This window comes from Mauremys mutica, unplaced genomic scaffold (assembly GCF_020497125.1).
Source record: "Mauremys mutica isolate MM-2020 ecotype Southern unplaced genomic scaffold, ASM2049712v1 Super-Scaffold_100101, whole genome shotgun sequence".
NCBI lineage: Eukaryota > Metazoa > Chordata > Testudines > Geoemydidae > Mauremys > Mauremys mutica.
Genome location: NW_025423268.1, coordinates 1,583,642 through 1,641,462, shown reverse-complemented (window position 1 = coordinate 1,641,462; position 57,821 = coordinate 1,583,642). Strand labels below are relative to the sequence as shown.

The window sequence follows — 57,821 nt, the reverse complement described above, 5'->3', positions numbered from 1 at the left end:
CTCAGGACCAAAAGAGACCTTGAAAGAGATCCAACGGCATAAGCTTAGGGGAAGCAACTGCAGCACTAACAACAATTCTAAGAGATTCGAGAATGCCTCTGTCTTTACACACCAGGGACAGCAGAAAGGCCATCAGCAGCACTAGGCAGTCAGTCAGGCAACCGACTGACCAACCAACACCAATTTCTACTTGCCCCGAAGTTTTGGCCTTTGGAACCCATACCCCTTAATGGTGAGGACTTTCCAGGCCAGGGTGAAGCTTTCAGGCCTCAAATGCCAGGTACAGTTACTCTGTCCTTGATCCAAAATAAATGGGAAAATACACTGGATTACTCCTGCCCCAATAACAAAGAGAATGGGGATCCTACAGAAGCTGAAATGACCATTTGGACAAGCTCTCCCATCATGCAATCCGGGGTGGGTGTGACCATGCAAATGACATCACCCCAAAAGGCCTTGACAACACATCACCAACAGATGGCAGGGGAGAGTTCATACTGACCCTGCTTCAACTAGATTGTGGCAAAGATTCAAAAACACTGACCGTTAAAACTCACCAAACGCCCGTCAATTCATCCTCATCGTCGTATCCGCTCCTTATACTCCGCTCCTGAATGTAGCCCTCACATGGACAACATACCCTCCTAACTCAGTGTCTGTATGTTAACCTTTTGCCCCCCAGTCGGGGCCATTGCAGATTATGTATTCCTTATGTCACCCGATCTTAAACCGAACTTCGCACCCCCTGAGTAAGCTGTACGTTGTTCCCGGATCACCAGAAACTTCTACGCCTAAACGCTGTACCGTACACTTTTCTTTTCTTTGAACGTCATCTTAATAAAATGTTGACATTTGTTTGAGATCCCGGCTCCTGTTCCTTTGCAAGGCGTGTGCGTTTGCTCCGGATTTCAGTCTGCTAATACTGCGGGGTGGGGGGGCCGATTGAGCCAGAGGCGCTTGCCTGCTGCAGACACGGCTCCAAGGCTGAACCTCGTCCCCCACAAGCTGAAGGCTTAACTGAAAACAGTTTAAGAAGTGCGCCCATCTCCGGCACTCAGCTACCCAGCTCCCAATGGGGTCCAAACCCCAAATAGATCCCCTTTTACCCTGTAGAAGCTGTACAATCCTGTGACCAGGGCAGCTGCCTAGCAGCCTGCGCATCTGCCTGCCAGGCTCTAATCCAGATAGTGGCGTGGGGGTGGGGGCAGAGGGGGGGTGAAGAGCCAGCAGAGTGGCGCAGTGGGAGCGTGCTGGGCCCATAACCCAGAGGTCGATGGATCAAAACCATCCTCTGCTACACTTGATCCTTTTCCCTCTGGGCCTTCCAGCGAGGCGGTGACTAGCACAGCACCGAGAGCCTAGGCCATGAGGCAAGAGGTGGCTGAGGCGGTGGCCTGCCAGGGAGCTGCCTGGGCTGAAGGCAAGAGGCAGGCCTGGGCATGGCGAGGGCCTCCTGTCCCGGAATGAGGCTGCAGTGCTTCCTGATCCCCTTTTCCCACCCACACCGGCAGGCGGCTGCTGCGGGAGAACACGAGGGAGGCTCTGGGGGCGCTAGGCAGTGCTGTGTGTGTGGCTGTCAGGGGAAAGAGCCGAGGCTCCCAACTCGACCTGCCATTGACTCGCGTGGCTCTGCGCGCCGTCAGCCAGGGCGGGGCGGGGCGGGCCAGGCTGCGGACATGACTCAGGCTTGGGCAGCATGGCCATGCTTTCCTGACGAGGCATGAGGCGGGCCAAGAGCTTTGCACAGCGTGCAGGGAAGTGGGAGGGAGGCGTCTTTGAGCCGGCGTGTCTCGTCCGCTTCTCCCATGCTGCTTGGGCGGAGGCGGGAAGGGAGCGAAATGTTCCCGGCTGAAAGTTTTTGTGCTCGGCCTTGAGGATTAAGTCTGAGCCTCCGGCACGGCTGCTGGGAGATGGGCTTTTGCAGCACAGCCCCCACACTCTTGTAGGCAGCAGGTGAACCCACTGTGTCCAGGAGGGAGCCTTCAAGGCGGCAAAAGGGGAACATCACGGCTCCCAGCAGACCTTGAGGAGCCCACGAGGAGCCTTCAGTGGCATCCCTGGGGGAGCATAACCCCCCCTCCTTTCCATTAACAGATGAACTCACTGACTCATGATACCACAGAGACACCTACCAGCGCTTCCTGCCAGTGCCAGAGCTCACCAGGCACTAGCCTGGAGCCAGGGCCGCTAGGCGCTGCTGAAGAAAAGCCAGCAGAGGGACACAGTGGAAGCGTCCTGTGCCCATAACACAGAGGTCGATTAATCAAAACCCTTTTCTGCCAGCACCAGGCCTCCTGCTTCCTTCACTGGGCCTGCAAGCGAGGGGGCGGCTGGCACAGCACCAAGAGTCTGACCTGTGTGGCAGGAGGCGGCTGACGCCCGCACCCTGCTGGGGAGCTCCCAGAAGTTATTAATGGACAGAGACTCCTCAGTGCCCTTAGTAACAAGGGTTTGGGGCTCACCGAGGCCAGTAAGGGGGGTCACTATGTCGGCCCTATAACCCTGGGTGTCAGGTCACTGTGCAGCTTTGATCTAGAGCTCGGATCCCAACAACCAACCAGCAGCCCACAGCCTCCCTCTGGGTCTGCCCCACCTGGTTACTCCTTACAGGCCGACCTTACCCCCCTTCCAGCCCCGGATTCACCCCCTAATCATCCTACTGCCACTCAGAGCCACAGCTGTGGAGTTGCTGAAGGAGGGAGCGGTGACTCTAGGGTGGGGTTCTTCTCTAAAGATGGCTGGCAGAAAGGTGGTGCTCAGCTCTGTCAGGGACCTGCCCAGGTGCCTCGCTGCCAGGGGATGCAGACGTTTCTGTAAGGCGATTAAATGGGGTATTTGGCTTCTGAATGAATGAGGAATGTGAAATCATGAGAGGGAATTTCCATCCCTCCCTGTCCTGCTCTTCAGGGCCCCAGTGGCCTAATGGATAAGGCATTGGCTTCCTAAGCCAGAGATTGTGGGTTCAAGTCCCATCTGGGATGAAAAACTCCTTCCTTCTTGTATGTTGCAACAAAGCCTTGGTGTTATTTTCCCCAAGGAAGCTGGGAGACGTTTGAACCCAAAGTACTGGATCTTGGGAGCAATCCCCCAGAAATGGCATCTTCCACTTGACAAATGCTTTCTAGACCCATCAGTAGCAAACACTTAATACTAGTGTTTGTCTGAGAATAGAGGGAAGGGGAGTGTTTACTCCGACACCTCAGTGAGTGAAACAGACAGAAAGAGCAAGGCCGTCCTGAAAGAGAATGAATCTGTCTGGAGGCAAAGCAGAACCTGAGAATGAGCCAACAGTGTGAAAAGAAGAACTTCAAATGTGTGTTAGGTGTTAGTTAGGTTGGTCTGACAAATTTCAAGAAAATACCAATGCTCGTAGACTGATGCGGACACTGGCTGCTTCTGATCTTTTACTGAGAATTCATTGAGAAATATTTTCTTTAACTATGTTATGGAATATTAGGTAGGCTATGAAGGCACCATTCCTCCTGCTTTCGCCCTTCGAGACAACACGGCTACATGGCATGCGGCCAGTGCTCACCTTCCAGTCAACTGCTAGAGAAGACAACACAGACAGGGATGGCACCAGGGCAGACTGGAGCTCCGCGGAGATGGTGGGACCAGGTCTCATCAATGGGGAGGTGGCCACCCCACCATGCACAAGGCTGTGCCAGTAAGTGCGGCGTGTGCTCCACGGTGCCCCTACTCACTGCACGTGGTGGTGGGGGGCAGTTACTGAGTTCGGTTGGTTTGGGAAATTTAGGGCTTGGCTACACTTGCAGAGGTAGAGCGCTGGGAGTTAAACCACAGCAGGGAAACCGCTGCCGTGTGTTCACACTGACAGCTGCAAGCGCACTGGAGTGGCCACATTAGCAGCTCTGGCAATGCCACAGAGAGCAGTGCAATGTGGTAGCTATCCCATTGTGCAAGTGGCTGCAACATGCTTTTCAAATGGGGGGCGGGGTGGAGTGTGACAGGGAGTGTGTTGTGTGTACGTGGGGGGAGCGACAGTGTGTTTGGGGGCTGAGAGTGTGTCAGCATGCTGTCTTGTGTTTTCGGACAGCAGCAGACCCCCACCGCCCCTCACACACACTCACAACAGCAGCATTCCACACTAATGGTTGCTTTGTCCCAGAGCAGATAAGCAGCCGGCTGTCAGAAACAGAGCTTTGAAAGGGGATATCCGCATGCCTGCAGCCAATTTCAAAACAATGACCAGAGTGGGCACTTGACTTCAGGTGATTATGGGACATTTCCTGAGGCCAAACACAGTGCAGTGATGCAACACGTCATCCACAGTGATGCCCGGGTATTTCAGCAGGGCTCAGCAAGCTTTATGCTTCTCATGGAGGTGGATTACCAGGAGCGCTCCACCTACAGAGCCCAGGCGCTCCATGTGCCTTGCGAGTGTGGACACCTCAGGAGTTAGGGCACCCGGGGCTGCTTTAATGGGCTCTAACTTGCAAGTGTAGCCAAGCCCCTAGACTATGTCACTTGTGTGACTTACTTGTGCTATTGTAATAAATACAATAGTTGTGCAATGGTCAGAAATTGCACCAGCATAGAAGTATATTAAAGGGAAACCCTAAGGAAATTAAGAGTTTAAATTATCCTCCACATGTCCCGTGTCCCACTAAAATGAATCCAACCCACAGGGCACGTGGGCAGAAGTATCGGTGTCAGGGTGCTACATTGTTAGCACAGTAAATAAGCTGCAAAATAAATGATGTTTAAATGACCTCACTCTATTTTTTACAATTCGGTATTAAGAGGTAATAGATACAGATGTACACCAGGCAGGGTTGTTTGAAGGATGAAGCCTTTATGCTTCCATCTCCCACCACTGTCAAGTTTTAGCCAATTAGGACAAGTCATAGAATCATAGAATTCAAGATCAGAAGGGACCATTATGATCATCTAGTCTGACCTCCTGCAAGATGCAGGCCACATAAGCCGATCCACCCACTCCTTAAGCAATCGACCCCTGCCCCATGCTTCAGAGGAAGGCGAAAAACCTCCAGGGCCACTGCCAATCTACCCTGGAGGAAAATTCCTTCCCGACCCCAAATATGGCGGTCAGCTGAACCCCGAGCATGCGGGCAAGACTCTCCAGCTATACCCTCTAGAAAAAGGCTAACAATATCCTATCATTGACCCATTGTACTAATTACCAGTGTGGCACTTAATTGACCTATTGACTAAGCCCGTTATCCTATCATACCACCCCCTCCATAAACTTATCCAGCTTAATCTTAAAGTCATGGAGGTCCTTCGCCCCCACTGTATCCCTCGGTAGGCTGTTCCAGAATTGCACTCCTCTGATGGTTAGAAACCTTCGTCTAATTTCAAGCCTAAATTTCCTGACTGACAATTTGTATCCGTTTGTCCTCGTGTCCACATTCGCACTGAGCTGAAATAATTCCTCTCCTTCCCTGGTATTTATCCCTCTGATATATTTAAAGAGAACAATCATATCTCCTCTTATCCTTCTTTTGGTTAAGGAAAACAAACCGAGCTCCTCAAGTCTCCTTTCATACGACAGGCTTTCCATTCCTCGGATCATTCTAGTGGCCCTTCTTTGTACCCGTTCCAGTTCGAGTTCATCCTTCTTAAACATGGGAGACCAAAACTGCACACAATACTCCAAATGAGGTCTCACCAATGCCTTATATAACGGGACTAGCACCTCCTTATCTCTACTAGAAATACCTTGCCTAATGCATCCCAAGACCGCATTAGCTTTTTTAACGGCCACATCACATTGCCTACTCATAGTCATCCTACGATCAATCAGGACTCCTAGGTCCTTCTCCTCCTCCGTTACTTCCAACTGGTGCGTCCCCAACTTATAACTAAAGTTCTTGTTAGTCATCCCTAAATGCATAACCTTACACTTCTCACTATTGAATTTCATTCATTTACTAATACTCCAGTTTACAAGGTCATCCAAATCTCCCTGGAGGATATCCCGATCCTTTTCCGAATTGGCAATACCTCCCAACTTTGTGTCATCTGCAAACTTTATCAGCCCACTCCTACTTTTGGTTCCGAGGTCAGCGATAAATAGATTAAATAAAATCGGACCCAAAACCGAACCTTGAGGAACTCCACTGGTAACCCCCCTCCAACCCGACAGTTCACCCTTCAATACGACCCTCTGCAATCTCCCCTTTAACCAGCTCCTTATCCACCTCTGGATTTTCATTTTGATCCCCATCTTTCCCAATTTAACCAGTAATTCCTCATGCGGTACTGTATCAAACGCCTTACTGAAATCAAGATATATTAGATCCACCGCATTTCCCTTGTCTAAAAAAATCTGTTACTTTCTCAAAGAAGGAGATCAGGTTGGTTTGGCACGATCTACCTTTCGTAAAACCATGCTGTAATTTGTCCCAGTTGCCATCGGCCTCAAGGTCCGTAACCACTCTCTCCTTTAAAATTTTTTCCATGACTTTGCATACTACAGATGTTAAACTAACAGGCCTGTAGTTACCCGGGTCACTTTTTTTCCCCTTCTTGAATATAGGAACTATATTAGCTATTCTCCAGTCAAATGGTACAACCCCCATTGACAGCAAATAAGAACAACCTCAGGTCTCAGTAACTGCTGCAGGTAGCAAAGTCCTACAGGGAGCAGTTTCTGGCACTACACCTGCCCAGCTCTGCTCCCTGGCTCTTCTCGGACTCCTGCTCTCTCCTTAGCTCTGCCCCACTCTGACCCAGGCAGTTCCAGCTCCCACGGAGGATGGGACCCCCTGGCCTGGTGACTCCCTCATTACACTGCCTGGCCTGTCAGTGCGGCTAACTTGGAGCTTTGGCCTCTCCCCATTGCCCAGGGGACTGTCAGTCTCAGGGTCCTGATTTCCCATTGGCCCTTCCCCCTTCTATTGGTGCTGGGAACTAGCTAACCAAACCCCCCACTAAGTTTTAGTAAGGGGTTAACAGTCCCTCACTCGAGCCAGCCCCGTGAGAGTCACCGATGTGCAGAGAAAGCAGCACAAGCTGGTCCCATGGTGTAACGGGCAGCACTCAGGACTCTGAATCCTGCAGTCTGAGTTCAAATCTCAGTGGGACCTTGTGTTGGTTTGTGGTAAAGCCCTGGAGCTCACAGTGCTCAACTCCCCTGTCTCCAGCTGTGCAAGAGCCAGTCTTTCCCCTCCTGTTGGGTGACTCACCCCTCCTAGAACCAGGCTCTGGGTGGGATGGCTGCAGTGGGTCAGGGCTCTAGAACTGGCTACTGATGCCTGAGGGTTGGGATTCTCACAGCTTCACCTGATGCTCACAAGTTTGGCACTTGTCACTGTGCTGTTCCTCTTGCCTGCCTGGCACTTGAAGAAAGCAGTGCCAGGGCCAGGCTTCATAGTTAGGAGGGGGAAGAGTCCCAGGCTGGAGCCCAGCACCTCTCCTCCTCTGGGCACCTTTAGAGCAAAAGCAGCTGGTGCTGACAGCTCCAAGGGAAGGCTTATAAGCCACAGGGCAAGAGGAGGGGAGAACCATGCCTATGCATGGCCAGCAGACAGCCAGAAAGACACGGGGCTAGTCTGCTCCCTGGCATGCTGAATCCCCAGTGAAGGCCAACAGCCACTCAGCATGTGGGGCGGCTGCTGATGCTCTGTGGCCAGCATCAGAGGACGGTAGGAAAGCAGGGCCAGCCCACCTGATGGGGCCTCTATCTGTTCCCACTCAAGGTGCTCACTTTTGCAGTGGGGCAGGAGATTTTATCCCAAGAGGCTTTTCCCCAACTGGCGAGAAGCAGAGAAACACCCAGGCTCCCAAGGCACTATGTATCAAGTACCCTCCAGCACAGGGACAGGCGCACACTTGGAAGAGGGAAACTGCTCCACACTCTAGCCCGGGCAGCCGCCCATTTTCTTTGGCAAGTCAGGAAGGGCAAAGGCGAGACTGGAAGCACCTGGGGCTCATGCCCCAGCCTTTGTGACACCCACCCCCCAACTCCTTCCCAGGGCTCTAGCTGAAGCCGGAGCATTGGCCTGAGTGGCCAAGAAGAGGTTCCAGCTGTGAAGAAAGCAGGACTTGCAGCACAAAGTGAGCACAACCACGAGGGGACTCAAATCCTGAATCATCCGATCCACAGGGAGATGCCTTATCCTTTAGGCCACATGATGAGGGGGTCTAAGCTCTTCTTTGGAAAAGGCGACACTGTGTTTCTCAGGTCATCTGCTGAGGGGGGCAGAGACTCTCTGGGCACAAGAAGTTGAGTTCCCAGCGAGACGTGAGACTTAATTCTCTGGAGCCAGGTGCAGGACTTTGGCAGGGAGGCTCAGGCATGGGGGATTGGGGTGCAGCGGATGGACCAGCTGTCTAGGTACAGAGATTTAGTCGCACTGAGGCACAGGAGGGAGGAGGAATCCTGCTGATGGTCAGTGGCTGTGCAGAAAAAAGGGTGTCGATTCCCCCATCCTAAATGAGCTGGTTGGCCTGACTCTTCTCCCCTCTGCAGAGCATGGTGGGGACTGCAGCTCACCTCTTGTGGGGCAGGAGGGCACAGGTGCAGGGCACTGGGCTCCGATGCACCTTGAAGGCAGCTCCAGTGCGGTGGGGCAGGGCAGGGCCTGTGGTTTACGTTCTGCGTTGCCTGGTGCTGGGCCATTGCACAATCCCCAGCCACGCCGCACAGCGCACCCCGAGAGGCGGTGAGGGGCCAAGCAGATGATCCAGCACGAGGGGGTGAGGATGTGTGGTTGGGGGGAGGAAAGGCCTTGGGCTGCACTGGGGGAGCGCAGAGCAGGGGTGACACCCCAGAAACCTGCAGCAAAGGGATGGACAGGTGGGGTGGGTGGATAGAAGAGGCAGTGAGCCTAAAAGGGGAGTGGAGTCTAGTGGTCAGAGCAGGGAGGCGGCTGGGCGCCAGGAGCTCTGGGTTCTATCCCTGGCTCTGGGAGCAGAGGTGGGGGGGTCTAGAGGTGAGAGCAGGGGGACCGGGAGCCAGGACTCCTGGGTTCCATAGTGGTGGCTGTTTTTTCCTGTGTCTCCCTCCCTACAGATCCCAGCCCAGCCCCCTAGCAGAATCTGACTGGGGGAGGGGGTTGCCCTGCCACTCCAGACTCGTGATTCGAACCCCTCCCCCCACGGGCTCTGACATCACGGAATCTCCCCCCCAAGACAGAAAGTAGGAGCCCCTCCCCTCATGTGGAGGAAGCTAGTGAGTTTCTTGGGGGTCTCTGGCGGAGGTGACAGCACCTACCAGACACCCACTCATGGTTGCAAGGAGACCCCCTCCTGCACAGCCCCCTGCTATGAGGGGCCGGGGGCGCCCAGCCAGGGTCAGGAGGTGAGATGGGGATGCAGTGGCAGGAAGGGGGCAGAACTGGGGGTGGTGCCAGGTCTGGTGCTGGCTACACGGGGAAAAACCACACTGCTCCCCCGCAACACACACACACACACACCCCTCCTGGCGTTGGGAGGGGAACAGGTGAAAGGACAAAAGAAGCAAGAGACGAAGAGAAAGGAGGGGGAGAGGGATGGAGGAAGAGGTGAAACAAAAAGGACAAACCCTAATGTCCCCAGTGATTCTAAGGGACAAAATCCCAGGTGCGGAATAAAATTCTGCCTCCTTAAGCTCGTGTTTTCCATGCCTAGAATTCAACTGTCACCTGATGGATCAGACTGAACAGGTTTCAAACCTCGAGGAGGCTCTTACCTTCTAAACAGGGATGTCTGTTTTCTAGTAAAATCACTAAAAGGGAAGGAGAAAACTCAAAAGAGGTTCCTCCTGGCACTCATGTACGTGAACCCGAATACTCTCTCAGTCCTCAAAGAGAGACCTGGAGAAGGAGACTTGCTGAAGCAAAGCCACAGGGGTCTCTGAGGTTTCCCTGGCCCCTCGCCCCTCTCCTGCCTGGCTGATGTCAGCATCTCTCTGTGAGGTCACCACCTCCCCACCACCTTTGACCAATAGTCTGAGGTCCTGCAAAAGGCCTTTGTGATGTCACTGCCACACCCCTCCCTTGCTCTGCTAATGTCCTGCCCCTGGCCAGGCACTTTGGAGGTTTGAGCTACTCCCTGTGGATCACCCAATTAAGGACCATCAGCTATACAACTGACCCATTGAGAGAAGGCAGATACACCTTGTGACTCAGCAAGGTATGCAGGGACCTGCTATGGACAGAACTCAGGTTTTTCTATGCCACGTGCTGGATAGTGTCCTTGAGACAAAGAAAGCAAAGACCACATGGCAAGAGACTATAAAATGCTGATGCCTCATCTCCATCTTGTCTTCAATCCTGCTTCATACCTCTGGAGGGACTTGGCTACAATCTGAAGTTCTGTACAAAGGACTGAATGACCCATCCCAGCTGTTGATGTACTCCAGAGACTTGATTTGAACCTGCAGTTTATTCCATCACTGCAACAAGCCTGAACCAAGAACTTTGCCATTACTGGATGTGAAGGATTAAAATCCATATGCATTTGGTATAACAACCTGGTCTATGGATTGTGCCAGCTCTTTTCCAGACCCAAAGTCCAGAGTATGGTCAAGAGACCAGAGGCCTAGCAAATCGTGACCAGCTAAGAGAAAGCTGGGTAACCAGAAAGCCTTGCTTGCTAAGATAGGTGTTGGAGCTATGAACTAAATAATTGTGTCTTATTCAGAGTTGCAGATTGAACAAAGAATCCCTGTTCCTATTGTGTTAGTCTCTTCTGTAGGGAGACGTTCTTCCCACAGATCCAACCTTGAGTTTATGAGAAGTTGGCACATGTCAGTATAAGATATGGCATCCTTCCACCTCCCTTCCCAGGGACCAATGCCTGCCTTAAGACACACAGAAAACAATCTTTATTGCCATATACTTTCACTGGTTCTTTGCTTTAACCCCTAGGAATGTGCCTGTTGGACAATCAAAGGAGTTGCTCCATTCCTATGGACCCCAAATCAGAATTCAACATAGATATTTTATACTACTAACAGTTTATCAAAGTATTCATTAAATGTTCACTTGCTAATTTGAGACCATGGGCGGAGACATTCTATAACCTGTTAACCACTGGCTACTGTGCTTATCTTGTCTTGCTGCAAAACCTATCCCGGGGTGTGGCACTGCCTACCCCGTCACTTTCCCCCGCCCATGGAAAACCTATATATTCTGTTTTAATCAATTAATTGACAGTGTCTCTGAGGTGTGGAACTTTCATTTTGGGTTGTGACTATAAGCAGAAGAGTGACACCTAAGGGCTGTTGCTGCTGCCCAATATGGGGCTAAACTCATGATGGCAGGATTAAGAGTTTCACACTCTACCAACTGGGTTAGCCGGATTTGAAGTCAGTCAATTGCCCAGTTGCAGTGTAGAAGGAGCCCTAAGGCCATTTATTTCTGGAGCTGAGGTTCCCTGTCTGACATTTGCCTTCTTTCCTGGTTCGTTATGTCTCCAGTGAGCAAACCGGAGCTGTCACAAGGCTGGTTAAATGCTGCTCTCTAGCCCAGAGAGTTGGGGTTGATTTAGCATGCTGCCGCCATCAGCTGGTCAGAGTAACCAGGGTGGGAGGGTGGAATTTAGGATTCTCCCACCAAGGGGAGGTGCTGTTGGACTCATCTAGTGGGGGAGAGTCTGAAAAAGTTCCTCGGCTCCCAGAGGAGGGGGCAGACAAGCCAGTTCCCCACATGCCACACACACATTTTCACAGGGAATCAGGTCCCCTGGGGAAAAACTCAAAAGAAGCCCAGGCCCAGGAGTGTCAGAGAAGGGAATCACTGTTTGCCTTAAGAGGTGGGTGAGGGAAACCTGCAGGTGCTTAAATCCCTCCAGCGCCTGATAGAACCATTTATGGGGAAGGTCTGGGGACGCCAAGGAGGACAAGAAGACGGGAAAAGGGCTGGCAGCTGTTGTGCAATCCCCATGCTCCCAGCAGAAGGGTCTGGGGGGCTCAGCACTCAGAACTTACAAGATGGCAAACCTCAGAGCCCCGTTACACGGAGTCAGACTGTGATCAGCTCACACCCAGGGGGAGCAACACCCCTCCCTTGGTCTCTGTGCCAGAATTCCTATCAGCTCAGTGTCCTTCCTGCAAGAGTCGGCTGCTGAGAGGGTTGCAATGGGGTAAATGAAGGCAGAGGAGGATTGTTCCTCATGGGGTTTTTTTTGTGTGTCTCTGTGATCCTGCTGGAGGGAGCATCATTTGAGTTTGTTTCAGTGACTTGGGCTGGGCTCAGGTTGTGACCCTGAGTACAGGGATTCCTGCACTCTCTGCTCTTAGCCCCTCAGGGAGTGGACAATGGAGCAGTTTCAGAAAGTGGCTAGACAGTAGCCTAAGAAAGTGTAGCATATGTGAGAAGAAAAACAGCATTATCACCTCCCTGATGGTCCAGTGGTTAGGATTTGGCATTTTCACTACCAAGGCCTGGGTTCAATTCCCAGCCAGGTAAAAGTGACTTTAAACCAAAGATGCTTCAGTTGTTCTTCACTTGCAATGTAAACAAATCCATGGTGTTTTCCTGATTCTTCCCAGTGTCTCAATGGCAGGGCTGGCTTGAGGCACCAGAACAGCAAGCAGGTGGCCAATGGAAAGAGAAGGCTTCAGTGGCAATTCGGCCCTCTCAGTCCTTCTCAGATGGAAGGACTTGCTGCCAAAAGTGGCTTCCCCCCCCCCCCTGGTTGGGGTGGCAAAAACACTGGAACTGGCCCTGCTCCATGGAAGACAATTTGTTAAATCCCAGATGAGTGAAGTTAAATCAGTTCTCAGCCTGAGTCCTTAGGTCTTAATCCTGAGGATATTGTCCCATCATGGGGCCATTTCCTGTCTCTCTTTCATACAGAAACACAATTTTCCTTGCACAGACACAGGAACAGCAAGATCTTTCTCTGTCCCTTGTACAAAGCAGGGGGCCAAATTCCAGGGAAACAATGGACAAGCAGGGGGCCCTGGGCACATCCAGCCCTGGCCGTGAGATGTTCCCTCCCCTCTTTCTTTATGCCCCTGTTGTTATTTCATGGAATGTCTGGGATGGGGGAAAAGCTGAGTTCATTCCAGGTGGAGGGGAAAAAGGACCCTGAAAATCTCAGGCCCCAACCCCTGCTACCAGGATCACCGAGGTGCTGGGAATCTGCATGGGAAAGGGACTGTGTGAATTGTCAAGGTGGGGAATGAATAACAATCTACCACAAGATCCACATCATTAACCACTGACACAGGCTAATCCTGCTGCCGATAGAAGGGAAACTGGGAGTGATTCTTTGCTGCTCAGCCATGGAAACAGTGACCCAATTGCACCACAGTGAATGTGCTGGGGAAAGCTGGACTTTACAGGCAGGTGGAAATAGTGGATCCTAGAAATACCTGGAGTCCCCCACACCATTTCTGCCACCAGGGTGAGATGTTGAGCTACTCACAGCACCCGCCACCATGACTTTGCAGCACGGGGTAGCAGCACCCCCCCCATCCAATGCAGGGGAGAGGGCTGAGTGTATCTCTGCACCCTGAGTCCAGGGCACCCACTCTCTCTGCCCCACACATTGAATCTAGCCCTGCTGAAAAGTGACCCCTATGAACAAGTAACCTCCAGGAGAGTAGACCTGGCCTTCAGAGAGGGGAATGGGCTTCTCGTGAAGCTTATAGGTCACTGGATGTGCTGGGAATAGGAGGGCTCTGAGTGTAACCCATAGTACCCACAGCCCACACGGGGATGTAGCCCAGTGGTAGAGCACATGCTTTGCATATATATGAGGCCCTGGATTCACTCCCCAGCATCTCCAGGTTCATTTTTTTCACCCTGCTCTTTGCTCATGCCCAGAGGGGATGTGGCCCACCAGTCTCCCTGCAGGAGTTTCAATCCTGCTCACTGAGGGGCAAGTGCCAATTGCATGGAAGGTCTGGAGGGGTTTCTGCTCCTAAGTCACCTCAGTACATGTAAGATTCCCACCCGCTGTGCTGCTTGGGACAAGCGTAGATGAGAAGGGCGAATCCTCCAGCACTGGAGGGAAAGGTCCCATCTGCACAGACTGAGAGGCAAGGAAATCGAGGGGCAGTCAGTGCTCAGAGAGGAGAGAGGTCAGTGATTTACACCCACCAGGGGACACTGTCTTTTTGAGTATCACAGGGGTAGCGGTGTTAGTCTGGATCTGCAAAAAGCGACAAAGAGTCCTGTGCCACCTTAGAGACTAACAGACGTACAGGAGCATAAGCTTTCGTGGGTGAATCCCCACTTCGTCAGATGAATGGAGTGGGAATTCTGTGCCTGGCTAGCGAACTACAAAAGCAGTTTCTCCTCCCTTGATGCTCACACCTCAACTGCTAGAAGAGGGCCTCATCATCCCTGATTGAACTAACCTCCTTATCTCTAGACTGATTCTTGCCTGCATATTTATACCTGCCCCTGCAAATTTCCAGTACATTCATCTGACGACATTGGTATTCACCCACGAAAGCTTATGCTCCAATATGTCTGTTAGTCTGTAAGGTGTCACAGGACTCTTTGTCTTTTTGAGGTGAATGCAGCTTGCTTGGGATGGTGCTGACGATGGATAGAAAAAAGGCTGGAGTCAATGACTGATGAGACCACAGAAGGGGAAGGGGAATGGCAGCCCCACAGAAGGTCCTGGGTGCTCAGATGCCCCAGTTATTGCACCCTGGCCTGTCACAGAGAGAGAAAAGACAGCGAGGGACCCAGCCCCCCTGCAGTGATCCCATGGACAAGAACCTGGCTGGGAGTGGGGTGAAGGTTCCCTCTGGGCAAAGGGGAGCTGAAATCCCTCAGTGTCCTGGAATTTAAGCAATGGAAGCTTCAAACCCTGCAGGGGTGTGGGCTGAGGTGCATCAGCAGAAGGTTGGGCTGGACAGGGGCGGCAGGTTTGTATAATTTTTGGTGGTGCCCAGAATGGGACCAAGTCCTGCCCCACCCCACACACACACACCTGCCTAAGGCTCTGGGGGAGAGTTTGGGTGAGGGAGGGAGAGGGGCTGGGTTCTGGGAGAGAGTTTGGGTGCAGGGTCTGGGCTCAGTCAGGGGGTTGGAGTGCAGGAGGGTGTGCAAGGGGCAGGGTCCTGGAGAAAGTTTGGGTGCAGGTTTGGGGTCTGGGTTAGTGCAGGGGGTTGGGGGTGCAGGAGAGGGTGAGGGGTTCAGCATTTACCTCGGGCATCTCCCAAAAGCAACCCGCACCCCACCCCCCTCTGGCAACAGCCCCTAAGCGGGAGGGCCGGGGGAGTCTAAGCGCACCGGTGCCCGCAGACTCCACCCCCACAGCTCCCATTGCCACAGTTGACAGAGTTGGCACTCGGGGCAGGGGCAGCGCATAGAGACCCCCCCACCCCCCACCCCAGGGGCCGCAGGGACATGCCAGCCGCTTCCGGGAGTGGCGTGCCACACGGAGCGAGGGTGGGCAGGACACCGCCTTAGCCCCCTTGTGCTGCTGGTGGTGGTGGCGGGGGTCCCCAGGCCCTTTTAAATTGCCCAGGGGCGGCAGGCGGGACCAGGGGGACACTCCCAAGGGCCTAATGTTGCTTTGCACAATGATAAATCTTGGAACAGGACAGAAATGAAATGGCAGCAGAACCTAAGGAATTAAAAGCCTCCGGATTCTTGTGTGCGCACTGACTCCAAACGGAAACTGTAATTTGACTCGCTTTGTGTCTGCGGCTGGTTTAAAATATCAAGGCAAAGCCATTCCAGTGATTGTGACCCTGGGTTTGAGGAGGCTTTGGTCTTATTAAAATGTAACTAGCATGTTACACTTGTGTTTTTAAAGGTGGCTTCCCCAAGCAATCCCAAGTTGTTCTTCCCACAGCTGGCTGATGGGGGGCAGCAGGGGATCTCCCCAATCTGGGGGAATCTCTCTGGGTCCCACTGTTAGTTCTCCATCCTTTCTCCCCCTAACCACACACACCCCTCCCCTCCCCATTATCAGTGTTTTGGAGCGACCCCTCCCTCCCTTTATGGGATACAGACTCTCTGTGACAGAGACTGTCTGGGGCTCCTCTCTGCATGGCCCCAATGGGGAAGGAAAGAGATGGGGTGGGGCAGGGTGGGGAGGCGGGGGGAGAAGATGGGGCAGGAGTCGAATGGGACTAAACCAGAATCGAGGAGATTTTATTCCTGTTAAAATGTCCTGGAGTCTCATCACTGAAAAGCCGCATCTTGAGTTAGGTTTGATGCATCAGCCTTTCAATTACCAGGCAAAGGTGTGAACCCCAGAGACTGATAACTGCCTGCTTCCCAAGTCTCTCTGAAAAGCACCTGCAGTGGTCTAACTGGGGGGGACACTCCCAAGGGGCCTACTGCTGGGGTTATGGGTTCAAGCCTTGTCTGAAGCGCTGGTTTTTGTTACCCATTAGCTTCCCCAACTTGCTTTGCCCAATGCACAGGGAAAGTGCCCTGCTAGGGAAAGGAGATTGAGTTCTAACATGTGGCAGTGGGTGCACAGCTTGGAAACATCCCCCCTGTGCTGCCATTAGCTCCAGTACATTATTCACTGGCAGGGAGAATTGATGTATTTGCTCCTGTGAAAGCCGCCAGGACAGGTCTGTGGGCACCAGATCTCCCTGCTTTTTCCAGCACACCCCTGGCTCCTTCCCTGCCCCAGTCACTGCTGTAGGAGGATCCTATATGTACTGAGCCTAAACATTTCACTGGGCCTTCTTAGCACAGTTGGCAGCATGTCAGTCTCATAATTTGAAAGTCTCGGAGCTCAAGCCTCAGAGAAGACAATGGTTCTATTTCCTGCTTTGGATTTTCTAAAGGAATTCAGAGAAAAGAAAGTAGAGGAGAGTGGTTTTTAGACACCCTCCCACCCATCTAACACAGAGAGGCTTTTCCAAGGCAATAACTTTTCCTTCTCTGTGCAGTTTGTATTCTCCATAGAGCAAAATAAACCAAAAACATGCAAGTCTAAGCCTAATACAGTACAAAACTCAGTACAGATAAAATCTCACCCTCAGAGATCTTTCAATAAGCTTCTTTTGCAGACTAGACTTATTTCTTGTCTGGGCCCAATCTTTTCACCTGGTATAGTCCTTGTTCCAGCTCAGGTGGTAGCTAGCGGATTTCTCATGACTGCAGCCACCTTTCTTCTGTTCCACCCCCTTATATAGCTTTGGTACAAGGCAGGAATCTTTTGTCTCTCTCCTGGGGAAAAGCCCCAGGTTTAAGATGGATTCCTGTACCAGGTGACATGGCCACATGTCCTGTGAGACCCCCCCAAGCCTTCATTCTTCCTGGCCTGACTCACAGATGGTGCAGGACAGAGCCATCTCCAGTCAATTGTCCTGGTTAATGGGAGCCATCAAGAGTCCAAACCACTATTAATAGCCCACACTTTGCATCATTACAACAGGACCTCAGAGTTATAGTTCATATTTCTAGTTTCAGATACAAGAATGATTGAATCATACAAATAGGATGAACACACACAATAGATAATAAGATTTGTAATGATACTGTACGAGACCTTTTGCATGAAGCATGTTCCAGTTACATTATATTCACAGGTTTCAGAGTAGCAGCTGTGTTGGTCTGTATCCACAAAAAGAACAGGAGTACTTGTGGCACCTTAGAGAATAACACATTTATTTCAGCATAAGCTTTCATGGGCTACAGCTCACTTCTTTGGATGCATCCCTAGCCTCGGTTTGTCAGAGGGTGGAGATGGATGGCAGGAGAGAGATCACTTGATCATTACCTGTTAGGTTCAGTCCCTCTGGGGCACCTGGCATTGGCAGCTGTTGGCAGATAGGATGCGGGGTTGGATGGACCTTTAGTCTGACCCAGTATGGCCATTCTTATGAAGGGAGGGGCAGAGCCCTATGACAGAGTTTCTGTAGTATAGTGGTTATCACGTTTGCTTAATACACAAAAGGTCCCTGGTTCAAAACCAGGCAAAAAGATACTGGCTTAATTTTCCCAGCTCCTGCTGTTGTAGGAGCAGCAGTGATTTCTATGCTCAGAAGGTCTGTTATACTTCCCCTGCTCCCACTTTTCTCTCCTCTCCCTCTCTGAATGCCTGTGAAGTGGCTTTTCCCCTCCCGCTCCCCCCTGGAATGCTCGTGGGATGAATGGGCTGGTTGAAGAGCAGAAGAGCTCCCAGGTAGACAAGGTGTCTGGGACGCTAATTAGGCAGCGATCACACACCCAGAGCATGGACACTGCCCAAGGTGGAGTGTGACCAGCCAGATGCAGCCAAGTCATCTCTAGTCCCAGGCCATGAGGTGCAGGTCCTTAAAAGGGGAAGGGGCCCTGTGCTCAGGAGAGCACTCACAAGCTTGTACCTCCAGTGAATGCCCTTCGCCCGGACCGCCTGGCCAGTGGTTCTCTGCGTTGTATTTCATTGTGCCTCACGGAGACTTACCTTCATCGCACCGTCCATAGCTGCGCTGTGGGACACTTACCTTGCAGAATCCTGACATCTCCAGTGCCGTGCCTGTCCTGGGAGCGTGAGTATGCGAGTGCGAGTGTGACTCCCCCACACCCCCTCCTTATTTTGAGCTTAGCTGTCAGTATTATAAATGTGCTACTTTCTGCCAAACTCTGGTGGGTCATTAGTCCTCCCTACGCTTACTAGCTGGCCCAATTTTGGGTAACACCTGCGATAAACTCAACCCCTGCAGGACAGAGGGTGGTGAAATGAGCTGAGAAAAACCCTTGGCATCAGCAGGGGAAAGCTAGAGGATCTGGGCCAGTCACCTTTTGAAGCCTTGTGGCTTGGTCTCCTCTGCCCTTGGAGATTGGCCTATGGCGGTCGGCTCTTCCTGCTGGCCTCCTCTGTGTGACTTGCCAAAGGAGGAAGTGAGGCAGGAATGGGGAAAAAGAGGAAAGTCGAGGTGAGGAAGGCAGGGCAGAAGCTAAGCGCCTCAGTGCGGCTAAGTGGGGTTAGTAGAGCACCACCTTATGCTTGCCCAATGAGGCTAGATCAGCATTGAGGAGCTTTTCTGCCTGTTAAAATATACTGGATTCTCATCACTAAAAAACACACCTCCATCTTCACTTGGGTTTGAACCATCAGCCTTTCAATTAGCCACCAAAATTGTTAATCACAGGGTGTGTCTACACTACGGGATTATTCTGATTTTACAGAAACCGGTTGTGGCCTCTCTCCCCCACAATTCAGCAGCTGGAAACACACCTGGAGGACAAAGACTGAACTGAACTGATTAGGAAATGAGAAGAGAATAATAACAATAATACTTGCAAACCAAAGTCCCCAAACAGACTAGTATTGGTTTGTCAGCAGAAAATTTTCAGTTTGGGGAATTTTGTTTTCTCAGTCAGACCTTGCCAAGGGAATCAGGGAGAAAATGTTTGAGTTGCCTCCTTCAGAACAGCTTGGCCTAGACACTAGCTCTGGTTCACTGCTCTGGCCTTGCTCGGGTTGAGGGTATTTTAATAATTTGAGCATGTCCCAGGGTGTTTGGGGGAGATGATGAGGATGTTACCTTTTGAGATAAAGACTAAGAAATACAGCACTAGAGAAATTTTTTTTTTTAGAAATCTGGGATTTAGACATTTAATTTAAAACAAGGGAGGGGGTCTGTGTTTGCCCCAAAAGTAGCTATTGTGTCATACAGGAGGCCTGTGATATGCAGGGGGTAAGATTAGTCAACTTTATGGCCAGAAGAGACCATCAGAGCATCTAATTTCTGAAAAACTGAGTGTAGCATTGAGAGCAGCATCTGATGTTTTCCTGTCTACCCGGCTTGTTTCCTAGAACGAACGCTCCTTGAGTGGGGTGATCCACAGGGAGTAGCTCAAACCTCCAAAGTGCCTGGCCAGGGGCAGGACATTAGCACAGCGAAGGAGGGGTGTGGCAGTGACATCACAAAGGCTTTTTGCAGGACCTCAGACTATTGGTCAAAGGTGGGGGGGAGGTGGTGACCTCACAGAGAGATGCTGACATCAGCCAGGCAGGACAGGGGCGAGGGGCCAGGGAAACCTCTGAAACCCCTGTGGCTTTGCTTCAGCAAGTCTCCTTCTCAAGGTCTCTCTTTGAGGACTGAGAGAGTATTCGGGTTCAGGTACGTAAGCGCCAGGAGGAACCTCTTTTGAGTTTTCTCCTTCCCTTTTAGTGATTCTACTAGAAAACAGCCGTCCCTGTTTAGAAGGTAAGAGCCTCCTCGAGGTTTGAAACCTGTTCAGTCTGATCCATCTGGTGACAGTTGAATTCTAGGCAAGGAAAACAGGAGCTTAAGGAGGCAGAATTTTATTCCGCACCTGGGATTTTTTTCCATAGAATCAGTGGGGACATTAGGCTTTGTCCTTTTTGTTTCAACTTTTCCTCCATCCCTCCCTCCCTCCTTTCTCTTCGTCTCTTGCTTCTTTTGTCCTTTCACCTGTTCCCCTCCCAACACCAGGAGCAGTGTGTGTGTGTGTTGCAGGGGAGTGCTCAGCAGCTCCCACTGTGTGAGGTCCACCCAAAAATGTGGGGCTGAAATAGTGCTCGGGCAGTGATACCCACTGGTGACCTGAGCCATCCTTTGGGCTCTCTGGTGAGAACCCTCAGCCTCCCGTCCTCAGTCTCTACCCTGATTGGCTGAGCAGGGGGTTATTGACAGGAAGGAGACTCAGGTCCTTGTTGTTCTCTTTTAAGACCAAGGAAATAAGTCAGAACCAGTTCTATGTTTGATGAATTTTGCTGCTTCTCTGTATTAATGGTCTCTGAGCAGTTCATGATTCTTTCTAACATTGCAGTTCTCCTCAAATACTTGCTGAATAATTACTGTGCACTGTTGTTGGTCTGGAGCTCATCTGAGAACACTTTGCTCAAGTCATTCAATGTTTGAAATTCAAGATCCAATGTTTAGTTTGAAAATCAGGGCTCTTGGGTCCTATTTCCAACTCTGCCACTGGCCGGCTGTGTGACCTAAGACAAGTCAATTCTCCTTTTGCAGCCTTAGCTTCTCCCTCTTTCAAGTAGGGATAATAATGATCCGCTCCTACCTATCTCATGGTGGGTGGAGGATAGGGATCCATTGGAGAGTGTCACTAGGAGTAGTGCATAATATGAAGTGTCCTATCACGTTTACACCGATCAGATTATGACATAATAGAATAGCTGAAATAGTCTATTTGATTTGTATTTTTTTATTTTGAAATTGTTAAGAGCAGCAACTACTTAGCTCAGACTGAAGCATCTTATCTAATGTTTGTGGTGTAAGTGTCTCCTCTTTGTGTGTGACGAGACAATTTAACACACTGTAACAAACAGGAGTTGCTTTTGTTTTGCAACAAAATATTTTTGCAAAGAACTTTCATCCCACTTGTTTTGATTTCGAGAAACAAACTGGTTTAGTCTGAAGGGGATTTTCTGGCATTGAGCAGGCGCAGTGTGTCCCGTGACACCCGCCCGCTATACGGCGGCCCCTGCTGAGGGCGCCCTTGCTGCAGCTGCAGCCGGTTCTGCTGGCGCCCTGTGGTTGCCCTCGTTCATCCAGGAACAAGCCTCAGGTGAGCTGAAAAGAATCCTGTCCAACCGAGTCTGGCAGCCGCCATCATGTAGCCAGAAGTCCCCACACCTGTCGGGGAAACAAACCAGCCACCAGAAAGTGGTCCATTGTCTCACGCGGTGCCAGAGCCTGACACAGCACCCGTGGGCAACCTTTGCTCTGCACACGCCAGCCGTGCACACGCCGGCCGGTTCCCATGAAAGATGTGCCACTGCACGTCTCGGCTCTTAAAAAGTACCTGTGCCACTGGCAGATACTTTAAGGTTCCCGGCAGTGAGTTCTGGGGACAGTTGTTCACTTTCAGTGAATGTAACTGTATGTGCAGCTCTGTGCAGTCACATTTGATAGAAGTTTGGTAATTAAATTATACAAGAGGGTCAGGTAAAGTGGCTACTACCACCACTATGTTTTGTCCCGAGAAGCCTTTCCAGCCATTCTGAGGGGAAATGGGCCCTTTGCCCACAGAAATGGTCTATAATGGACGGCTGCAGGCAGCAGGCGGGGAGATAATCTCATTAAAATGATTTGCCTCCTGGGTAATGTAATCAAAATCACTAAAGGAATGTCCGGGGTTTCTATTGGAACTTAACTTGCCTGCCCCTGGCTGGCTCTGGTTGTACAAGATGGACGTGCAATCGGGGTTCAGTTGTGTAAAAAAGAGTAATCGCAGTGCAAGGGATGTTAGGCAAAGGAGAACTTTGTGTGTGATGATGTAAGGTTTTAAGGACCTAAACTGACACTCATGGTTTGTAAAACTCTTGTTTTGAAGGTTTAAGATGAATTGGTTTGGTTCTGCTTTGTTGGGATTTTTTTATAATGCCAGTGAAAATCCATTTGAATCATTCAAAGTGGCAAAACTGCCAGACACTTTTTGCCAGACACAGGTAACTAGTGTTGTCTGGGTTTGGTATTTAGCATTTAACCCTTAAGGTACCTCACTACTCTATAAAGTTCAAGACCAAAGTTATAGCTGTAGTAAGGGGCAGCCAGAACCAGAAGGATGGAGAAAGAAATATTGGTTGGACAGACGGACGGATGGACAAAATGAATAATTAAGCCTCTGTTTAAAAACAAAACAAAAAACACTTAAAAACATTAAAAGGAAAAAAGGGGCAAAATGTTTCCCAGTTTACCAAAATACCTCAGCCTAGATCTGCCCTTGGGGTTTGGGGGATGGGGGGCGCCGATTGTGGGGTTTGCCTGGGGCGCCATGTGCTGGCGGCTAGTCTAGGGCTGCCCCTGCCCAGAGGCCTTTATCCCTCCAGCCTGCAAGGACAGAGGGTGTGTCAGGAAGTTGCCCCTTCAATCCCACACACAAAACCCCTTCTTAGGAAAGGCAAAATCCTGAAGAGAAAAAGTAACATCAAGGAGGACTCCTGAGACAGAGCTTTTCAAGACCTTGGGGAATAGTTGAGTATCTGACCAGGGACTTGAACCCTGGATCCTCAGATTAAAAGTCTGATGCTCTGCCAACTGAGCTAGCCAGTCTCATACAGAGAGAATGAGCAAGTTCATGCAGAGGAGAAACTATGGAAGAAAAAGAGCAGGCAACAATAGAGGAAACCTGCTGGTCTCTCTCTCTCTCTTCCCAGCCCTGGTCCTGGCCTGCTCCTCCCGCCAGCACCCTGAGGCATTTTGCCAGCACCATGCCCCAGTCAGCTCCACCCTCCCCAAACACTGGCGGGCCCAGCTCAGGAACCTGGCCACTCTTACAGCCGCCTCTTCCGCCCTGACCAATAGGGAGGGGGATTGAGTCTCCCTCCCTCAGGCCTGTGCTTCAGCATCCCTGGGGAAAGACCAACCCCGCCAAAGTGACTTTGGGCTGTTGTCAGAGCGGTACCGGTGTGGTGCTCTGCTTTCTCCTTGTTGATATCACTCGGCTGCGTGTGTGAGTTCCCTCTGTGTGCTGCCCCAGCTCTGCAGATAGCTGACACAGCAGACCCGACGAGAATCCCCAATGACCACAGAGTCCAGTAAGATGCAAACCACGTCGGCTAGGTTTATTGCGACCTCGGACACAATTGCAGTTCCCTGTAGGTTTCTTAGCCTAACTCAGGGCATACTACGAGAAAGTGCCTCTTGGCAAGGACCCGGCTTAGTGGCGGGACTTTCCACTCCCCCTACGGCCGGACAAAGACACCGCCCCAGGGATGCATTCTTATACACAGTTACAAACAAGTTACACATCACACCTGACGTATTGAGGTACAACCTCTCTACGTAGCAAGTTACAACCTTTCTACGTATTAAGGCACCGCCTTCTACCTTGTACATGTTGGTTCGATCAAAACAACTCTATCCATCATTTTACCCTTTTGCCCCTGTCATTGGGATGGGTCGGCCTGTTCTCCTGTTATCTATGGAATGTTTCAGTATAGTGTGTTCTAGTGCTGTATTTATGCTAGGTGAATATATGTTTATGCAGCATCAGCCCTTTTCGTGCCAGCTTCTGTGAGCAGGGCCTACCTCTGGCTCACAGCTTGACTTTGCTTTATGTTAGCAAAGTCTTGACCATTACTTTAGTTCAGGCCTCAGGCCTCATACTGGGCCTTTATCAGGGCCTGCACTTACTACATTCCCCCACTTTTTGTCTTTTTATGGGGAGGATGTTTACCCATCATCCCGGAAAAGCATAATGTACGGACTAAAGATAACCCAGTGGGCTAAACACTGTTATGTGGTTACCTTATTTTACCATCCATACACTCATGCCCCATCTGTCTTTTTAGTCTGCACATTCCCTCGTACGACTATTAGACAGACTTTATTATCCAATTATTTTAGTCCCTTATGTTGGGCCTGGGAATGTTAGGCCCGGGACCTTGGATACATGGGGGTCAGTAGCCTCTCTGGTGTTTTATTGAGGGCCTCGTGAGACCATACAAATGTAAATGTAAATGTAAAATATAAAGGTAGTATTATGATTGAGCCTTAGAGGCACTCCCAAATAATTAATATATAAATTATATGGTTATAGCATATATATTTGTAGCATGTATGGGCATATATGTATAGTATGTATGTGTACATATGACACCACCTTACAGCCAAGCATAACCATGTTTTTCCAATTTGCTGGTGTACTGTGGCCCTTTTACTTTGGTGACACAGATAGACACACACCCCTATTAGGGCAATTTCAGTGACTATCTCTCTCATTATTAGTAGTAGGCTGAGTGTTTTAAACTACTGGGATAGGGATTATGATAGTGTGTCCCACAGTGTATATGAGAAGTAAAACAGAAATTTGGAGTAGTGACACTACCACTGAGGCCTTTATATATAAATATATTGTAATTAATTACTACACAGTACTGTCCATTCATGTTATAGGTTATCCTTAAGGCTGGTTGTCACCCTCTGGTCAGCTTTACTGGGCAGGAAACAGAAGTGGGTAGCTTCTCTGTTCCATTGGTTGATGTAGATCCAGTTGTTTTTTATGGATGCTGTCTTCCAGATAACCTACTGAATGGACAGTAACCAATTTATTAAATATTGCTGTGTCTGGATTTAATATTGGTACCCAGACACTGAATAAGATTGTTTTGAATAACATGTGCCTCAGTTAGGATGCAGTGTTACTCACCCAAATTATGACCGGTACTAATAGGCAATTTGTTTACCCAATTTGTAGTTACTATGTAACTTAGTTTCTTTACCAATTTGTTTTTTCCTTGTCTTCATGTTGTTTGCTGCTATTCCTTTGTTGATTTGTACCTGTGTTGGTTAAACAATTTAGCAAGGTTATACACATTGTACATGTTGTACAGCAATCATACAATACAGCAATAATACAGCAGTACAATAATAATACAGTAGTACAGCAATAATATAGCAGTACAGTGATAATACAGTAGTACAGCAATAATAAAGTTGTTTTTACACAGTAACCAAGTTGAAATTAAATGACAGTTTTTTGTGGTCCAGCTAGTGGTTTTTAGCTGATTGTTAAATTAATTGTCCATATATGGTAGATAGAGGTGTATTTGACCAGTCTCTTATTTATAAAGCACTTCATTTTTCTTTTCTTGATGCTTGGGGGTTTCTTCACTGTATACAGAGATGAACTGGTGTCTTCAGGGTGTGATATTTTCTGGCATTTTTGGTCTGTGGGATGCAACTTAAACAACTTTTGTTAGTTAACAATAAAGGTTTTTGTTGTTGTTGTTGTTGTTTTTTGTTTTCAATAACCCAAACTTAATACACAGTTTTAACTTACTTTGTTTACAATGTAATAAGAACAATGTAATAGGGACCGAGTCTTTTATAACACAAGCTATACTTTTGCAATTGTTGTATAGACATTCATTTTCATTTGAGGTGCATTACTAATATTTCATAGTAAATATAATGCTTAACAGCTAAAATAAATGCTCACAATCTTCCATAAGAAGGTATATTGCTTTCCCTTGCTGAACACTTTGTTACAGCAAAAGAGTTAGTAACATAATTTTAACTAGCTTTCTAGAGTTAATTTGCTTGTGATACCAACTTACTCTTGTTAACTGTTTGGAAGCACAAACCTTAACAACCATTGCTTCCCATTAACATAACATAACAAAAGAAAAGCATATAAAATTAAACCAACTATAAAATTAAACCAAAATAAATTTTAAATACAGATACATGCAAATACTGAGAGTATAATTTTATGATGCTCTGCCATGTTCGGGAGCCAATGGTGGAAACCTATTCAAAATGTTAAAACCTGTTAAAATTGTTTGGTTAGCTTTATGCATAAATTGTTATTTTAAAACATTTTGGTTATAACATTCTTATAACTATATTTAAAAGTGCAAACAAGTTTATAAAAAGCCCAAACAAGAAATTGACATTTTGTTAATATTATCTTTACCTTAATGTTGAGGTTTCCCCTTACATTTTTTCTTTGAATAACAATAAAAAAAAACTTAAAAAACAAAACTGTGATTGATAAAAAAGAATTGTTTTTGTTTGCAATTGCATTATTTGTTGAGGCAGAAATATATGTACATATATTTATAACTGAAACCTTTTTGAACTTTGCACAAAAATTGGTGCTAATACTACTATGATTACACCCCAACCATGATTTTAAAATAGTGTGGTACCACATCTTATATATATTTTTAAAGGGTATAAAATGGACTTTTGTTGCAACAAAATAAAAATAATATTTAAAAAAAAAATAGTCACGTGACACACACAACATAGACATAAAACACACACATGACATACAGGACAAACTTACAATTAAAAACAAATGGCGCCAAAATTCTATTCATAACTATACAAAATAATACAACCAAAAATAAAAAATAAAAAGGGTTAAACATTTGAATAAACAAGTTATTACCTTATTTAAAACTTGTAGCATAAATTTGATTTAAAAAAAAATATATTAATGTTTGCCAAATGTACTGTACTAATTTGGTAACAAGGAATTTTGCATTACTTTATATTTAACATTATTTTAAAACTCTGCTATATGGATATAAGAAAAGCCCATGTTTCAAATATTAGTTAGTGGTTTGTATCAGAAGCAGAGAGTGCATTTCTGTTGCTTGGCAACCATATCTTCAAGAAAGTTAGGAATAATTCCAGCTGTTGCATTCCTGAAGGGTTAAAATAATTAATTTACTGGATTTAAAGTTTTTACCTTGTTTTCTTTTTGTTTCTTGTTTTATTCTGTTTTCAATTGCTTTATTTTTTGGAGATTTCTGTAAAAACTATAACTTTTAACTTTTAAAACAAAAAAGACGGGGGGGAAAGGGGGGAAGGAGGGGGGTGAAGAGCAACCTAGGAAGGTAGCGAGACCTGAGCCAAGAGAGATTAACTCTATCAAAGTATTTAAAAGTACAGGCAGCAGAAGCAAGTTTAGCAAACTGAGAAAACACATAAAAGACAAAACTTAACTGGTATGTAAAAATATTTGAGAAAGAAGGTTCTATTTTCAGATATGAGCGTGGAGTGTGGTTCCGTGGGTCAAAGCAATTGGGAACCTGCACAGTTGGGAATTGCACCCCTGGTTTTTATCCTGGCTGTGAGAGGAGATTGGGGGTAGTTACCTGCTCTTGTAAAACCTGAATGTGTTCCCCCAATGTCTGTTGCTTTTGTGTGCATGCCAAATGGATAGTGGGAGTGCCCTTTTTTGCTGCAGTTAACTGTTTGGGGGCAACTCCATGTGTTAATGCATCAATTCTAGATGTTACCCTGCTTAATTTCAGTTTTTTACTTTGAAATTCATTTTTATTTACTTCCCTGCGATCGAGTGGCAGCTCCTGTCTCCTAATGTGCTCTGTGAACTGTTCCATTTTTTCCTTCATTTGATTTACCAATTCAGTGAGAGTATTGTTTGCTACTCTTTCCTTCTGTGCACTTACTTGTCCCGTTCTGACAGGCACCCGTCTAGGTTCCGGTTTAAGTTTAACTGGAACCCGGCTTTTATCATAAGGTGATGGTTGCAATGCAGTGGACCCTGTTTTATCTTTTAATTTTACTAGGGCCACCTTTTTCCATTTCTGTCCCCATTCTTCAGGCAGAGAGTAGCTACCTGAAGCCTGCTGTTTACCACCAATATTTATAACAGGGGACGGCACATGTATTTTTTGTAAGTTTTTTACAGCTGTTTCCAGTGTTTCACTCTGTTCCTGTACTGGTTGTCTCTGGGCTGCTTGCCACCCTGCAAGGGGGGTGGGAGCATTCCAGGGCTGTGTAGCTTCTTTTGATTCTTTTAACTCTTTCTTTGTTACTGTTACTTGCTTGGCCAGCATGCCAGCATGCTGTTTAAGCCATTTCACTGCCATAGACAGGAGTTGCAAAATTCTTGCTTTTTTACTTTTATTACTATTTCTCAGAGCCTCGGTCTGTACCGTCGCTCTACATATGCCAGTCCATGTTTCCCCACTCTCTTTTTTAAATTCATATGGACCCCCTTTACTGGCAATCCGGCGGGTCCAGGAGTTATCAAACTCCGTGGGGCTCAAAAGGGAGGGGATCAGGGGGTTCCCTAGCACGAGGTATGCTGCCATGTTGGATTGCGATTCTTACCACGGCAGGTTCGCTTACTCACCAGATCAGCGGTCGGGGTCACCAGTGTTGTCAGAGCGGTACCGGTGTGGTGCTCTGCTTTCTCCTTGTTGATATCACTCGGCTGCATGTGTGAGTTCCCTCTGTGTGCTGCCCCAGCTCTGCAGATAGCTGACACAGCAGACCCGACGAGAATCCCCAATGACCACAGAGTCCAGTAAGATGCAAACCACGTCGGCTAGGTTTATTGCGACCTCGGACACAATTGCAGTTCCCTGTAGGTTTCTTAGCCTAACTCAGGGCATACTACGAGAAAGTGCCTCTTGGCAAGGACCCGGCTTAGTGGCGGGACTTTCCACTCCCCCTACGGCCGGACAAAGACACCGCCCCAGGGATGCATTCTTATACACAGATACAAACAAGTTACACATCACACCTGACGTATTGAGGTACAACCTCTCTACGTATTAAGGCACCGCCTTCTACCTTGTACATGTTGGTTCGATCAAAACAACTCTATCCATCATTTTACCCTTTTGCCCCTGTCATTGGGATGGGTCGGCCTGTTCTCCTGTTATCTATGGAATGTTTCAGTATAGTGTGTTCTAGTGCTGTATTTATGCTAGGTGAATATATGTTTATGCAGCATCAGCCCTTTTCGTGCCAGCTTCTGTGAGCAGGGCCTACCTCTGGCTCACAGCTTGACTTTGCTTTATGTTAGCAAAGTCTTGACCATTACTTTAGTTCAGGCCTCAGGCCTCATACTGGGCCTTTATCAGGGCCTGCACTTACTACATGGGCCAGTAAGTCAACCAATAGGGCGGCCTCCCGTGCCTGGCTGCAGCCCAGCCGCAGAACTCAGAGTAAACCCAGCTCCCATCCCTCCCTACAGGGCTCCAGACAAGGCCAGCCTGCTGGATCCGGCATCCCCTCTGGTGCGCAAGTCACAGCAGCCAGCAGGCAAAAAGCCGGCTCCCATGTCATTTGAAAGAGCAAGACAAAGCCTTGAAACTCCACCTAGGCTTAGGTATGAAGCAACAGGTCTCCGAGTCCCCCTGAGATCTGAGTTCAGCTCACACTATTCAGTGTCCTGACAGCTGACCTGGCCTGCACAGCAGCTTAAAAGCCAGCTGCTAAAACTAGGGCTCAAACACTGGACCCCCCAGTTAAAAGCCTCATGTTCTTCCCACCAGCGGCTTCCTCTTGCAGGACTCTCTTTCCTCCTCCATCAACCTTAATCCTGATCTACAGCGTCCGTGTGGCCTGCCCTGAGTCCCCGCATCCCCCTACTTTGTCTTTGTTCCCTGCAGGCTGCAAAAATGTCAGGGGAGACCACCCCTCCCTTCACTCGGTGCTTCCGCTCATATTGGCCAGCTGGAGCCTCATCTCCTGGAACTCAGGCAGCTGTCACTTGATCCGATCATACAGTCACTCGCTGACTGGCTCCCCTGCCTGGATGGTCTTGTGGAAATCCCACAGGTGACACTGCAGGACTTGGCACTGTTGGTTTCTTTAATGTTGTGGTGTTTCCCTGGCCTCCGAAACAAAGCCGCCAACTCCTCCCTCACCAACTCCCACCAATCCCCCTGGTTGCCATAGAACCCTCTGATGCTTTCCCGTTCTGCCAACACCGCCAGGCCTCACCCCCCTGCTCCTTTATCTTGCAAGCTCTGGATGTTCAGCTTCCAATGTCCTCTGCCCTGGGTCAGGGAATTGCCCACATTGAGCACACGGTGAGAGCTGCGTGATCCGAACAGTCCATTGGCTCCACCCTGCACTGGGCTGTCGACGTGCTCTCCTTCACGGAAATCCGGTCAGTGCGACTCCTGGCCTGTCCCCGCAGAAAGGTGTATCCCCTCTGCGGCTGGTGTGAGCTCAGGTCAGAGGAATAGGAGGTTACTGCCCGCCCTCCACTGGTTCTGCTACGGAGAAACACGTCCTCTAAGCCAACCTCACTACAGACCTGCGCCAGGTAGTGCTCATTGTAAAAACGTTTCCTCTCACGGTCGAGAAAACAGGCCCAGCAGTTCTCAGGTCGGCTGACACAATTAAAATCTGCCCCAACACTGTGTGGTCCAGAGGAAGGGAGCCAGTTCCTACCATAGATCTTTCCTTTCACACCTTAACATCAAGTGCCTCCTCTTGGGCCTCTGACTCCCTGCCACATTCCACATGCCAGATGCCCCTTCCCCAGTACTGTCGTCACTCAGCTTTGCAGAGGAGCTTTCCTCCCAAGTCCCTGCCCCCTCTGGCACCATCTCCGAGGGCCGTCCTGCCTCACTCTGTTCCCGCCATTTTGGGTCGACAAATAAGTCATGTGGGAAAGACAGCTCCCATCTCTCATCCTTATAGGTCAGGTGGGCCAACTAGGGGGAGAAGCCCATGCTCTCTGTTGTCCTGCTGGGGAGCTCAAAATCAGGTACTTGCCTCAGATAAAGGTGCTGCTGCCCTCCCAGAGGACAAACCACCCCTGCAAAAAGAAGGATCAAAGGGCCTGCCAAAGCCTGGGATTGAGCCAAGGACCTTTAGATCTTCAAGCTAACACTCTCCCAAATGAGCTACTTTGGCAGCTGTGCAGGAGTGTTTTGGCCTGTTACTTCTCTGTCGGGGAGGTTTTTGCATCAGTTGCACAGAAAAAGGACGTCATTGGGAGCGGCCCATGAAGACAAGACTCGCTTTTGCCTGCCTTGCTCAGCTTGACTTGCTGCCTCACCCTGTTCCTGCCCTAGTGCCCGGGTTGACCTGGTGGTGGAAGGGGACTGGGGGCCAGTGGCGCGGGGAGGAGGTTGAGCTGGACCCTGAGCTAGACTAGACCCTGGCGCTGAGAGTCTGGCCACCACTTGCCGCCCCCCCCTGTTGTCCTGGTGTCCCCCACTGGGCGTCATTTCGGGAGGGACGTGGGGCTTCTGCCTCCCCTCCCCGATTTTCACACCGCAGAGGAGTGCGAACAGGAAAACGAACGGCTGCTCCACACCCCACCGGAGGAACCCGATGCCCTGAGCTGTGGGGAGTAAGAAGTGGCTGTTGGCTGACAGGGCCTGTCCCCCAGGAGCTGGAACAGCAGCTGCCGCCTCCCCCTCGGCTCCAGGCTGTGGGAAATGCTCATTGCATGGCTGCATGGGCGGCTGCTGCTCCGTGCTCTGGAGAGCATCTGTATTGCTCTGTCAACCCCCCGTCTTCACTGAGCCAGTCTGGTAAGGTCCCAAGTGCCCCCTCCGGCCTGGCAGCTGAGAGTCTGTGCAGACATCAGCCCCCCTGCCAGCCCCACAGGCAGCAGCAGCGCCAGCCCCCCAGCACCACAGGGGCACTCAATGCACTTCCTGTGGGGAAATGGCTCCTTGGCGTCCAGCTGCTAGAGTGAGAGCCAGGAGAGAGCAGTGTCTGGCTCACCGTGGGGGAGAGAAGAGACCTGGTGAGTGCGGATCTCCCTCAGCCTCCCCCGCAAGGCTGGTCAGTTGTATTGTCACTGTGATAGTCAGTGCTTCCCTTCAGGGCCGGCCCTAGAGGTTTCTGGGACAAATCCCCCCTTTCCACCCTAGGCCCTGCCCCTACTCCACCCCTTCCCCCGAGCCCCCACCCCTGTCCTATCTCTTCCCAGCCTGCACCTTCCTGCCCCATTCCTCTCCCTCCCACACCTCTTCCCATCTCTGCTCCTCCCCCTCCCCACCCAGCGCCTCCTGCACCCCACTGAACAGCTGATCACTGGCAGGTGGGAGGTGCTGAAGGGGAAGAGGAGGAGCTTGTCAGCAAGGCCTGTAGTGGGTGGGGGTGGAGCTGGCTGCCAGTGGGTGCTGAGCACCTATTTTTCCTCAGTTGGTTCTGCAGCCCCATAGCTCCCATGGAGTCGCTGACTTGGCTCCTTTCACACTCTAGAGAGAGGAGCAGAACCAGGGCTATGGCTGATCTATGGGGCACCAGGTGAGTGGCAGAGGCTTCAGGTGTGAGGGGGTGCCCCAGGCATCTCTATGAAAGGAGCAGAACAGGATTTACTTGGGGTGGGAAGAGACTTGAGAGTGTCTCAGGGGGTTGTACAGAGGTATTGCCCGGGTGAGAGACTGGCTAAAACACAGGCCTCGCTGTGAGCAGGATTCGAACCTGCACAGGGGAACCCTATTGAATTTCAACTCTAACGCCTTAACCAGGGATGAGCTGCAGCGGGTTCGCGGGAACCCGTTGTTAAATTTTAGCAGCCATTTTAGAACCGCTTGTTAAGGGCTGCTAAATTTAACAAAAGTTCCCGCCCACTCCTCTCCTGCTCCGCCCCTTCTCCTCCCCCTCCCCTGCTTCCCGCGAATCAGATGTTCGCGGGAAGCCTCAACAAGCAGCATGGAGGCAGCCAGCAGGTAAACTGGGGCGCGGAGGGGGAGGGGAGGTGCGGCTGGCTCAGCAGCTCCCGGTCCCAGACCGCGGCTCCCTCCAGCCCAGCGCCGGCCCGGGGAGTCGGGCCCCGCGGCTGCCGCCGAGCGGCCGGGCCCCGGTGCCGGCCCGGCCTGGGGAGTCGGGCCCCGGTGCCGGCCCGGCGAGTCGGGCCCCGCGGCGCCGGTCGTGGTCCTGGCAGAGTGGACCCGGTCCCCAGGCAGTGTGGTAAGGGGGCAGGGAGGGGGTGGGTTGTGGGGGGGTGGATAGGGGTCAGGGCAGTCAGAGGGCAAGGAACAGGGGGATTGAATGGGGGCAAGGGTCCCGGGGAGCAGTCAGGAAAGAGCAGGGGTTGGATGAGGTGGTGGGGGCACTCAGGGACAGAGAGAAGGGGTAGTTGTATGGGGTAGGGGTTCTGGGGGGCCATTGAGAATGAGAGGAGGGGTTGGGTGGGGCGGCAAGGGGCAGTCAGGGGACAGGGAAGGGGGGGATGGGTCAGGGGTCTCGGAGTGTGTGTGTTAAGGAACATGCGGGGTTGGATGGGGCACGACCCCCCCCCAGAGGGGGGGGGGAAGGAGGGAACCCGTTGTTAAAATTTTGGAGGGAGGAGGGAACCCGTTGTTAAAAATTTGGCAGCTCATCACTGGCCTTAACCACTCGGCCATCACAGCTGTGAGCACCAAACTGCCCCAATGCCAGAGAAACTGGTAAAGAATCACAATGCCCAGGCGTGAAGTCATCTGAACTACAGAATTCCCACCGCAAACCTGGCTCCCAAAGCACAGGCGGGATTGGGGGTTTGTTCTCTTTGCTTAGCCATGTGCAGTCACACAGAGAGCGCGTTGAAAAGTCTCCCCTCCCACAGAGCGGGAAGGGGAAATGATTCTCAACTTGAAGCCTGATGTAGGGTGACCAGACGTCCGGATTTTATCAGGACTGTCCCAATATTTGCTCTCCCCCTGACACACATTCTAACCACTGGCCCCCGCTCCCCTCCCAGGGCTGGAGATAGAACCCAGGAATTCTGACCACCAAACCCGCCTCCCCTGCTCTGACCACCAGACCCCACACTCCCCTTTTAGATTTTACTCTCGCTGCCTCTTCTATCCACCCACCCCACCTGTCCATCCGTTTGCTGCAGGTTTCTGGGGTGTCACCCCTGCTCTGCACTCCCCCAGTGCAGCCCAAGGCCTTTCCTCCCCCCAGCCACATATCCTCTCCCCACACTGAGTGGATTAAGCATGTCTTCAGTGGGGGTTTGGCAAGGCAGGGACAGAAGCGGCTCTAGGAATTTTGCCGCCCCAAGCACGGCAGGCAGGCTGCCTTCGGCGGCTTGCCTGCGGGAGGTCCGCCAAGCCGTGGGACCAGCGGACCCTCCGCAGGCAAGCCGCAGAAGGCAGCCTGCCTGCTGCCCTCACGGTGACCGGCAGAGCACCCCCAGTGGCTTGCTGCCCCAAGCACGCACTTGGCATGCTGGGGCCTGGAGCCGCCCCTGGGCAGGGAGCAGGCTGGCTGGGTGTCTTTGTGGCTGTCTGCTGGCCATGCATAGGCATGGTCCTCCCCTCCTCTGGCCCTGCCCTCGGTTGCTCTGTGGCTTTTAAGCCTTCCCTGGGAGCTGTCAGCACCAGCTGCCTCTGCTCCAGGTGCCCAGAGGAGGAGAGGTGTGTTGGGTTCCAGCCTGGGACTTTTCCTCCCTCCTGCCTGGCCTTGACTATCAAGCCTGGCCCTGGCCCTCCTTCCTTCAAGTGCCATGTGGATAAGAGGTAACGTGGCTTCAAGCAAAATGGCCAAACTTGTAGGCATCAGGTGAAGCTTTGAGAATCCCAAGCATCTGGTCAAACCACAGGACTGCCGACATCAGCAACCAGGGTAACAAGTTTTAGAGCCTCAACCCATTGTGGCCATCACGGGTGAGTCACCCAGCAGGAGGGGAAAGATTTGCTCTTGCACCACTAGAGACAAGGAAGTGGAGCACTGGGAGCTCCAGGACTTTAGCACAAGCCAACACAAGGTCCTACTGAGATTTGAACTCAGATTGCAGGATTCAGAATCCTGAGTGCTGCCCGTTACACCATGGGACCAGCTTGTGCTGCTGTGTTTGTGCATTGGTGACCCTCACGGGGCTGCCTCGAGTAAGGGACTGTTGGCCCCTTTCTAAAACTTAGTCGGGTGTTGGTTGGCTAGTTCCCAGTCCCAATAGAAGGGGGAAGGGCCAATGGGAAATCAGGACCCTGAGACTGACAGTCCCCTGGGCAATGGGGAGAGGCCAAAGCTCCAAGTTAGCCGCACTGACAGGCCAGGCAGTGTAATGAGGGAGTCACCAGGCCAGGGGGTCCCATCCTCTGTGGGAGCTGGAACTGCCTGGGCCAGAGTGGGGCAGAGCTAAGGAGAGAGCAGGAGCCCGAGAAGAGCCGGGGAGCAGAGCTGCACAGGTGTAGTGCCAGAAACTGCTCCCTGTAGGACTTTGCTACCTGCAGCAGTTACTGAGACCTGAGGTTGTTCTTATTTGCTGACTTGTCCTAATTGGCTAAAACTTGACAGTGGTGGGGGATGGAAGCATAAAGGCTTTGTCCTCCAAACGACCCTGCCTGGTGTCCATCTGTATCTATTACCTCTTAATAGAGTGAGGTCATTTAAACATCATTTATTTTGCAACTTCATTTACTGTGCTAACAATGTAGCATCCTGACACCGATACTTCTGCCCATGTGACCTGTGGGTTGGATTCATTTTAGTGGGATGCGGGACATGTGGAGGATAATTTAAACTCTTAATTTCCTTAGGGTTTCCCTTCAATATACTTCTATGCTGGTGCGATTTCTGACCATTGCACGTCTATTGTATTTATTAAAATAGCACAAGTAAGTAAGTCACACAAGTGACATAGTCTAGGGGCTTGGCTACACTTGCAAGTTAGAGCGCATTAAAGCAGCCCCGGGTGCCCTAACTCCTGAGGTGTCCACACTGGCAAGGCACATGGAGCGCCTGGGCTCTGCAGCTGGAGCGCTCCTGGTAATCCACCTCCATGAGAAGCATAAAGCTCGCTGAGCCTCAGCTGAAATGCCCTGGCATCACTGTGGACGATGTGCACTATGTTTGGCATCAGGAAATGTCCCATAATCCCTTGAAGTCAAGTGCCCACTCTGGTCATTGTTTTGAAATTGGCTGCAGGCATGCGGATATCCCCTTTCAAAGCTCCGTTTCTGACAGCCGGCTGCTTATCTGCTCCAGGACAAAGCAGCCATTAGTGTGGAATGCTGCTGTTGTGAGTGTGTGTGAGAGAGGGGGGGTCTGCTGCTGTCTGAACACACAAGACAGCATGCTGACACACTCTCAGCCCCCAAACACACTGTCTCCCCCCCGACGTACATACAACACACTCCCTGTCACACTCCATCCCCGTCCCCCATTTGAAAAGCATGTTGCAGCCACTTGCACATGTATGGCTGCACTTGAGAGTTGCAGTGCTGGGAGTTTACAGCGCTGGTCATCCAGCTGTGCAGGAACAGTGCTGGTGTATGGCCACACTCACAGCTACCAGCGCTGGTGTGTGGCCACACTTACAGCATTTGCAGCGCTGTTGGGAGTGATGCATTATGGGCAGCTATCCCAGCATTCAAGTGGCATCAACGTGCTTTTCAAAAGAGGAGGGTGGGGTAGGGTGGGGTGTAGTGTGACAGGGAGCGGGGGGGAGAGAGAGTGTGGATTTTTGGAGCCAATATTGTGTGTTACCTTCCTGCCTTGCAAAATCAGAAAATGTTCCCGACCCCTTAGTCTTAACACTTAATTGCAAATAGCCTGCATCCAACGGACTCCCTTTCTCCCCTCTGTTTCTCTGTCAAGCAAACACTCACTCCCTGCCTGCCTCATTCACAGGGGTTATCTCATTTGATTGTTCACAGTCAGGTACAGATTGATCACAGCAAACAGGAGCTGTGTTTGTTTTTTAGATAAGCAGCTCCGGGAGCACTGGAGCTCCGGAGCTCCGAGTTCACAACAAAACAAAGAGATGCAGCATAACAAAACAAAGGAAGTAATTTAGTTAAAAGCATTCTGGGATACATCCTTATACCCTGGAGGCCAATAACAGCACTGGTATGTGGCCACACTTGATGACCAGCGCTGCAGCACCAGCGCTGCACTCGTTATACCCCAAGCAGACACAGGTGTACAGCCAGCGCTGCAGCCAGGGAGTTGCAGCGTTGGATGTGCCCTGCAGGTGTGGACAGTTACTAATTGCAGCGCTGGAAAGCCTCCACCAGCACTGCAACTTTCAAGTGTAGCCATAAGATAGTTACCACAGTGCACTGCTCTCTGTGGCATTGCCAGAGCTGCTAATGTGGCCACTCCAGTGCGCTTGCAGCTGTCAGTGTGAACACACGGCAGCGGTTTCCCTGCTGTGGTTTAACTCCCAGTGCTCTACATCTGCAAGTGTAGCCAAGCCCTAAATTTGCCAGACCAACCGAACTCAGTAACTGCCCCCCACCACCACGTGCAGGGAGTAGGGGCACCGTGGAGCACACGCCGCACTTACTGGCTCAGCCTGGTGCATGCTGGGGTGGCCACCTCCCCATTGATGAGACCTGGTCCCACCATCTCCATGGAGCTCCAGTCTGCCCTGCTGCCATCCCTGTCTGTGTTGTCTTATCTAGCAGTTGATTGGAAGGTGAGCATTGGCCACATGCCATGTAGCCGTGTTGTCTCGAAGGGCAAAAGCAGGTGGAATGGTGCCTTCATAGCCCACCCAATATTCCATAACATAGTTAAGGAAAATATTTCTCAATGAATTCTCACTAAAAGATCAGAAGCAGCCAGTGTCCACATCAGTCTACAAGCATTGGTATTTTCTTGAAATTTGTCCCACCAACCTATCTAACACCTAACACACATTTGAAGTTCTTCTTTTCAGACTGTTGCTCATTCTCAGGTTCTGCTTTGTCTCCAGACAGATCCATTCTCTTTCAGAACAGCCTTGCTCTTTCTGTCTGTTTCACTCACTGAGGTGTTGGAGTAAACACTCCCCTTCCTTCTATTCTCAGACAAACACTAGTATTAACTGTTTGCTACTGATGGGTCTAGAAAGCATTTGTCAAGTGGAAGATGCCATTTCTGGGGGGATTGCTCCCTAGATCCAATACTTTGGGTTCAAATGTCTCCCAGCTTCTTTGGTGAAAGTAACACCAAGGCTTCTTTGCAATATACAAGGAGGAAGGAGTTTTTCACCCCAGATGGGACTTGAACCCGCAATTTTTGGCTTTAGAAACCAGTGCCTTACCCATTAGGCCACTGGGGCCCTGAAGAACAGTGGAAAGAGGGATGGAAATTCCCTCTCATGATCGCACATTCCTCACATTCATTCAGAAGCCAAATACCCCATTTAATGGCCTTACAGAAATGTCTGCATCCCCTGGCAGCGAGGCAACTAGGCAGGTCGCTAACAGAGCTGAGCACCACCTTTCTGCCAGCCATCTTTAGAGAAGAACCCCACCCTAGAGTCACCCCTCCCTCCTTCAGCACCTCCACGGCTGTGGCTCTGAGTGGCAGTAGGATGATTAGGGGGCGAATCCGGGGCTGGAAGGGGGGTAAGGTCGGCCTGTAAGGAGGAACCAGGTGGGGCAGACCCAGGGGGAGGCTGTGGGCTGCTGGTTGGTTGTTGGGATCCGAGCTCTAGATCAAAGCTGCACAGTGACCTGACACCCAGGGTTATAGGGCCGACATATTGACCCCCTTACTGGCCTCAGTGATCCCCAAACCCTTGTTACTAAGGGCATTGAGGAGTCTCTGTCCCTTAATAACTTCTGGGAGCTCCCCAGCAGGCTGCGGGCGTCAGCCACCTCCTGCCACACAGGTTAGACTCTTGGAGCTGTGCCAGCCGCCCCCTCGCTTGCAGGCCCAGTGTAAGAAGCAGGAGGCCTGGTGCTGGCAGAAGAGGGTTTTGATTAATCGACCTCTGTGTGATGGGCACAGGACGCTTCCACTCAGTAGCACAGCTAGGGGGGATCGAGGGGAGCAGCTAAGGGCGTCAGGTTCCTCCGGTGGGGGTGTGGAGCAGCCGTTCATTTTCCTGTTCGCACTCCTCTGCGGTGTGAAAATTGGGAAGGGGAGGCAGAAGCCCCACTTCCCTCCCGATATGACGCCCAGTGGGGGAAGCCAGGACAACAGGGTGGGGCGGCAGGTGGTGGCCAGACTCTCACTGCCAGGGTCTAGTCTAGCTCAGGGTCCAGCTCAACCTCCTCCCCGCGCCACTGGCCCCCAGTCCCCTTCCACCACCAGGTCAACCCGGGCACTAGGGCAGGAACAGGGTGAGGCAGCAAGTCAAGCTGAGCAAGGCAGGCAAAAGTGAGTCTTGTCTTCATGGGCCGCTCCCAATGACGTCCTTTTTGTGTGCAACTGCTGCAAAAACATCCCAGGCAGAGAAGCAATAAACCACAGCAACCCTATGCAACTGCCAAAGTAGCTCAGTGGGGTGAGCATTAGCTTGAAAAACTAAAGGTCCTTGGTTCAATCGTGGGCTTTGTCAGGTACTTTCATCCCTCTCTGTGCAGGGGGCAGCTTGTCCTCTGGAAGCTCCTTTACCTGAGGCAAGTACCTGGCTTTGAGATCCCCGGCAGGACAACAGCGTGGGGGCTTCCAGCCCACCTGCAGGGCTGGCTCCAGGCTTTCTGCTGCCCCAAGCAAAAAAAAAATGTGGGTGCCCCCCACCCCAGCCCTGGGCTGTCAGCCCCCCCCACCACTGGCCCCCCCTACACCCCTTGCTGGGCTCTCCCCACCCCACCGCACTCACACCCCCTGCTGCCCCGGCCCTGGGCTTCCACCTACCAGTGCTGACTCTGCCCACTCCCCCCTCACCTCCAGCTGGAGCCCCAGAGAGCGGGACGTGGGCCCCGCATGGCAGCGCCCCGCCCCCTATGACCCCGCTGCTGCTGCTGCTGCTTCTGGCCGCCCGGCTGTGGTGTTGGGGGGCAGCCGCCCTGCAGCACCTGGTGTCCCCTGCTTGGAGCCTGCCCGGACAAGCCACAAGTGTTGGACAGACAAAACTACACAGGATCTTTTCAGGGGGCAAGACAAAGACGCCACATTTATTATGATAACAGTGTGATTTATGGCCAGTAACTAATATTTTAATCCTTACACACACACATTATACCTAATACCTATACACACACACACACACCCATCCATCAGATGTTCTGCAGCTGCTGCATAGTTACCAGCCCTGAACACAGCTTGAGTTTGTGACTTGAGTTTGCAGCTTGGGTTCATAGCTTGTGGCGGTAACTGGCCAGGAAAGCCGGGCACGAGGACGAGCTGGGTCTCTGTTGGGCCTGCACCGATGCCCTTCAATGTTGGCAGCAGAATGTTACCCTCCAAAGTCTCCCATCTCACCCATCCTTTTAAAGGCTTTAGTTTGAATCCAGAGTCTATAGGGCTTGCTGTGTCACTGCCTCTGGGTTTGGTGATTGATCACCCGTCAATTGCAGGTGTGACTTTCAGCCTGGGACCTGGCTTTGATCTTCCTTCTATTGCACCTTTTCTTTTTAGGGTGGCCACTCCTTACTTACTTCTCCTTACTCAAAAACCAGTGGGAGAACACTTCAACCTCTCTAACCACTCAGTGACAGACTTGAAGGTGGCAATTTTGCAACAAAAAAACTTCAAAAACAGACTCCAAAGAGAAACTGCTGAACTCGAATTAATATGCAAACTAGACACAATTACCTGTGGTCTAAACAAAGACTGGGAATGGTTGGGTCATTACATTAATTGAATCTATTTCCCTATGTTAAGTTCTCCTCACACCTTCTATGGGCCATCTTAATTATCACTTCAAACAGTTTTTTTCCTCCTGCTGACGATAGCTCATCTCAATTGATTAGACTCTGCCTGTTGGTATGCATACTTCCACCATTTCATGTTCTCTGTATGTATAAATATCTCCTGTCTGTGTGTTCCATTCTATGCATCCGAAGAAGTGAGCTGTAGCTCACGAAAGCTCATGCTTCAATAAATTTGTTAGTCTTTAAGGTGCCACAAGTACTCCTGTTCTTTCTCCTTACTTTGTTAGGGCTCTTGTCTGCATCTTCAGCCAGCGGGGTTTGAACTTTATTTCATCAGGACAGGCTGGGGCTGGAGGTTGATTCCATCATCCACACATGCCTCAGTCACACATCTAACCTAAACTAATAAGAGTACAGCAGGGTTTGCAAAAATGAAGGTTGGAGGAAGCTATTACAAAATGAAGTGAGTGTTTTAAAACGGGGTTTGAATTACAATATGGCAAACAGTGAACAGAAGTTACAATATAGACAAGTGTAGTGAATGGTGAACAGAAGTTACATGGATAAACTGAACAATTAAAAACAATTTCATTCATCAGTTTTACAGGGGCTGCAGGTCGGGAGTGAGAGGCATCAGCAGAGCTGTCAATCTGGAGGTCAGGACTGGGATAGCAGGGGCTGCGGGTCGGGAGTGAGGGGCACCAGTAGCGCAGTGACTGCAGAGCTCAGTGGGAGCCCAGGGGGCTGCAGTTCGGGAGTGAGGGGCACCGGTACAGCTGGGGGAAGCCCAGGGCGCTGTGGGTCGGGAGTGAGGGGCGCCAGCAGAGCTGTGAGTCTGGAGGTCAGGACTGGGATAGCAGGGGCTGCGGGTCGGGAGTGAGGGGCACCATCAGAGCTGTGGGAAACCCAGGGGGCTGCGGGTTGGGAGTGAGGGGCACCTGCAGAGCTATGAGTCCGGAGGTCAGGACTGGGATAGCAGGGGCTGCGGGTCGTGAGTGAGGGGCGCCAGCAGAGCTATGGGAAGCCCAGGGGGCTGCGGGTCGGGAGTGAGGGGTACCAGCAGAGCTGTGAATCTGGAGGTCAGGACTGGGATAGCAGGGGCTGCTGGTCGGGAGTGAGGGGCACCATGAGAGCTGGGGGAAGCCCAGGGGGCTGCAGGTCTGGAGTGAGGGGCACCAGCAGAGCTGTGAGGCTGGAGGTCAGGAGTGGGATAGCAGGGGCTCCGGGTCGGGAGTGAGGGGCACCGGCAGCGCAGTGACTGGGTTGCTCAGCAGGGAGCCCAGGGGGCTGTGGGTCGGTAGTGAGGGGCACCACTAGAGCTGGGGGGAACCCAGGGGGCTGCAGGTCAGGAGTGAGGGGCACCAGCAGAGCTGTGAGTCTGGAGGTCAGGACTGGGATAGGATGATGGGCAGAGGGTGATTGGTGGATGGGCCCATCTCTCTGGTCCTCGGCCAGGGAAGAATGATGGGGCTGGAGTCTTGTTCTTCACATTCACGGTGCGAGTACAGAAGGTGCTGGAGCTCTGACCAGGGAGAGCGTTAGGAACCCATTACCCTGCAGGGAAACATTCAACCGCTGATCTATACTCTCAACAAAGTGTGTCCTGTATAGCCCAGAACAGGGCCAGTGCCAGTCCTCTAATCCTCCCATGGGCCAATAATGTCACTCATACTGCCCAGAACCCATCCCCCAAAACTCTGCCCCTCACCTGCCTAAGGCTCTGGGAGGAAGTTTGGGTGGGGGGAGGAGATCTAGGGTGCAGGCCCTGGGTTGGGGCTGGGGATTGGGGTGCAGGAGGGGTGAGAGGCTGGTCTCTGGGAGGGAGTTTGGGTGGGGGAGGGGTTCTGGGGTGCAGGCTCTGGGGTGGAGTTTGGGTGCAGGGTGCAGGCTCTGGGTTGGGGCAGGGGGTAGCGGGAACAGGAGGAGGGGTGGGGTTGCAGACTCTGGGCGGGAGCTTGGGGGAGGCGGGAGGGGACATGTGGGAAGGGGGAGGGGGGTGCAGGCTCTGGGAGGGAGTTTGGGGGCTGGGGTGTGTGGAGGGGGGAGCAGGCTCTGGGAGGGGGTTTGGGAGTGGGAAGAGGTATGTGGGGAGGGGCTGGCAGTGCAGGCTCTGGGAGGGGGTCAGGGATGCAGCACTTACCTGCGGCTCCAAGGCAGGGCAGGTTGGGGGGCCTCCGTGAACTGCTGCCCCCAGACACCGCCCCCGAAGCGTCTCATTGGCTGCAGGGGCTTGGGGTGGGGGCAGCGCGCGGAGGCACAGCCCCACCCTGCCCTGCCATGCAGAGGGGCCGGCAGCCACTGGAGCGAGCAGACAGGTGTTGCTCAGCTCCGCTGCACTGCCAGGGCCCCTGGGGGGAAGCGCCTGGGGGTGGCAGGTGGGGCCAAGGGAGTGACCTGGTCCCAAAACTGCTGGAGCCCCACGGGCGAGACCTGGGAACCAGGGCTGCCAGCCAGACAAACCCCTTTAAGAGGAGGCGTCCCTCTGCCTGTCAAAAACTGATCTTCCTCCTTCAGTTCAGTGACAGCCTGAATTGTTCCTTATCCCGGCAGAGCCGGAGGACTGAAAGCAGCAATATCAAACCCCTGTGTAGCTCGCAGGAATGGACATAAACACTCCCTGGTATCTGAGGAGATGTTCAGCTTTGCCCTTGGTCAACTACAAAGCTAAAGGGAAAGGAGGTGACGCCAGATATAAAGAGTGAAACACGACACATCATAGTTATGCCCACGGTGGCTGCAAAATCTTTTGATGTACTTCTTCTTATCAGCAGTGTATTGTTTTCTCTGGAGCCTAGGCCTTGACCAAGAAATTTGTACCTTGATAAAATAATCGACTGCCCCTGGTGAAGGCAATGGACTTGACACCCACTGGGGTGTCCCTACACAGGTACAAGTACTAACAACAGTGGCTGCCTTTTAGCCATAGATTTTAATCAGGGCAATAAATTGAAACAAACCCCTGTTAAATCATTTCCCAGCCCAAGTCCTTCACCCACATTCCATAGAGCATTGGGCCACCATGTGGATGTTTCATTTCCGACCTCAGTTTCACACAGAGACAAAATTTCCTTTGCACATTTCCATAAACAGCAAAACCTCCCTGTGTCTCTGGTCTGAGCCAGGGCATTCGATGCCAGTGAACCTTTTTCTCCTGCAATGGCAACGGTCAGACAGAGGGGTCATGGCACCTGCATCCCTGCCAGGGAGATATTGGCTCGGCTCTTTCTTTCTGCTGCTGTTGTTAGTCCATGAAACATCAAGGGTGGAATGCAAGGCTGAGTTCACGCGCCAGCCCTCTGAAAAATTTCAGTGCCCCAGAGAAATCCTGACCCCTGCTATTGGAACGATGTGCTGGAGATTTGACTAGGAAAGGGACTGTCTGAATTGTCAGAGTGGGGAATGAACAACAATCTACAGCAATGTCGTTCACACAAACACACTCTCATGCTGCTCCAGCCGGAAGGGAAATGGGCAGGAATTCTCGCTGTTCACCCAAGGACACACTTACACTGATGCGCAGCCGTGAGTGTGCTGGGGAAGCTGGTCTGAACAAACAATTTGAAGTGACAATTCAGTGAGAACAAAATCATCATGCAGTGAAATGCACACATGTCAAGTAGTTGTGGCCGAGTGGTTAAGGCGATGGACTAGAAATCTATTGGGGTCTCCCTGCGCAGGTTCAAATCCTGCCAACTACGCAAGTGCTGTTGTTGTTATTATTGTAGTCTTAGTGCCTGAGCATCCATAGTGTGAACTGGAGATAAATCTAGTTTCACTCTGTCTACACTTAAAACGCTGCCCTGGCACTGCTATAGCACTTTGGAGTAGACAGTGACTAGAGGGATTTTCCCATCCCTGTAATAGCTGCATGGACAGAACAATTCTTCCTTTTCTTTAGCACTATCTAACCCGGGCTTAGGTCACCTTAACTCTATGGGTTTGTGTGGGGGGGTCACGCCCTGGGAGACATCGCTTTGCCAGTTCAGTGCCCAGCGTACACCAGCCCTTAGATCCCTCTGGGTATTTCAATGCAGGCACTGACCTGTGAGAGGAAAACATCAGCTCACAAACACACAGACTGAATTTCCCACATTTAATCTCGCTGCACTTTCCAGAAAGTCACAAAATTCAATTCATTCTTGCTAGGACAGAGAAAAAATAAGTGATACTAAGTTTTTGGCTTGATTAAATAAAATTAAGTGTTTAATTAATATAGTAAAAATCTGTACTGATTCCTCTAACTAACACCATAGCGTGAAATAGGAACAGAGACAAATCTTGTCAGTGACGACTAATTTCACAAATGATCTTCCCATTATTAATTTCCACATTGCCCCTATTGGAGGTCTGGGCATCTCCAGTGTCATTGCTCTGCGTTCACCTTCCCCTAGAATTGTTCTCGGACATTCGACTTCCTCTGCGGCGTGGGGCTCGGGTCACTTGCTGGAGGATTCCCTGCACCTTGAGGTCTTTAAGCCACAATTTGAGGACTTCAGTAACTCAGACATAGGTTAGGGGTTTGTTACAGGAGTGGGTGGGTGAGATTCTGTGGCCTGCATTGTGCAGAAGGTCAGACTAGATGATCATAATGGTCCCTTCTGACCTTAAGTCTATGAATCTATGAATCTAGTCCCAAATTTGGAAAACTGTGCAGTTCAGCATGAGAATAGTGACCCCGTCTCCTTCCTGCACCTGCTCTACATTGCTCCACAGCAGCTTCTCCACCTGCAGAGTCACCCCAGCACTGCAGTGCAGCCGCCCAGGGTTCAGCAGGGGCCCCTGGCAAGGACAGTGGGTGCAGCTAACAGCCCGGTGTGCCTGGCCCTGAGGCAGCTGTAAAAAAGCACCCCACCCCCCCAGAAGTACAGAGACTGAATTCCTTAACTTTAACATCATGACCCCCTGTAGAAACCACCCGTCAGTTGTATTTTCACAGGGAGATGCAAACATCAAGTGACCAATTTTTAAGTTGAGTAAATAAAGTTGAGGAGATAGTTATTAACCTCCCAAAAATATACTAAAGATCCCTCAACATAACACCTGAAGGTGAAATATGAACAGAGACAAACCTTGTCAGCAAAGGCTCATTTCCCAAACGATCCTCAAAATGTTACTAATTCCCACCCCTCCTCCACAGGAGCTCTGTGCAGTGTAACTGTTCTGCAGGCAGCTTCCCATTAAATGCTGTTGTGGGACATTCCCAGGCCTGGAAATGTACCAACGACAGAATTTGAAGAGCAAACCTGGCTCCCCGCACCAGGCGGGATTTGAGTGTTTTGTCCCTGTCACTTAGTCTTTGTCAATAGTACAGACGCCCTGGGCAGGACTCCAGGCTCTGCTTGAGGGATCCTGGCACAGGGGCTGGTCGGGGAGAAAGGATGGTAGATTCTGACCTGGAGAGGAGGTAATAAGTGAAGGGGGCATTTTTATTAGCCCCCTCCTGAGGGTCCCCAGGGCTGGAATTCTACATTCCACAGGCCAAATGAGGGGGTGACACCACTTGGTTAATGAAAACCAGTGCTCTAGGTGAGGTTTGAACTCACAACCTCAGCATCGCTCCTCTCAGCACTGCCCTATAAGTACTGTGCGCTAACCAATTGCGCCACTGGAGCACCTGTTAATTAGGATTCTCTGAGACCCCTAGGCTGATACAGGCAAGGAGTGACCCCAAAACATTCTCAGTGGGGCTGAGAGCAGGTAGCGACAAGTGTTGTACTTGGTGGGGTGGATTCTTCTTAAGGCTTCCAGGCCCCATTTGACCCTTTTGTTCTTCCCTGTGTAATAACAGAGCTGGTTAAGACTCAATGGAGAGTCTTGCTATAGACCAACAGATCTGAAATCGCTGATAACCAGCTCTAAGCACTAGTCCTGCTTTGGGATAGTGTCTCTCATGCAAGAAACTGCCCAGTCTGCGCTACCAGTGAGGCTCCCTCACTAACAGCTGAAATCAGGGAGAGCTGTGTGAAGTGCAGGGCCCCAGGGGTGCCTGAACAGGGGGAAACAACACCCCAGGTGCCCAGAGGAGGAGAGGTGTGTTGGGCTCCAGCCTGGGACTCTTCCTCCCTCCTGCCTAGCCCTGACTGTGAAGCCTGGCCCTGGCCCTCCTTCCTTTAAATGCCATGTGGGCAAGAGGAAGAGGGTGGCAGCTGCAGGGACCAAAGTTATGGACATCAGGTGAAGCAGCGAGAAACAAGCATATGATCAATCCACAGGACTCTCTAGCCAGACTGTTAAGTTCTAGGACCCCAACCTATAGCCGCCAGCCCACTGAACCAGCCAGACCAGAGACGTATCTCTAGTGGGGATCAGTCACCCAGCAGGAGGGAAAAACCTCCCTCTAGTTGACCCTGAGAGAAGGTAGCCAAACACATTGAGCTCCAGTGCTTTGTAGCAAAGCAACATATTGCCATGAGGTCCCACTGAGGTTTGAACTCAGATTCCAGGATTCAGAGCCCTGAGTGCTGCCCATTACACCATGGGACCTGCTGCTATTTCATTTTCTAGACCCCTGTGACTCTTGGCTGGTTTGCACTCTGCACTTATTGCTTCCCACCATCAGCTTCCTCTCGCGGGACTCTCTCTTCTCCTCCAGTGACTGTAGTCCTGCACTACCGGATCCATGGGTCCTGCCCTGAGACCCCCACATCCCCCTGCTTTGTCTCCATTCCCTGCAGGCTGCAAAAATGTCAGGGGAGTCTGCTCCTCCCTTCACTCGATGCTCTCTCTCATATCAGCCAACTGCAGCCACATCTCCTGGAACTCGGGGAGCTGTCGCTTGATCCGATCGTACAGTCACACGCTGACTGGCTCCCCTGCCTGGATGCTCTTGTGCAAATCCCACAGGTGACACTGCAGGACTTGGCACTGTTGGTTTCTTTAATGTTGTGGTGTTTCCCCAGCCACCGGAACAAAGCCGCCAACTCCTTCCTCACTGACTCCCACCAATCCCCCTGGTAACCACAGAACCCTCTGATGCTTTCCCGTTCTGCCAACACAGCCAGGCTTCGCCCCCCTGCTCCTTTATCTTGCAAGCTCTGGATGTTCAGCTTCCAATATCCTCTGCCCTGGGTCAGGGAATTGCCCACATTGAGCACACGGTGAGAGCTGCGTGATCCGAACAGTCCATTGGCACCACCCTGCACTGGGCTGTCGACGTGCTCTCCTTCACGGAAATCCGGTCAGTGCAACTCCTGGCCTGTCCCCGCAGAAAGGTGTATCCCCTCTGCGGCCGGTGTGAGCTCGGGTCAGAGGAATAGGAGGTTACTGCCCACCCTCCACTGGTTCACTGTGCAGAAACACGTTCTCTAAGCCGACCTCGCTATAGACCTGCACCAGGTAGTGCTCATCGTAGAAGAGTTTCCTCTGACAGTCAGGAAAACAGGACCAGCAGTCCTCAGGCCGGTGCAACAATTGAAATCCCCCCCGACACCAAACACCGTGCGGTCTAGAAGAAGGGAGCCAGTTCCTTCATAGAACTTTCCTTTCATGCCTTAACTGGGGACCATACACACTAATATAGCAGTAACCAGTGCCATGGAGCACAAAGCCACCAGTAATGCCCTCCCTGGTCGGAGCTCCACCACCTTCTGTACTCGCACTGCGAATGTGAAGAACAAGACTCCAACCCCATCATTCTTCCCTGGCCTGGAGGACCAGAGAGATGGGCCCTTCCACCAATCACCATCAAGCTACCCTAGACTTGTTAATGTGCATTTCCTGAACACCCACCATGGCCAAGTCCAGCTGCTGCAAGACACTGAACATCAAGTGCCTCCTCCTGGGCCCCCAACTCCCTTCCACTGGGCCACTTTCACACATGCCCCTTCCCTGGTACTGCCCTCCCTCAGCTGCACAGAAGAGTTTTCATCCTCTATACCTGCCTGTCACTGCCCAGCACCCCCTCTAGCACTCTCTTCCTGCCATATTGGGTCCACCAATAACTCACTTAGGAGAGACAGCTCCTGTCCCTCATTGTTAAATGTCAGGCCAGCCAATTAGGGGCAGAAGCCCACAGTATCTTTTCCTACTGCAGAGCCCAAGCTCAGGGACTCACCTTGGGTGCAGGGACCACTGTGCTCCCAGAAAACAAGCCACCACTGTGCAAAGAGGGATGAAAGGGCCTGCCAAAGCCTGGGATTGAACCAGGGACCTTTAGAACTTCAGTCTAATGCTCTCCCAACTGAGCTACTTTAGCAGCTGTGTAGTAGTATTTTGGCCTGTTGCTTCTCTGCCCGAGATATTTTTGCAGCAGTTGCACACAAAAAGGACGTCATTGTGAGCGGCCCATGAAGACAAGACTCGCTTTTGCCTGCCTTGCTCAGCTTGACTTGCTGCCTCACCCTGTTCCTGCCCTAGTGCCCGGGTTGACCTGGTGGTGGAAGGGGACTGGGGGCCAGTGGCGCGGGGAGGAAGTTGAGCTGGACCCTGAGCTAGACTAGACCCTGGCGGTGAGAGTCTGGCCACCACTTGCCGCCCCCCTCTGTTGTCCTGGCTTCCCCCACTGGGCGTCATTTCGGGAGGGAAGTGGGGCTTCTGCCTCCCCTCCCCAATTTTCACACCGCAGAGGAGTGCGAACAGGAAAACGAACGGCTGCTCCACACCCCCACCGGAGGAACCCGGCGCCCTTAGCTGCTCCCCCTGCTCCCCCCCAGCTGTGCTACTGAGTGGAAGTGTCCTGTGCCCATCACACAGAGCTCGATTAATCAAAACCCTCTTCTGCCAGCACCGGGCCTCCTGCTTCTTACACTGGGCCTGCAAGCGAGGGGGCGGCTGGCACAGCGCCAAGAGTCTAACCTGTGAGGCAGGAGGCGGCTGACGCCCGCAGCCTGCTGGGGAGCTCCCAGAAGTTATTAAGGGACAGAGACTCCTCAATGCCCTTAGTAACAAGGGTTTGGGGGTCACCGAGGCCAGTAAGGGGGTCACTATGTCGGCCCTATAACCCTGGGTGTCAGGTCACTGTGCAGCTTTGATCTAGAGCTCGGATCCCAACAACCGACCAGCAGCCCACAGCCTCCCCCTGGGTCTGCCCCACCTGGTTCCTCCTTACAGGCCGACCTTACCCCCCTTCCAGCCCCGGATTCGCCCCCTAATCATCCTACTGCCACTCAGAGCCACAGCCGTGGAGGTGCTGAAGGAGGGAGGGGTGACTCTAGGGTGGGGTTCTTCTCTAAAGATGGCTGGCAGAAAGGTGGTGCTCAGCTCTGTCAGCGACCTGCCCAGTTGCCTCACTGCCAGGGGATGCAGACGTTTCTGTAAGGCCATTAAATGGGTATTTGGCTTCTGCGTGAATGTGAGGAATGTGCAATCCTGAGAGGGAATTTCCATCCTTCTTTTTACTGCTCTTCAGGGCCCCAGTGGCCTAATGGATAAGGCATTGGCTTCCTAAGCCAGAGATTGTGGGTTCAAGTCCCATCTGGGGTGGCAAAACTCCTTCCTTCTTGTATATTGCAACAAAGCCTTGGTGTTATTTTCCCCAAGGAAGCTGGGAGACGTTTGAACCCAAAGTACTGGATCTTGGGAGCAATCCCCCAGAAACAGCATCTTCCACTTGACAAATGCTTTCTAGACCCATCAGTAGCAAACACTTAATACTAGTGTTTGTCTGAGAATAGAAGGAAGGGGAGTGTTTACTCCGACACCTCAGTGAGTGACACAGACAGAAAGAGCAAGGCTGTTCTGAAAGAGACTGGATCTGTCTGGAGATAAAGCAGAACCTGAGAATGAGCAACAGTGTGAAAAGAAGAACTTCAAATGTGTGTTAGGTGTTAGTTAGGTTGGTCTGACAAATTTCAAGAAAATACCAATGCTCGTAGACTGATGTGGACACTGGCTGCTTCTGATCTTTTACTGAGAGTTCATTGAAAAATATTTTCCTTAACTATGTTATGGAATATTGGGTGGGCTATGAAGGCACCATTCCTCCTGCTTTCGCCCTTGGAGACAACACAGCTACATGGCATGCGGCCAATGCTCACCTTCCAGTCAACTGCTAGAGAAGACAACACAGACAGGGATGGCAGCAGGGCAGACTGGAGCTCCATGGAGATGGTGGGACCAGGTCTCATCAATGGGGAGGTGGCCACCCCAGCATGCACAAGGCTGAGCCAGTAAGTGCGGCGTGTGCCCCACGGTGCCCCTACTCACTGCACGTGGTGGTGGGGGGCAGTTACTGAGTTCGGTTGGTCTGGCAAATTTAGGGCTTGGCTACACTTGCAGATGTAGAGCGCTGGGAGTTAAACCACAGCAGGGAAACCGCTGCCGTGTGTTCACACTGACAGCTGCAAGCGCACTGGAGTGGCCACATTAGCAGCTCTGGCAATGCCACAGAGAGCAGTGCACTGTGGTAGCTATCCCAGTGTGCAAGTGGCTGCAACGTGCTTTTCAAATGGGGGACGGGGGTGGAGTGTGACAGGGAGTGTGTTGTGTGTACGTGGGGGGAGTGACAGTGTGTTTGGGGGGCTGAGAGTGTGTCAGCATGCTGTCTTGTGTGTTCGGACAGCAGCAGACCCCCCTCTCTCACACACACTCACAACAGCAGCATTCCACACTAATGGTTGCTTTGTCCCAGAGCAGATAAGCAGCCGGCTGTCAGAAACAGAGCTTTGAAAGGGGATCTCCGCATGCCTGCAGCCGATTTCAAAACAATGACCAGAGTGGGCACTTGACTTCAGGGGATTATGGGACGTTTCCTGATGCCAAACACAATGCAGTGATGCAACACGTCATCCACACTGATGCCAGGGCGTTTCAGCAGGGCTCAGCGAGCTTTATGCTTCTCATGGAGGTGGATTACCAGGAGCGCTCCAGCTGCAGAGCCCAGGTGCTCCATGTGCCTTGCGAGTGTGGACACCTCAGGAGTTAGGGCGCCCGGGGTGCTTTAATGCGCTCTAACTTGCAAGTGTAGCCAAGCCCCTAGACTATGTCACTTGTGTGACTTACTTGTGCTATTGTAATAAATACAATAGACGTGCAATGGTCAGAAATTGCACCAGCAGAGAAGTATATTGCAGGGAAACCATAAGGAAATTAAGAGTTTAAATTATCCTCCACATGTCCCGCGTCCCACTAAAATGAATCCAACCCACAGGGCACATGGGCAGAAGTATCGGTGTCAGGATGCTACATTGTTAGCACAGTAAATGAAGCTGCAAAATAAATGATGTTTAAATGACCTCACTCTATTTTTTACAATCCTGTGTTAAGAGGTAATAGATACAGATGGACACCAGGCAGGGTCGTTTGGAGGACGAAGCCTTTATGCTTCCATCCCCCACCACTGTCAAGTTTTAGCCAATTAGGACAAGTCAGCAAATAAGAACAACCTCAGGTCTCAGTAACTGCTGCAGGTAGCAAAGTCCTACAGGGAGCAGTTTCTGGCACTACACCTGCGCAGCTCTGCTCCCCGGCTCTTCTCGGGCTCCTGCTCTCTCCTTAGCTCTGCCCCACTCTGGCCCAGGCAGTTCCAGCTCCCACGGAGGATGGGACCCCCTGGCCTGGTGACTCCCTCATTACACTGCCTGGCCTGTCAGTGCGGCTAACTTGGAGCTTTGGCCTCTCCCCATTGCCCCTGGGGACTGTCAGTTTCAGGGTCTTTATTTCCCATTAATCCTTCCCCCTTCTATTGGGACTGGGAACTAGCCAACCAACCCCCCCCACACACACTAAGTTTTAGTAAGGGGCCAAAAGTCCCTTACACAAGCCAGCCCCGTGAGGGTCACGACTGTGCAGAGAAAGCAGCACAAGCTGGTCCCATGGTGTAACGGGCAGCACTCAGGACTCTGAATCCTGCAAGCTGAGTTGAAATCTCAGTGGGACCTTGTGGTAAAGCCCTGGAGCTCCCAGTGCTCAACTTCCCTGTCTCCAGCTGTGCAAGAGCCAGTCTTTCCCCTCCTGTTGGGTGACTCAGGCCTCTGGGTGGGACAGCTGCAGTGGGTCAGGGCTCTAGAACTGGCTACTGACACCTGAGGGTTGGGATTCTCACGGGTTCACCTGGTGCTCACAAGTTTGGCACTTTCCTCTGTGCTTTTCCTCTTGCCCACTTGGCGCTTGAAGGAAGGAGGGCCAGGGCCAGGCTTCATAGTCAGGGCTAGGCAGGAGGGAGGCAGAGTCCCAGGCTGGAGCCCAGCACCTCTCCTCCTCTGGGCACCTAGAGCAGAGGCGGCTGGTGCTGACAGCTCCAAGGGAAGCTTAAAAGCCACAGAGCAATGGAAGGCAGGGCAAGAGCAGGGGAGAACCATGCCTATGTGTGGCCAGCAGACAGCCAGAAAGACACCTGGCCAGGCTGCTCCCTGGCATGCCAACCCCCCACTGAAGGCCACCCACAGACCAGCATGTGGAGTGGCTGCTGATGCTCTGTGGCCAACATCAGAAGAAGGTAGGAAAGCAGGGCCAGGCCCCCTGATGGGGCCTCTGACCGTTCCCACTCAAGGTGCTGACTTTGGAAGTGGAGTCGCCCATTTTTTTGGCAAGTCAGGAAGGGCAAAGGCGAGACTGGAAGCACCTGGGGCTCATGCCCCAGCCTTTGTGACGCCCACCCCCCAACTCCTTCCCGGGCTCTAGCTGCAGCCAGAGCATTGGCCTGAGCAGCGAAGAAGAGGTTCCAGCCCTGCAAGGAGCAGGACTTGCAGCACAAAGTGAGCACAACCACGATGGGACTCAAATCCTGAATCATCTGATCCACATGATGAGGGGATCTAAGCACTTCTTTGGAAAAGCCAGACACTGTGTTTCTCAGGACATCTACTGAGGGGGCCGAGACTCTCTGGCCACAAGAAGTCGAGTTCCCAGCGACACGTGAGACTTAATTCTATGGAGCCAGGTGCAGGACTTTGGCAGGGAGGCTGAGGCATGGGGGAATTGGGGTGCAGCGGACAGAGCGGCTGTCTAGGTGCTTAGATTTAGTCTCCCTGAGGAGGAGGAGGAATCCTGCTGACAGGCAGTGGCTGTGCAGAAAAAGAGGGACTTTTTTTGCCTCTCTTTTGCCTGCCTGCTCACTCTTGTGGTGAACGGTGAAGGTGTTTGGCAACAAGCCAGGTAGTTCAGTTGGTAGCGCATCAGGCTCTTAATCTGAGGGCCCAGGGTTCAAGCCCCTGTCTGGCTGCTCAGCTTTTAAGTTGCCTTGTGTGCCAGGAGCCAAGTTCTGTTCACAGCCACACAGGGATTTCCAGAAGCTGTGGCCATTTCCTGGAAAGGTTCCTTTCCTTAGCAATCAGGAGAGAGGTCACATCCGCAGGTGCAGAAAGCGCAGTCTCTGGCCCCCAGGAAGTGCTGTGGGGCCAGGTGCTGAGAAAGCCCCCAGAGGGGGAGCAGCAGAGACAGGGGGAAGGGAGAGAGAGAAGCAATGAGGACAGAGCACAAGTGTAAAGGGGGCATCTGGTCTGGCTATTGTGGCAAACTTCCCTGGTTTATACAGGACCCTGGTGGAATTGGCCAGAGGAAGGATCTGAGTCCCCACCCCCTTACCCAGAGGCTGCCTGACCTCGAGGACTGTCAGGATACAGAGATTCAGGCCAGTCTGCAAAGGCCTGTACTTTAAGAATTTAGGTGTATTTTTATCACTTAGCTAGTTATAAAGATATAAAAGAAAGAATAAAAAATCACTGTCTGTCTGTGTAATGGCCTTCTCTTACTGTGACAGTCTGAGGCCTGGTTCTTCGGCTAAGCAGCAAAGGCAGCCATAAGCTGGGAAGTGTATGGTCACATCCTCACATTCCCAACTAGTCACATTGAAATAAGGTGCTATTGGGCTGTTAGGAATACAATCCTGTCCTGATATTCCTATCACCTCCAGAGAAAGGGAAACTTAGTTTGGTAGCATCCTGTCTGGCAAGAACTCACTTATCAATAGACACAGCTGGAAAACCCTTATGTCTGTATAGATGTAGTTGTGAAATCCTCCCTTCTGTATTGTTTTGTATGTTTATTTGCATGGTCTCTGGTTCTGTGATTGTTTCTGTCTGCTGTATAATTAATTTTGTTGGGTGTAAACCAATGAAGGTGGTGGAATATAATTGGTTAAATAACCATGTTACAGTATATTAGGATTGGTTAGTTACATTTCAGTAAAATGATTGTTTAAGGAATAGCTAAGCAGAACTCAGGTTTTACTATATAGTCTGCAGTCAATCAGGAAGGTGGGGGGGGGAATGGGAACAGGGACTGGGGATGGGGGAATTGGGATCACGTTTTGCTACAGGGGGAAATGGGAACTGGGATAGGAACAGAAACAGGGACACAGACAAGGCTCTGTGGTGTGAGAGCTGAGAAGGGAACACTAAGGAAGGAAACTGGAATCATGCTTGCTGGACGTTCACCCCAATAAACTTCGAATTGTTTGCGCCTTTGGACTTCGGGTATTGTTGCTCTCTGTTCATGTGAGAAGGACCAGGGAAGTGAGAGGGTGACGGAATAAGCCCCCTAACCCTGTCATTTGTTGCTCTAGGCTCCATTCACATCCCACTCCTGACACAATCACTGTCTTCTATCTGACTAAATAGTCTAATTTCAACCTCTCCTGTAACTTTACACCACCAACTATTCAACATTTGTATGAGAGAAGTTGGAAGGAATTCAAACATCTTCAAATGCAAAACTTTTCCCCCGGCCTGGTCAGTGAATCCTATGGTGAGAAACTTTCTGTGCATTTCAGTTTCTTGTATTGCTGGATGGGGCCTGAGGTGCTGAAAGGGAAATGTCCATGGAAAACTTGGACATCACTGTTGTCCGGAAAAAGGCAGGTGTTAGACACAATCGCTTCTCATATTCCCGTGGAATCCGAGTCTAGCTGAAGAATTTCTGTCTATCCTAGAGAGAATCATTCCATTGTAAATACAAATGAAATGAGATCTTCAGGTCGAGTCAGCGCCTTTTAAAAATATTTACTGAGAAAAAAGCCATTCTTTGTCTTGTTGATAAGGACAAGAAGCCCTCTTTTCCTTTCCATTTCAAATGCAAAATGAATGGAGATTTTCTTGGAAAAACTTATGGTTTTTATGGGGAATTGAACCCAGGCCATGGCTGTTAAAACACAGGAACCTACTGCTTAACGCACCAGGGAGGGCTGTTTTTTTCTGACAGCCAGTGTTGTTTTTTTCAGCCTCCTACGTCACCAATGTCAGACTCTGAGTGTAGTTAAGCTCTGAAATAGGCTCCCAAGGGTGTCTGTGGTGTCTCTGTCCTCGGAGGCTTTTAAGAACAGGTTGAACAAACCTCTGTCGAGGATACTCTGCATATACTTGGTCCCATAGACAACCTGCTCTGGCTCTATCTGCTACCTTCATCGTGTTTGGATGTAAAGGTGGGAAATGATGGGGAAATTGGCCCCTCTTTCAAGTTTAAATGTTGTAACTTCTACATCTAGACCGGGGTGGCCAACCTGAGCCAACGTAACTGCCAAACGTGCACCTTTGTATGCAACTGCTGAGTCAGTTGTGAACCTTGCTACCATTATCATTATCCCTTTGAAAGAATGATGGTGATGGACACTTGGCTGTATATCCCAGAGTGCCCTGGATGTCTACAGGCTGCATTAGCCAATCCAAGCATTTGGCACTTACAGATGGGCACCTCTGTATTGTGCCTGAGTCTTGTACAGCTATGAAAGGCTGGTAGATGCCGATATTTTCCCGTCTTTTTAACCAGCACTAATACCCAGCCAGGCCAGGGCTGGGAAGAGAGACAGAGCAGCAGGTTTCCCCTATTGTGGCTGTCTCGCTTTTTCTTGATTAGCTTCACCTCTGCACCAACTTTCACTTTTCCTATGTGAGCCTGGCTAGCTCAGTTGGCAGAGCATCAGACTTTTAATCTGAGGGTCCAGGGTTCAAGTCCCTGGTCAAGTGAAAAACTTCTCACTGTGATTATAATAATCTGTCTTTCTTGAGTCTTGTTCAGTGTTACTCTTTCTCTCCAGGATTTTGCCTTTCCTAAGAAGGGCCTTTCTGTGGGGGGGATTGAAGGAGCAACTCCTTGACATCCCCTCTGTCCTTGAAGGCTGGAGGAATAAAGTCCTCTGGGCGTATAGCATGTTCCTCCCCTGCACACACAAACACACAGAATATTCATAAGGAATTAGAATTAGAATCCACCACTTTCCTTGGGAGCTTGTTCCTGTCGTGAATCATCTTCGCTGTTGAATATTTGTGCCTTAGTTCTAATATGAATTTGTCTCTTTTCACCTTCCAGCCATTGGGTCTTGTTATGCCTTTCTCCGCTCGATTAAAGAGCCCTTTCATACCCAATCTTTTCTTTCCATTAAGGCCCTTCAACACTTCAGTGCAATCACCTTTCAATCTTCTTTTGATAAGCTAAACAGGTTGAGCTCGTTCAATAGCAAAGAGCCACAAAATGTTCTGAGGGCTGGAGAAAAATGTCTTCTAGGGAAAGTGGTGGATTCTCCATCTCTTGATGTCATTTAATGAAGACTAGATGCCTTTCTGGAATGTGCTTGCCCAAAAGTAGCTCTTGTGTCATACAGGAGGCCTGTGATATGCAGGGGGTCAGATTAGATGCTGTAATGGTCTCTTCTGGCCATAAAGTAGACTAATTTCTGAAAAACTGAGCGTAGCATTGGGAGCAGCGTCTGATGTTTTCCTGTCTAGCCGGCTTGCTTCCTAGAACGAACGCTCCTTGAGTGGGGTGATCCACAGGGAGTAGCTCAAACCTCCAAAGTGCCTGGCCAGGGGCAGGACATTAGCACAGCAAGGGAGGGGTGTGGCAGTGACATCACAAAGGCCTTTTGCAGGACCTGAGACTATTGGTCAAAGGTGGTGGGGAGGTGGTGACCTCACAGAGAGATGCTGACATCAGCCAGGCAGGACAGGGGCCAGAGGGCAGGGAAACCTCAGAGACCCCTGTGGCTTTGTTTCAGCAAGTCTCCTTCTCGAGGTCTCTCTTTGAGGACTGAGAGAGTATTCGGGTTCAGGCACGTGAGTGCCAGGAGGAACCTCTTTCGAGTTTTCTCCTTCCCTTTTCCTGATTTTACAAGAAAACAGAAGTCCCTGTTTAGAAGGTAAGAGCCTCCTCGAGGGAAGGGGTGTTATGGTCGTGTCACAGTTCGGATGCCGGTGCCCCCCCCCTACCATGTAAGGAAGTTCCCACCACCCTGCTCTGTGTTCGCTGTGCGGGAGAGAGCAGCATCCACGGCAGTGATTTGCTCCTGGTTGCCGGAGCAGAGGAGCAGGCTCAGCTGTCAGAACTTCCCAGAGCGATGAAAGGGGAGGGGCCCATGGCTCTGTAGCAGGAATGCAGGGCAGACGAGTTCACGACGGGCATTGTGGGATACTGGAGGAGGCCAGTTATGG

General features: G+C 51.1%; 11 non-coding genes across 11 annotated transcripts; 8 read left to right on the top strand and 3 right to left on the bottom strand.

The window, feature by feature from the left end:
* Positions 1 to 1,225: 1,225 nt before the first annotated feature.
* TRNAM-CAU lies at positions 1,226 to 1,297 on the top strand. The gene has a single exon. It is a non-coding gene; the product is annotated as a tRNA-Met (tRNA).
* Positions 1,298 to 2,908: 1,611 nt separating this feature from the next.
* Positions 2,909 to 2,981, top strand: TRNAR-CCU. Its single transcript has one exon. It is a non-coding gene; the product is annotated as a tRNA-Arg (tRNA).
* A 4,020-nt stretch (positions 2,982 to 7,001) lies between these two features.
* Positions 7,002 to 7,073, top strand: TRNAQ-CUG. The gene has a single exon. It is a non-coding gene; the product is annotated as a tRNA-Gln (tRNA).
* A 5,235-nt stretch (positions 7,074 to 12,308) lies between these two features.
* Positions 12,309 to 12,380, top strand: TRNAE-UUC. Its single transcript has one exon. It is a non-coding gene; the product is annotated as a tRNA-Glu (tRNA).
* Positions 12,381 to 44,140: 31,760 nt separating this feature from the next.
* Positions 44,141 to 44,222, top strand: TRNAS-AGA. The gene has a single exon. It is a non-coding gene; the product is annotated as a tRNA-Ser (tRNA).
* A 1,820-nt stretch (positions 44,223 to 46,042) lies between these two features.
* TRNAI-UAU lies at positions 46,043 to 46,136 on the bottom strand. Its single transcript has 2 exons — positions 46,099 to 46,136; positions 46,043 to 46,078 (listed from the first exon to the last, which is right to left on the bottom strand). It is a non-coding gene; the product is annotated as a tRNA-Ile (tRNA).
* A 799-nt stretch (positions 46,137 to 46,935) lies between these two features.
* TRNAQ-CUG lies at positions 46,936 to 47,007 on the bottom strand. The gene has a single exon. It is a non-coding gene; the product is annotated as a tRNA-Gln (tRNA).
* Positions 47,008 to 48,645: 1,638 nt separating this feature from the next.
* On the bottom strand, positions 48,646 to 48,718 carry TRNAF-GAA. Its single transcript has one exon. It is a non-coding gene; the product is annotated as a tRNA-Phe (tRNA).
* Positions 48,719 to 49,871: 1,153 nt separating this feature from the next.
* On the top strand, positions 49,872 to 49,944 carry TRNAR-CCU. The gene has a single exon. It is a non-coding gene; the product is annotated as a tRNA-Arg (tRNA).
* Positions 49,945 to 53,550: 3,606 nt separating this feature from the next.
* On the top strand, positions 53,551 to 53,623 carry TRNAK-CUU. The gene has a single exon. It is a non-coding gene; the product is annotated as a tRNA-Lys (tRNA).
* Positions 53,624 to 56,287: 2,664 nt separating this feature from the next.
* On the top strand, positions 56,288 to 56,360 carry TRNAK-UUU. Its single transcript has one exon. It is a non-coding gene; the product is annotated as a tRNA-Lys (tRNA).
* The last annotated feature ends 1,461 nt before the right edge of the window (positions 56,361 to 57,821 follow it).